Below are 56,954 nucleotides of genomic sequence, written 5' to 3' on the forward strand. Positions count from 1 at the left end.
TAACACTTAAACCCCATAGGTTGTTGAGCGGAGTCCATCAGGGCGCTATACTAGTACCTTTTCTATTTTCGCTCTACATTAAAAAACCTTCGCTGAAAATAGCTGATCAAGCGACATGAGCTTGTCCATCTGCTATTTTCGGCGAAAGCATTTCCCACAATACAGATGATGCTGGGGTTTAAGTGGTTAAACTACTCTGCAAGCCAACCACTTGATTATTTTTATTTTTTTAACCAGGTATTCAGTATTAGACCACAGGCGTAGATCATGGCATTAGAGCACCGAAGTCTGACGTAATTTACACATCCTACCTGGTTCGCGGTTTTCCACCCCCCTTCTGAATCCCCATAGACGTCTTTAATATCGCGTCAAATAAGAACTGTGTTCCAAAAATAAACAAATGATCTCGGCGGTTTGACTCTTATGGATATGAAGCATCAACTGACGGTGAGAAAACGATAATGTTACTTGGGCCGAATTAGTTACATTTTCGCCAGAAACAGACTGTATCAAATATAAGTGACTGACTATCATAAACGATACAGAACCTCCTCCCTGACAATATCGCTGAGACAGTTTGTTTATTTTTGGACCACAATTCTTATGTGAGACGATTCTAAGATGACCCAATGTTATTCTCCATAGAGAAATTACTTTACGAACCAGGGGATGAAGGAGTGACGTCAGGACTTCTGTACTCTATAGGAGGGGGGTGAGTGAAAGGCCTGCAGGGGAAAATGAGCATTCGTGTAGAGCTCTAGAATTGAGCCCGGTCGCCCCCGACATCATAAAACGTGACTGATATCTGCAAGTAGATCAACTGTGATGTCAGAATGACGCGTTCAGTCTAATTTTGTTTTCTTTTTTCTTCAGTTGCCTCGTAGTTAAGTACATATGACAATGAGTGGTTGGCAAAGGGCCTGGTTGACAAATGTAATCATTATTCTGAGTGACTATCTTCTGTACGTCAACCGTGCGTCATTCATAATGTATATGAAGGCCCAGTGACACACACTATGTGTGAACATCAGACACATCATCAAAAATAAGTACAGTATTAAAGAAGGTGACTCATTTTTGAGGCACCGGCCAACTCGGGAACGATGCAAGTTGGGAAATATATAACAGCACCCTGTTATGCAATACCCGTTATACCGTTTCAGAGTACTGGTTCTAACCATATGTCTGTCCGTGTCCCTTTTGTGCCATATACAGAGACGTCTGTATCTGTGTCTGCCTGTGTCCCTTTTAAGCCCATATATTGATATATCTATATCTGCCTGTCCTTGACCCTTTGATGCCCATAAATGGAAATCCCTGAAGTTATCAGTAACTGGCCATATATGGGAATGCCCATAAATGGGCATATGGGGGGATCAGCGGTTCTGGAAAGTCCTTTTGCAGTGGTAAATGTGGGGAGAATGTCTGAAGAGTGCAAACTGACTGTGAAAAATGGACTGAGTAAATAATCAAATGGCAGGTGTGGGGAATTTGCCAAATCAAACTTAGGCTGGGGTTGCCATGGCAATCAATTAGCTTATTTGGGACACGGCCAGAGCATTTTCTGATGGTTCTGGACAACCGCCTATCCAACCAACTCGACGCCGGGCACTGCACTCGCTCGGGTCGGCGGCGATGCACATGCCGAGTTTGAAGTGAGTCGATCAGACAGTTCTCAAGATACCTGGAGTACAGACGTACCTATAAGTACAGAGATTCCTTACATTTATTGTAAGATAAATACTAGGAGATTCAAATGGCATACTGTGTATGTAGGTTATACAGTAGGTGGCCAACCAAGATAAGGCATTTGAAATGTCTTTTTGTATACAACTACCACCCCACCCCACACACACACACATTTAAAAAGTCCAAAAGGCTACATTATGGCCCCAGCTATTTCATAATGTGCTGATGATCCATTGTCAGACATATACTGCCATCTAGTGGCCTACAAGAGGAGTGACATGTTCAGGGAATGTAATGCATTGCAAAAGGGCAGCACATGATGACTGATTGCATCACCACAGAGAAGTAGTATACTGGACTAGTAGTATTGTTACTACAAGTGGATGCCTTCCTCATGCAAGCTTTTTATTTGTAAGCTTTATATGAAGGGTTGTGTGATTAGTCCTAAGTGGATTCTAATACATCATGCTTCATAAAGATGCATATTATGCATGGGGGGGGGGGGGGGGCGTCAAAAGTCTGAAACAACAAAATGTGGAAAACTTTAAAGGGTCTGAAAACTATTCACATGCACGTTTATAATTTCAATATATATGCTTCGGGATAGATATTTATATTTCAGAATAGAAATAAATCTCAACATTTTTCTTGTTTGATGTGTTTTAATAACTTTTGAACTTGTTTTTTTTTTAAACAATTTTAAGCCATGATAAAGGAGCTGAGACTGTGGCAGAAATAATAACATTGAAAGGACTTAACAAAATCCCATGAAAATTTTAAAATAACCATGACATGAAACCATGTCAATTTTAAACATTAAAACCAAGTGTCAGCTTTAAAATAACTTCTCCAACCAATTTGGGCGAACATACAAAACTTAAAAATGCATATTGGCTTTTATATGATGATCTTTTAAATTATTTGAGAATGGGACTTGAAATGCCAGCAATGTGGACATGAACAAAAGAAAACTATATATTTAAAACTTCAAGTGTTCCCCATTTCAGAGAGGTGCACTCTAAACTGACAGTCTCCAAGATTACATCTTTTTCCTTTTCCAAACTTCTTTGTCCAAATAACATTGACTTCAAAACATAAGTTCTTAAAAGCAATCGTCATGTCAACATTTCTTACATTTTCTTTTTTTTTTACATTTTGCTTTAGCTTGCTGCCAAGCACACATCCTCTAAACAAAAGTTGGATTCACTTGTATCCCTTTTGATTTCGAAATTCAAAAACAATTTCAGAACTGGCTGCAACCAGAAGTGTTGCAGTCAAATAAGGTTTTCGGTGTCAAATGAATAAATAACTTTACGTCTTGTGGTGAAATTTTTAAATTAGCATTTTCTTTCCTATCTGCTTTTGTAGCAGAAGTGGTAGTCATTTACAAATGTAGCCCAGCGTACAAAAGTAAAACAAAACTCTGTGGACCCAGAACTTAAGGTCTTCAATATAGCCGGCTTATCAGGTACCCGTTTTTACCTGGGCTCCCAGGATAAATGCTGTTAGGGAGGGTAGAATAGAATTAAATAATAGCAGGTTCAAATCATCACCTCCCATCACCACAAAGGAGGCAGAAACATCTGAACCTGGATCAGTGGGGAGAGGAATTACCTTCATGTCCCCATATCCTACATCTTTCACAAGTACAACGCACTTCAACGGGCGAGGGCCGGTTCACCACTTTTTACGTGGAAAAAACACATTTTTGTTTTTTGCTTTTGTTTAGATTGACATGGGGGAGTGGACAAAGCTCGTACACAAAGACCAGACGTGTAGCATGGAGACGTTCGGCCACAATCGGCCTCATACACGCAAATGCACAAATGCAAACAGGCACACACACACACACACACATACATACATACGCAGGAAGCACGTGAGCTCTTTTAATTGCCGTTGTCTGAGGAGTCGGGCCACGGCTCGGAGCTGCGTCGGCCGAAGGTGGGTCCCCATGTGCTCCAGGGGTTGTAAGTGGGGCTCAGCTTGCCAGCTGAGTCCCGCGCTACCAGCGAGGGGGCGGGACTCCTACCATCCACACAGCCCATCAGGTCGGCCAGGTGGGAGGAGGAGGAGGAAGCCGCAGAGGGTGGCGGCGGGAAAACCGACGCAGAGGGTGGCGGCGGGAAGGCCGTCACAGAGACCGGCGGCGGGAAGGCAGAGGGTGACGATGGGAATGATGTCGTAGAGGGCGATGATGGGAAGGAGGACACCGAGGGCGGTAGGTTGAAGGTGGTTGTGCAGGGTGTAGGTGGGAAGGTGGAAACAGACCCTGGTGGTGGGAAAGAGCTCGCAGAAGGTGGTGATGGGAAGGAGGCGTGCAGCGGGGCAGAGTCCACGCTCGTGGACCAGATGGAGGGGCTGAAGGGAGGACTGGATGACCACAGGCTACTGCTGCCCAGAATGGTCTGGAGGGGGGTTGAGAAGGGGGGAGATGTGGACAACACGGATAACAGTTACGTTTCAATTGAACTGTTACTTAACACTATTCATAATCATAACAAACCCTATATACTTTGTTAGGGTTCTATAACTTGGTCCCCTCCTTTTTTCCCCCTCTACACCAAATCTCTTGGCGATTCTAACATATCCAAAAACTCACGAGTCGCATTGCAAAAATAGCTGATTTAACGCATACCGCCAATCGCGCATTACTGCGATCTAATAAATAGCGAGCTTGTCCGCCAAGATCGCATTAATGCGATCTAGTGATTAATTGGGGTTTAATCTGTTATCTCGCTATTCTGCTTGTTTTTCATTCTAGGTTTCGAGTTCCACTTACTTCACCCACACCTGGATCCGGTTTCATGACTCGGGTTTCGTTTCCGGTTTTCTTTTTTTTTCCCCTGGTCATTTTCGGCCAGAATAGGGAAAGACACGGTTTTTCACACGGTATAGAAAACTAACGGAGAGGTCCACTTCTATAATCTATAGTCTGGGTGACGAACAGTCATCGCCGTCGTGTATCACATCATATTTTTGGCCGATCGGAGAATCTGAGAACACGTCACATCCGGTTTGACGTATTTGAATGTTTGACTGGGTGTGGGGGGGGGGCGAGTGAGTCAGCGAGCTGATCAAGCTGGCTATTTGCTGCTCTCTACTGGCAGATTTGTGGTATGTGTTTAAAACCCAACTCAGACAATTTATTTGAATGAAAAATTACAAAATAAAAAATAAAAAAAACACGCAAATCGCTGGTAGAGGGGTGAGTACATTATGAATAAACTCTGGCAGTCAATGTGTTAACAACACACAACGTGTCGCATCGTGACGTGTAGTTTGGTAAATTGACCATTTAATTAAAGTACAATTCAGGTGGTTACGCCAACTGATCCAACTAAACACCAAATGGTCATGGTAACACAGAGGCTATTCACGAGACATGCACTGTCAACACAGGAAATGACACTGCTCACTGACTGATGACAAAATATGTTTTTTAAATGTCTGTCTTATGGTAGACAAATTGTTTACCAAATGACAAGCACATACAGTAGTGTGTGTGTGTGTGTGTGTGTGTGTGTGTGTGTGTGTGTGTGTGTGTGTCTCTCTCTCTCTCTTACAGTGGCGGTGGTGGTGGTGGTGGTGGACCTGCGAGGCCATGGTTCCAGAGGCTCGCTGGGCCACATGGAGGTGGGGGAGGTAGAGGTGGTTGCGGGGCGAGAACCACGGCCGAACTCAGGCCAACTCTGTCGGGGCTCGGAGCTCCTTGAAGATGTGATTCCACTGAACACTGTGACAGAAGACATTAATAATTAATAGTGAGAGTAAGAATAAGAAGTTAGCTTTACAATGTAAAGCATTGACACATTTAAAAAAGAGCTTGTGCACTCAACTCTATTAACAACATCCACATTGAAACATATTGGGGATTCCCACTATGTTCGTGGATATGCTTCACTGAAAATTCACCGTCTAATGGGGACCACACACACTGTATGATATCAGCAGTCTTAGTACCCTCCGAGACAACATCGTTCGTCAGAAGCATCTTGAGTCATTCAGTGTGAAAGCATAAAGGGCAGCCATCTAAAAGCTACCCCACACTGTTGTACACGATTACCAAGTTCTGGCTGTCAGAAAATGTGGGCCATGTTTGCAGTGTGGCAGGTGCTACCCGTTATACAACAAATACTAACACGTAAAAAATATCATCGTTACAGAATCTGCCAGTTTTACTGAGAAACTTACTGCAAAAAAATTGCAGATTTCATGCGTTAAAGCACAAGAATCAATGACTATCTGCTAGTCTACGCGCAGACAGTTTCATATATTATCTCCCTTAGGAGAATTGCAAACCTGTTTCATCAGGATCGGGTCCAAAATCTCCTTTCTTTTCTACCCTTCCCACTATATTGAAGTAAAGCAATTGGCCCGGCATAATGTACGTCTGTCAATGTGATAAGTAGACTCTACTCATGTAATGAGCGTGGCCAAAATCCTGCAGTCTGCAGTGTCATGTAATTCACGTTATGCCCACTAGATGGTAGTGTAAGCACATCATTGTGCAGGTGCAATGTTCAGTGACAAATCTTACCCCCAGACAGGTTGAAAAGGGGACTTGTCCCGAAGGCTGAGAAGGGGTTGCTCAGACTGGGGCTCCTTCCATTCTCAACAGGGCTGAGTAGTCCAGGACTAAGGAAACTGACGAATTCAGGCAAAAACAAACAAGGTCATTGACGTCACAATATAGATCTATTTCAGCATGTGTTGAGCTGTGAGGACGGCCTTGAACTCACCTGTCTGAACAGTCACTGTCCAGAGGTGACACGTGGCTGAGCCCAGGCCTACACACAGCGGCCCCTCCTCTATTGGAACTGCTGCCCCCTGTGGAACAACAAACAGCAGCAACAACACAGCACACATGGGCACACTTTAACACACTTTATGTACTTGTTACGTTTGACAGTGGGAAAAGTTGAGAAGAATTGGAAGATGATGAGAGGCAGGATTAAGCAGGGTTTGACCAAGAATGTTTTTATATAATATTACTTATTATTTAATTTTAGATCACTGAGAGGCAGAGGGGAGAAAACAGAGGTGGGTTTCGACCACAGATAGGGTTACAAGGGAAACCTGAGTGGGGTTGTGACCATTCACATCACGTCATTAGCTAAAGGTAAACAATGGTGTTTTTTTCCCTGAACACTATAATGAAATGGTGCTGTAAAGCGCAGCAGGAGATAAGGGTTCCTGTAAATAGTTTGGATTGCGTGTTCTTCCAGTTTTGGTTTACGTTCTAGTATACCGAGTTGACAATTCTACAGTCCCACTAAAAGTTCTTTAGAGGTTTATTTAGAGCTGATAAAAGTCCAAGCTAAAGATTGGTGTCTGATGCTAAAGTATACATTTTCCGAGCGTCTGCGTCAATTTCCTCGAGGTAGGACGATAAGGGAATGTTGGTTAAATTGTAGTGATTTCCATTAGGTGATCACAGATCGCTGTACAACAAACAGACTTTGATGCTTGTTTCACCATAAGACAGATCATGTAAACAATGTAGCTTTCAAAAATATACTTTACAAATGTTTGATTTAGGCAGGAAATGCATTCAACGTGTTTATTAGGCCTCAATGACACACCCAATGAATGACTGACCAGGAAAACGGATCCTATCCGCAGGCATGGCACTTACCTGGGCTTTTGTCGTATCCTGCAGCCACAGCAGCAAATGTGGGGTTCCCATTCTGACCGGGAAGTGACACTGACTTGATGAGTTTGCTTTTACTGCCCACAGGAGCTTTAGGCTCCATTTCACTGAAAACAAACCACACAGTAGATGTGATTATGGACGATGACTCGAGAAAACGTTTACACATTTGTCTTGAAAAAGCAATGATTGACATGGATTTTTTTTTATCCATGTTGTCTCACCACAACCTTAGTAGTGGACGAGTAGGACAGATTTAGGAACATCTGGCCTCATATTCCAAAAATAGCCCTCACTCTATCGTCAGTGGTCAGGGAAACTTGGAGGAGCTCCATTTAAAACATACACAGATTTGGACAATCTGCTGAATGACTTCACAAGTCCTAAAATATGTGACCCCTGCAGATGTTTTAATCAAAGGCTTTCAAGGCGCATATCAGTGCTTTTTCAAGTTTTAGCCTACTGACTGCAAATCATGTATATATTACATTACTGCTGACCATTTTACCAAGCATACTGCAGTTTGTATTTTAGTTTTTGGAATAACTACCGGATTTCCACTACATTTTATTCAAATGTGATAAACTCACCTAATAAGAATGATTTGTTTCACCATTAAGAAGCCATGGACATTCAAATTATGTCTGTGAAACTTTCTTTTCTCCATGGACAGACTTTTCAAACCAATCCATGCTTTTAACAGCATTACCACCCATGCTTTTAACAGCATTACCAGCCAACAAGAATGTAATTTTGATCCCCCCCCCCAAAAAAATGTGTCCAAAATACTTTCTGCAAGTTGTTTTTCACATAGTACTGAAATGAATGAAATCCAAAGGCTTCCTGAACTGTAGGCAAATGCATTTTTAAAAAGATGATGGTGTGCTTTGGAAAAGTTTCAGCATGTACTGTATAATATACAATGTGATTTGTAGTCCATGTAGTCTAATGAGCATACAATAAATTATTGTAGTGGGTTTACATTGGGCTATAGCTTGAAGGGCTGCCGGAACCACAGGTGGAGATTCTGGCAGAGCCCGGCGGAGGGGTCCCAATGGGTCTCTTCAGGAAGGGGTCTGCATTTATCGTCTGCATGGAGATCTGCTGCAGGCTGTCCATTAAGCCTGCGGAGAGGGAGAGATGTCAGTGACAAGAGCTGAAGCTGCCATTAAAACAAATACAGTGTATCTTAACCACATGAACCCCATCATCCCTATTCTAGGCACGTCATAATACTGTAGGCAACATTCAGCGACAACAGCAGCTCTACAAGCTCACAGCGCGGCACGGCGCGCTGAGAGCTTGTAGATCGGCTATTTTTGTCGAAGAGATTTGGTGCAGGGTGAAAAAAGGAGGGGGCAAAGTACAGACCCCTGAGGGATTGGGGGTTTAAGCGATTAAAGGTCCTGCCTATTTATTTGTCTCACCATTCATGAAGTCATACATTCATTCATTCAACTTTGTACAGTTTTTACGCACTGTGATAACCTGTCTTTCTTTGAATCCTCAGCTGACCGATTGGTATTCAAAGTGTGACGGCTGCAGCTGCGGGGTTTGACCTATTGATCGACAGTGAACGATGGAGCATTCACTCACCACTGCTGCTTTTGCACAGCGGCACACAGTCCCACTCCGGAGGCGGGGAGATGTTGTTCTCTCCTTCCGATCCGCTGCTGCTACTACTGCTGCGGGGCCCTCCGGCCAGGAACTTGGACAGGGGTGAAGGACGAATGTCGTCCAACTTCCCACGAGGCACTGGGAGATTGGGGCGAGGCAAACAGTCACCAACATTTACTGTTCAGGTTCTGCATGAGAGTCTACTGTGCTGCCAAGATGATAGAACAGCACACGCTGCAACATTATGCATTTTGCAATGCAAATGTTAATTAATCATCCTGTTTTGTTTAGTTTTGTTTCGCATTAATGATCCATTTCATGGAAGTTTGACCAGTGAATATTTCTAACTCGAACGCTAATAACAAGCAGAATGAAACTGGATTTCAGTTAACTACTGTATCTCTCTCCAACCACCCCGGGAGGAGGGGAAGCTCCACTCATCTTCAATAGAAGCGTCATTAAAACATCCACTTGCTGAATGTAAATTCACCAGACAATTACCGGGTGCATTCCGATATAGAGCAGTTTGAGCCAAATCGGACATTACCCAGACTTAAGTCAAGGGTCCTACCCGCATAAAATCCGTTGCATGTCCGATCCTACTGATCCGGAATGTTGCGTTCATACATACAGCCCCTCCGTTTGAACTCTGGAAAACTTCCATAATACAGTGCATGTCTGAAAGTGGCTTTACTCATCCTGAGTATAGGGAAACAATTCCACGACACGTCTGTACTGCATACACAGCTTTTAATTTCTACAAATTATCCAATGAGGCTTTAATGGTATAGACAGTTAGACTGTTTTGTATTTTCTTTCACAGAAACAACACAGCTTCCTGGTTTTCTGTTCAAGTATGGCTTAACAACAAACAAAGAGAGAGAAGAGAGACTGACCTCTTGGTATTGAAGGTAAAACTTTGGTATTTGCTGATGAAGTGCTGGCTAGTGCATTTATAACACTCTTGGAGGAGGTAAACGCTTTTCTCTTGTTCTCCAGTGGGGTGACGTATGGCAGCTCCAGTGAACTGGGGGTAAGAAAAGAAATTAAAGAAGAATTAGTCTAATAACGGTGTGGGGTCCCTGTCCAGTATTTAGCTATTGATAGACAGCTGAATCTCATGAGTAAAATTGAGGCCAACCTTGACATTTGGCTCTTTTCCTTTGTATTGACTGGCTTCTTGTTCTTGGCCTTTATTCTGTGCTCTGTCATTTCTTCTTTGTCCTTTTCCAGTGTGAATGGTCTGCCCTTCTTGTTAGCCAGCTCCTATATGGAGGAAAGAGACCTTATAGAGTGCATGTAAATAGTGCCAAGAACCCCCTACCTCAAACGATGTACCGCAGAACAAACAAGTCAATGTTTATTCTGTGGTAGAGTGTAGAATAAGTCAAAACACTCTAATTAAAGTCTTGAACAGACTTTATACTTTTATCCCTCACATTATACATTTTTATCCCCTAGAGAGGCTGCGTTCTGTATTTATTGATCACTGTAACGAGGGCATTTCCCTCAGCTTGTTCCACCCAGATTTAAATATAAGTCGATGGCCTGATTTCACTGCTAAGAAAACAGGCAGACATTCAAAACAAAGTGCTGCCTTGTGTTCTAACAGCACCGGGCCCAGTGTTACCTCTTTGAGGCTGGCCTCCGTGTCCGTGTAGGAGGCTTCTGTGGTGGTGGAGGAGCTGTCATCATTGTCCTCCCGCTGCACCTCCTCTCCCTGAGCCTTTCCCTTTGGCCTCCCGTCGCCCTCATCCGCCCTCTTTGAGGTTTTGGGCTTGCGTTGTACCTTCCCTTTAGCTCCTGAAGAGGGGATGAAGTTGAATAGTTAAGCTGAATGAGTCCAAATCTGACATCAGTGAAGTTTAATAGTTGAGCTTAACAAGACTAATTCTGACATCAGTCTGAACACATGCTAACACACACACACACACACACACACACACACACACACACACACACACACACACACACACACACACACACACACACACACACACACACACACACACACACACACACAGGTTAGGCTCACTTTAAATAAACAGCTCTGAGACAAAAAAATAACTATGACATAAAGTGTACTGCTAACCAGTACCACCACTTCCTGCAGTACCTTTGCCCTGAGCACTGGAAGCTGACTCCAGCTCTTCGGCTATGATCTCCGGTCTGTCCAGGTCCTTGTCCATGGCCTCCACGAGGCTGGCATACTCCTGCTCCTCCTGCCCAGGGCTACATCCTCTGGCCAGGAGAATCGGACCCTGTTGGCTGGCTGTGGAGCTGGAGCTCTGCTGGGGCTGTTTAGAGGCTGTGGTTCGAGCCTTGCGGTTGGTGATCTGGTTTGGGGATTGGGTGCCTTCGGGGGCTTTGAGCCCCACCTGAGACGAGGAAACCAGGGGTTGGGTTGCGGAGCGGTTATTACCGCCTCCTCTGGAGTTTCTTGCGCTTGACCTAGAGAGAGGTGGAAGATGAGACATTACAAAAATTAGGATGCTTAAAACGCTTAAAACAAAATGCTGGTATGGTCCTTTAAACAGCTCAGGCAAAATACACCAACAACTTAAATATCGTCTCTGTCGGGTGGAAACCTCATATGTCCAAACATTTCCAAATAAGAAAATAGCAAAAATAGCAGATCGATGAGTTTGTAGATCTGCTATTTTTGATACTTTTGTGTGACGCTATAGCGTCATCAAGTAGGGCGCTAATGTACGAAAAAAAGTTAGAATATGGAGATACCGGTAAGAGGTTTCTGCCTGACAGCAACGATATGTACTGTATATATTCTATAATATTGACAGTAAATAAATAAAAGGGAATCCCTGATATTATTTAATCAGCGGAATACTATTTATTTTTTGGGAGATACCAGTTATTCATCCGTAAAAGGGTTGGAACACCTACTGTGCGTTGCTGTTCTGAAGCCGCACTATTTCCCTGAGGTCAAACGGTTTGCCCGTCTCCATGGAGGTGGCGGACGACTCAAAGCACAGGCGCTTCTGGAACAAATCCCAGATACCCAGGGCCTCTAGGTACGCCGTCACCACCACCAGCAAGAACATAGAGCTACAGGAAAGGAAGGGAGGGGAAGGGAGTCAGATAAACTACTATTCCATCCAAAAAACACAAACACCGCCTTGGTGCTTCCATTAAGACCTGAGGCAGATTCTACAAATGCCTTCTAAATCAGTAGTTCTCACACAGATTTTTCAAAAATGTTAAAAAATAGCAGATGTACAAGCTCGCAGCACGGCATGATGTGACGCGCTGTGAGCTTGTATATCTGCTATTTTGGAATAGCCAACGCAAAACTCTAAACTAACAACTACGTTTTAATGGGTTAACGCTGCTATTATTCGCACCACCCAAAAGGTGAAAAAACAACACATTACAGAATAACATTTTCAGTGTTAATATAACTCTGAGCGTGTACAAACGTTAACGTACAGGTCCATTTGGTTACATGTGTACATGCTTTGAGTTACAAATGGATAAATACACATGAGGATTTAACGCTAAACTTGAAAACAAAGGTATGTGTATGTGTGTGTGTGTGTGTGTGTGTGTGTGTGTGTGTGTGTGTGTGTGTGTGTGTGTGTGTGTGTATGTGTGTATGCATGTGTATGTGTATGTGTGTGTGTGTGCGTGTGCGTGTGTGTGTGCAGTGCAGCAATGTACAAACACTCACTTGGTTTAACTTGTGATGTCTTTGCTAACATCCCAAATACCCCTGATGTCGTTTTTGTTGACACCAGTCACAAGGAGGTTCTGATTCTGGAGGTGGGCTGTGTCTTTGATCTATTGAATCCTAACAGACCTTGGGTACAGATGCAGATACTCTGTGCTCATATTTGGAAGCCTGGGCCATGTATATAAGCTGACCGCGAGTGGCCTAACAATCGCTGGCATGACAAAAAGCAAAGCCAAACAACTTGCGAAATATTGCTCTGTTTCAGCTGTAATAGGCAGTTTGTCCGTGTGGAGGAGAAGGTGCCATGTGTATCCTTAGGTGCCATGAACTATCAACCCCGTTATATTTGTTTCCCTGTAAATTCATTGTAATTTGTGGATTCAAATAAAGAATTAAAATGTGTGTGTGTGTGTGTCCTGACCTCATGGTGAGTGAGATGAGGACGTACAACTCCAGCTCCCAGGTGGGTCTGGGGAGGGTGGTGGAGCAGGATGCCAGCATATGGTAAGGCAGCGAGGCGTTGAGGGAGAAGACAAACTGAGAGCCCCCCGCTGTGGTCAACTTCATCTCTCTGATCACCCTGGAGGCCGTGAAGTCCGGTGTGAAGCTGGGGCGGGGGGAGCACACCATCACACATTAACAACCCACAACTCAGAAAACGGATGATTTGCTGAGTGGCGTTCGTGCATACGAGAGGTTATTACTTGGTAGGTTGTGTGTTCACACAACGAGCACAGAAATGTATATATATAAAGAAATATGAAATATATAAACCACTCAAAACATATACTCTGTTTACCGGGTTCCCCTACTTCTCGTGTTGTGAGCTTGTAGATCGACTATTTCCACCGAATGTTCGCCTATTACGACAAGCCCAGAACAGGGATGCTAGGGCTCATGTAAACAACAACAAGAAATTCAACACCAGTCAGTCATAAGCACACTGGCTCTATAAGGACTGATCAAGTTGCCCTGGTTGGCAAGGTGTGGTGTATAAATAAAAATCCCTAAGTACAAACTAACAAGCGTGTTACTTACAGAATGAGCAAGTCTCTTGAGGCATTTGGTTGTAGGGAGAATTCTTGGCAATTGAGCACTTTGAAGCCGTATCCCTCACACGGGCGTCCGTTTATTTCTATGGATAGGATATCTATTTGCAGCTGGCCCGTGTTCTCCATCTTGAACGATCTCCTGAGGGTGAGGTTGGGCTCCCTTGGTTTACTTTCTGAGGACAACAAACAAATCGTCTCACATGTCTCGCTTGCTCAGAGATTGCAACTCGATAATCAAATGACAGGCCTGTATTGGGGGAAATTGTTTGAATGAAGGTTATTACAAGCCAATGTAGTCCACAACTTGATTTCTGTTTTGGTACTGGTTATCCATCCAGTGCAGTGGTTTTCTAACTTTTTGTGCCAAAGTCGAAATCTCAATTTGTCATTTTGACAACGAATGCCTACAGCAAATACCTTAGTTTAACCCTCCTTAACCCAAGAATTCTTTCTTTGAACATCTATTATTACAGTCCGTTTCGACGACAGATCTGGTTTGTTGGAAATGTTTTGATATTCTATTATGTAGTGTATGACAAAAATATTTACATGTGGTGGTTTGTGAGGATCAACCCGTTAAGGCGGAGATACTTACTGTCTGTGCATTCTTTTAGATGAGACTCAACCATCTTAAACCTGAGGAATCCCCCAAGGCCAGGGGACTTGCCTCCCAGTTTTATGCTCTCATAACACCCGCTGCCCTGGACTACCACAAACTCAAGTACCGTCAGGTTGTTCCTGCAACCACACACACACACAAGATAAAAACACAGGAGTTCATGACATCCTGACAACTCAACATTCTGTAGTGACAGTTTTTCTTGTTCACAGGTTTTCTACATGTTTTTAAAAGCCCAAAACAACTACTTTTCAAGCACCTCCAATGTGCGTGCTGAATTTCTCCAGCACCACACAGTTTTAGACACACTATTCTCTGAAGTAATTAAACAGGAATTCTGTACTCTGTCTGTCAACCTTATGTTGACCATTTGCTTTTGTCTGATGAACTTTTAACCCAATAACAGCGTATGCATGTTAGTGCATGTGGATGTGTTTTTGTCACATAAGCAGTGTCTCACGGCCAATGTAAACTGTCTGAGTTGTCTTTGCACCTGTTGGTTGATCCTTAGTTGACCTTAGATTTTATAATGTTTCGTATAATTTTTTATCAGCCTTTATTACAACCTTTTCAGCAACTTAAGCTCTTCTAGGGTCTAGTTCAATTGTATTTTTCTCCTTCTCTTAACCACAAACGGTTTCAAATCCAGGGCCCTGGTAACTGGTTTCCTGCTCTGATGCACCTGCAGTTGGACTAGTTGGCTTAGAGCAGGATGTAGTGGTCTGTGACGTGCACTGCACATGCTGTGTAGGTAGACATCTATAACTTATTTAAACTCTGACTTGCACTGTAATCTTTGCTTCGACTGTCATAAACCTTTATGCTTGATGCGACCTGGAGACATCAGCTGATTATAAAATCTCCCTTACCACCTTGCCCCTTGTCTACGGAATCCCTTGTTTTGGTTATCACAGAGTTAACTCACTGGAGTTCTTACATTTGTATAACAGTCATTTCTGTGCTATGGTATTTGGCGGTACTTTGTGAGAGGACACTTTACTGAAAACCAAGCAATTTCCTGTCTTTAAAAAGAAACACGTTTAAACTTGCAAGCATATTCAAGGATTTCTAGCATCTGTGTGAGGACTGTGTTCATTAACATTAGTGGACATAAATGATTCCATCTGTGACCTATGATGGAAATCCTGCTTCAAGTTACCAAAGACATAGTTGTATAATCAACTACTAAGACCCAAGAAGAGACTATTTGCTCAAAGAACAAAGGCTACATGAGTGCTCTCAGAGTTCAAAAGGTGACAACTCCAGTCCAGATGGCGAAGAGGTGCTCACAGAGTCAATAACTGTTCATAGATGAAAGCTCTTAGGTGAACTCCAAGCACACTCAGGACGAGCAAGGGACTATTGTTACCTGAACATGAGCAGAGAGGTGACCGTGTGGTTGCTGATTGGAGAGAACTTCACTGTCAGGGTTTTGACTTCGTCTGGCTGCAGGGGCAGGTTATAAACATAGGGCATACGTGACCCCTCCACAAAGCCTGCCTTGCTTCTGGGCACAGCACCCTGTACAGGAAGAGAACGCTGATGAAATTGTGCGGTATCGGTGGGACTTCTGCACCTTTGCATAGGCTAATAACACAATGGGCTGACAAAAGGGCAAAAGCCTAGGCCCGTTTAGATAGGGTTGATCTGAACAAAAAGTGTGAATGCGCATGCTGAGAATGAACGTGTGTTTCCTATGTAAGACTATCTCTATTTATGAATCTACACAGACTTGCATGAAATTCTACCACTCTGTTTAACCCATTAAGACCGGGTACGCATCTGTGTCATTTTGGATTTAGCAGATATACAAGCTCATAGTGCGGCACTCGTGCCACCCTATGAGCTTGTAGATCTGCTATTTTTGAAATGTTGAAAGTGTTGATCATAAAGGCAGGTCTCAGTATATATCATTATCAAACTACTGTCCCATACAGCTAAATGCGTCACATAGTTGCGTGCTTTCATAGTGTAATACTGTGCTGTTGAAATGAAAGTAAAAACTCCAGATCTGCCGAGGATGAATGTAATTCAATTCAATCTTTATTTCAGACTCATAGTCCATAAAACAATACATATGACAGTTGCTCATTGCTAAGATAAGATAAGGGTGGGACGTCTTTAGACCAACCTGGTTTCCGACGACTTGAAACTCCAGTGTTCTGGGGCTGAAGTGGGGTAGCCTCTCCAATGGGAACCTGACATGGAACAAGGTAAAGTAAACAGAACAAGCGTAAGGGCCACATACCAGACTTTCATCCGTCTAAAGCAGGCCTCGGCAAGTAAGTTTGGCCTCAGGCCAATATTTTTCTAAACCATTAGATGGCAGGCCAGAAGATAATTAACGGCTAGTTTAAGAAATACAATTTGTGACAGATCACCACCTTATATACAATAATATATAGCTTTGAAAGTTGATAAAAATCTGTGTGGTATAACTGCATACTAATATAACTGTGTATAATAAAAATGTCCAGGTGCAGATAGAAATGCTTGTGTCGTCATTTTGTGCAGGCCACATTTGTCAATGTTGCACATACTGTACAGTAGAAGGACATATGGTTCATTAAAAAGTGAAAAAGAACATTTTATCTGAAGCTCTTTCTTGGTTCAAGGTCTCTTCTTAGATACGGAGAGAAACCAGGTGTTACAAGTGAAACACAAGGGCCCCGTTCTCTGCCAAACACATCACTGGAAAATGTTTCCTTTAAAGTTATGGTAGGGAGGCCCTTACTGTGTAACACATACACTGCTGGAAAGATATTTTTTTTCCGTCTTATCTTCTCCCCAGACAATTCTCAAAGTGTACTGTGGTTCCTGTCACGGCCAACCCCCACACAGTTGGCCCGGGGAGGGTGTAGACTGCCATGTGCCTTCTCAAATACACCAGCAGCTTCTTCAACTGTACGCCATGAGAAGGATCTCGTCCTAATCTCGCTCGTCTTTTCACCGCCACTTACATTTGTCCGAGCTTCGCAGTGACAGAGCAAAGGTTGGGGTAGTGGGCAAGAGGTAGGATCTGAATGTAGAGAGGGCTATCAGCTGGATTCTCCAACACCACCTCAACCTCCTACACAGCACAGAGAAAGAAAAATATATTTCACCAAACTGATTTTTACACAATTTCATTTGTTGCTTCCCCTTCAACCTGTGTTATTGTATTTCCTGTTTTCAATAAATAAAGGACAAATAAAACGTGGAAGTACGGTGTTGAATTCATGAAGTTAACACCAGCTCCATGGTGAGGTGACCTTGACAGATGAAGCCTGACGTGACTCATTAGAACACTCTCAGCATTGTTCAAACTCGTCTCTTCTCAACGGGGGCAGAGTAAAGGCCTATTATTCCCTCAAGGTTCAAGATGGTCAAGGACTACTGTACCTCCCGAGTCCACATTAGCGTACACAGTAGACACCCTCAAGATCAAAGAAAGAGTCTTTGTCTCCATATCGGGTACAGGATAGGTGTATCCAGTCCAATTAAAATGTATTCAAAATACATTTAATCCAATTATACAACATCCGAAATCCCCCTACTATTGCCTTGAAATTGTTGCAAATGTTTCAAATTGCATGGCCTCAGAACTACAAATTGTAAACACGTCTGTTCTCTCAGGTTTCTTCCCACTGCACCTGAAAACTGGCATAATTAATGTATACATATTAAGAACAATCATAGGCCCATATCAAAACCTACCGTTTTTGAGTAAAATCATTGAAACATTTTCAACAACTGAATAACAATCATAACAAGAACCATAATTATGCAGATGACACACACATTTACATAACCAGGGGAGGGGGCTATTATACAATACAAGCAATAAGTAAGTACATTGAACAAATCAATGCATTCACATTGGCGTACTATGACTCCTGAAAGATGAAAAGACTCCTGTACCTTGTGAGCCCACATTAGCATACTATGATTCCTAGATTAAAGATTGTGACTTCTGTTGTGTTCTTGGCTCTGGGTTTCTTATCACATACTACTTTATATAAGGTTCAGTAAGGTACTACAACAATTGGAATCTCATAAGTGGATCAATTGGCGTGGCTCACTTACCGAGGAGCTGTTAACACTCGTGAGGGGGAAGAAGACACCAAGTCTTCCATTATCAGAGGATTTGATAATGGAGGGCCACTTCAGCTGAGCAGACACTCTGGTCTCCACGCTCTTTTGGAGGTCCGCATTGGCCTCGAACGTCGCCTCGGCCCTGGTGAGTGGATGGAAGGACAGACAAATAGGGAAGGAAGGTCTGGGATGAGAATCAGTTAATGAGTGTTGTACCACCCCGCCCCCCCCCCAAACTTCAAGAGGTGTAGTCTGGTGTTTTGCAGCATCTTGCAGAAAAAGAAAAAATAACTCTAGATATTACTATGCAAGCACTAGTCTGTTTTTGTTAGAGCATGTCATACTTCACTACACCTGATGGTTAAACTGGTGTTCTAGCCCTGTATTCCAAAGTATGAACTGAAAGGCTTGTGCTTGTACAGCTTGTACAGTGAAGCAAAGACTGACAAGTTCAAAGAAAATGTTTCAGATTGGATTCTACAACTGACTTTGTTCAGCAACCCCTTCTGACCCCTTTCACCAGACCTGAGATTCAACACTTTCTTGCCACGTTTGGGTTGAGCAAACCATACATGAACCAAAACATAGAAACAGAAAGCACTTTCAGTAGAACTCTGTCAAGACTGTCGGAAAACCATTCCAGGTGACTACCTCATGAAGCTGATGAAGAGAGAATGCAGAGTGTGCACAGCTGTCATCAAAGCAAAAGGTGGCTACTTTGAAGAAGGTGAATATGAAACATTCTAGATTGTTTAACACGTCTGTTTTCTTACTACATAATGCCATGTGTTCTTTCATAGTACTGATGTCTTCAGTATTAATCTACACAATGTAGAAAATAATAAGAATAGTTTGCGTCCAAACTTTTGACAGGTACCATATGAAATACACATTTTAAATTGCATGTTTCCAAATGACCACATATCTCACTCTCCCTGTTGCAAAGTGACAATACATTACATAATAATAATGCAGCACAACAACAAATACATTTTATGTTTATGAATTTATACATACGTATATTGTTGACTTTCGTCCAGCTCTGCCCATCTTTTGCTCAGCGTTTGAAATAAATCCACATCTGTGTCCCACATATCCTCCTGCATGACCATCCCTGGTGGCCGCGCCTCCGCTGTAAACAAGACAGACAAATGGTTAAGCTCTCCGCAGAGCAACAATGGCTTCCAAGTCGAGTACATACATCTATTTTTCATCATTTGCTTAAAACTGTAATGGCTTCAATTACTTCAGACATACCTGTATAGGTGAGATTCCCATGTATATTTTATTTGGTTTTGTTTGCACCTATTATGTGTTCTGATACAATTCCATAGTTTCATTGTGTTTTGTAAATAATTTCAATCACAACAATGTAATTGATTGCAGCAGCCAAATTGTGTCTAGTGATGTGATTGTTTTTTCTTTTGGTATCAATCTTGTTTTACTCAATGTTAAATGCAACTATACAGTATGTATCGATCTATTTTTACACAATGTTAAATGCAACTATATATATCAATCTAGTTTTACTCAATGTTAAATGCAACTATATGTATCAATCTAGTATTATGCAATGTTAAATGCAACTATATGTATCAATCTAGTTTTACTCAATGTTAAATGCAACTATATGCATTTGTTTATATATTATATATATCAAACAGGCAATTCTGTAAACTCTGAAAGTGAGGCTTCTATTTAATCCCAGGATTCCACCTCACCTGCACATCTTACGAGATAAGTACTATATAATAATCATTGTTTAAATTAATATGTTTTAACGTATCTTACATACATGTGCAGAATAACTAAAGAAAATGATATACACACAGTCACACACATTTCATTAATTGTTTTTATTCATGTCAAATACTCACATTTTGGAATAAATGGAACTCCTACATAACAGGAGTCACCGCAGCCAAGGCTGGCGTCAAAATAAATTTTCGCCACCTACAAAAAAGGAAAATAATATTATTTTTCACACTGTGTGGGTGTGTGTATTATATACATATAAACAGTATATACACAGTTATATATCGATTCCTTTTTCTGTATTAGAAACAAGACCATTTCACCTTGGTATGGGTATCCACATGCACGGTGTGTGTCATAGGAGGTGTTAGCAAAACATGGCAGGTTTTTGTGTGCAGGCGTTACCTTTGACTTGCGTTTGGGCTCCAGCTCATCTCGGCTGGTCTTGAGACGTCTGTAGTAGAAACGCTTATCGTTGCTCATAGAGTGGATGCGGAGAAGTCTGACACTCTGAGAGAAGGTGCTGATGATGCTGAAACTCTGGTGGACAATTTTACCCTGGGGGAGGGAGAGAGAAAGAGACGAGGCAGGCCAGTAATTACAAAAGGGACAGACAAAAGTCCTCATTGGTGGCGCTTTGACTCTTCCATCCTGAGATTGGAAACATCATTCATGAACACAGCAGGACAATTTGATTGATTGCTTGAATCAATCAATTCATTTGTCAGAAATGTAAACAGCACGAGGTACAGTCGGACATTAAGGCTAAAGGATAACACTTGGGGGACTTCCATTGTGGTCCTATAAATGACTTAATTTAGACTTGGTGGCTCACTCAACAACATTGCAGTATTTCACAAGGCAAAGATGCTGGTGGATGAAACAAAAACAAAAAATATGTTATCTAGTTTGTATACTACATACAGTATGTAGACACTTAGAAGTCTGTACTCTACTGAGCATATAAACAGGCCTTAGAAATATATTAAAGACACATGTATTATAGGCACACAAAGGTATAATTGACACACAGACATACTGTAGCAAAGTGAAGATTCATAAGCCTGTACTTCTTCTCTGCCTCAAAGAATAAGTGCAGATTATGATTCATAAGCAACCTTTGTCAACAAGAGGCGAGGCCACAGTGGACAGACCTAGCCTGGAAACCAGCCGAATCTGCCAATGTAGAAAAAAAAGCCCTCTGCAGATTTGGTCCCGCTCGGTTGCGATTGGATTTCGTTGCTGAAGTTGTGGGGCACCAATCAGGGCTCGGTATGCAAACATGGGGTTTATCACCAGTGGCATTTATTTTAATCCCCCCTTGGAGATGCAGGTTCCACACAGAGATTCCAGACTAATATCTACGCAGTGATATTAGCCTTGCATGTTAAACTACATCACTTCCACCTCCATACCAGAAGGTGGAAGACTGGGCTTTTACAATGCATATATACAAGTCCCGACCTAATGCCTCATCAAGTTTGGCTGCAGTAGCCACACTCTTACCGGGAAAGATGGAGGCAGCACCATGAGCTTTGGGAAGCTGGTCAGCGTGCCAACTGCAATAACCGCTTTAACTGGTATGGTCAATATCTGTGGATTGGAAAAAAAACACAAACGGTTTTGAAATTACACTTCAGATGCTTGTAATATGGTTTTATAAAGCTCTTCACACGCTCTTGGATAGAAGAACCATTTTGGAAGGGCAATTGGAAGACAGTACACTGGAAGGGAGTCCATGCTAATAACTAATTTATACTCTGTTGCTCTGCATAAATAGCTAACATTTTCAATTTATAGCATTGTTGCTGAAAATAATACACTTTGGTTGTATGACCTAAATTAGGCTAGAGTGCATGTCCAGAGCCAGGATACATCTGAATCACATTCCTGATACCTGTATATGTTCAAAAACCTCCTTGCATACCTCAAAGTCTGTGGTGATGTGTATGGCCGCATTGTAGAGACCCTCCAGGTCTTTCGCCAACAGTGTGACACGGAACACAGCGTAGTAACCCGAGGCCAGGATCACCTTGGGTGGAGGGTGGGGAATCAACGTTAATGTGCTAAAAGCCTGATTGTGAGAACTGTTTCACCACACAATAATAGCAATGATCTGTACTGATGGGGATTCATGGAAACCAGTAAAGGGGGTGGGGGTGGTACCGTTTTATGCGTGGATGAGGTGATGTTGTGGAACTCGCTGGCCCTGGCAATGACATTGGTCCTGTTGCCTTGCTCTGTCTTCAACAGCTCCACGCTCACACTCTCGCCTGTCACCTGCCACGGCTGTAGCACCAGCTGAGAAAATGGAACGGGGGAGAAGAGGTGTGTGAGTGAGACATACAGACAGAGAGGGAGAGTGAAAGAGAGAGAATCAATTTAACACTATGGGGTGTTAAATTGACCAGACTTGCTAGCTGTGTCCCAAATTTTCAGGGGCTGCATCCTTCAAAGACTGCATTTGAAGGCTGATTACCTTCACAGCAGCAACCAAGGCTGTCCTATTTCGAAGGCTCCTTCAAATGCAGCCTTCAAATTTGGCCTTCTTTTTCCGAATTTGAAGGCTGCATCTGATGTATCCTTCAGGATAGCCTACTTCCAACCACAGCAGCAGCCAACAGGGCAGCAATGGAGGAGGAAAACCTAACATTACACTAGAAGAAATGGAGTTCTACAGCGCCTCAACCAAGTTAAGGGAGTGGTACACAGCAGCAGCAAATGTGGAAGAACACACTGGAGGAGCTCTGACTACTTTAAGCCTTTTTATTAATAAAGGTGACTGAAGTTTCGACGTTACAACAGCTTCCTCAGAGCCGAGCTACTCCAGTGTGTTCTTTCAGGTTTGCTAACTGTACAGTAATCCCTTCATTCGCGTAATCACTGTTCACATTTGTCAATATGAGCCAGTGATATTAAGATTAATAATTATCTATATATTTTTGTACGTAGGCCTATACTTTTTTATTTTCACTACATATACAGACCGATTGACTGCAACATACACACAGCTCATTAGAGCAACGACGTTCCTCCGTAGAACGTCACATTTAACAAGGCCTGGTTCCGGCTTTTGCATGCAAGGAGGTGGCCTAAGCAGCCTTCGAAGGACGCAGCCCCTGAACTGGGACACAGCTGCTGTCTGTAGACATCCTGTGGAGTGACTTTTTCAGCTCAAACAGTGTGACTCACTTCCTTTTAACCACTTAGGCCCTAGATACTTTGCCATCAACAAATAGCGAAAACAGCGGCCTTGACAATATGACATGCCCAAAATAGGTATGGCAGGTTCAAAGTGGTTAAATGAGTGTTTGTCTTAGACCCTTTCACCATATTTATTTTACATTACTTTGTTTCTGTGCTTGTATGAGACTTTTAGAAACAAAGTTGTTGATGCTCTATTACTTAATGTAAGATGTAAGTAAAGTAAGTGGAAGAAATTGGCTCTACAAATCACTGAGTCAACTGCAAAATGGTTTAGAATATGGGATTGTGATAAAACTACACTGTTACACATAAGCTACATACTAGCTGACAATAGAAACAGTGGATCAGTTTAACTAAATTTGACCCATACAAACATTTTAAAGGACTAGGTCTAATGGCCCCGTCCAATTCAAGTGGCATTTCCCATCCCGTCTCTTGAGCTATTCTGAAATCACATGATTTTGCCAAACACAGCACAAGATCTGCCAATTGCACCTGTTTTTGTTTGAAGCAGCTATCCATTTTTAAGTTAGCTTGTGGGCTTACTCATGCTGTATCTCTGAGCAAAATCTTGATCTCGACTTCCTGTATCACATGCCCTCGCGTGCCAAAACAAGTCAGTCTCATATCACTTAGCAAGAAAAAATATGTGGCAGTTCTGCCTTAAGCCAGATTTATACTCAACACGTCACATCACAAAGTGTTGTGAGTTTGTAAATCGGCTGTTTTTGGTGCACTATACAGCAGACAAACTAGAATAAATCAGGTATTATTTGTGGGATGTAGTATCATTGCAGAACTACTTTTCAATGCAATTTCTTTTGAAGGACACTCACTTCCCCCCTGGCAAGATTTGCGCAACATTGTGTAACAAAACTTTCATCTTGGGTCGACTGCATACCTCGATGGGGTTACTGTTGAAAACCACGAATAGGATGCTGCTAGCATCTGTGGCACTGAGGACACCAAAATCCAGGAAACGCTCACTCAGACTGGGGGGCAGAACCAATGGCTGGCATGGGTGGAGAGAGAAACCAGACATTACATCCATTTACATGTCTTGGGCAAAGACAAATCTATGCATTTTAAAGGGACACCATCTTGCTTTTGCGTTTCAGTTAACTCATTCAGTGCCTGACTTATTTCTGGCAGTTTGGCTCTGAGTGCCAGAGACAAAATTCATTGTAAAAAAAAAGTGCTTAGGAGCCGAGATACAGCCTTTTTCAGTAAGAAGTTAAACAAGAAGTGAATGGAGCAGAACATTTTCAAATCATGATATCTTGGGTTCTGAACATTTTTTTCTTGGACGTCTTAGACGTCCAGTGGCACAGGGCTTATGATACAACGGACGTCTTAGACGTCAAGTGGCACTGAATGAGTTAATCGTTGATGTTATCATAGTCTAAACAACAATATTTACAATACGTTTTACAGTGGGAATTCCAGTTGTAACCTCTCTCTTTGTTCCTACAATTCCCATAATGCATTTCACAGGTAATCACAGAGCTACCGCAACATCAACCTGATTGATAGTTGAAATCAAGATCGCAGAACTTTTCTGCAGCCAGCATTTCAGACATAACAAAAGACTGCTCAGATTTATGGCTACTAATGCAACAAGTATATACCAGTACAGAAAATATAGAGATCATTTTGAGATCGACAGTATTGTCATTTGAGAAGAAAATATTTTTACACTTCGCAGGGAGAGACAGAAAAGGAAAGAAAGCATAGCGGCCGCTTTGGAAAAGGTTAAAACAAAACGGCACACTTTTCCCAAAAATCTACCCTTAGCATGTGCGCAGGCTATTACCTCCAGAAAGCCTGTGTAGGCCCTGATGGGCAGGTGGAACTTGGAGGCGTTTGTCACCAACAAGATGTTGCTATCGATATGCGTGGAGGGCCGTAGTGGACTGAACTCCAGGGAGAAGATATAACGTGACGCCTGGGGAGGGATCAGCACCGGTTCTGTGAAGTTCAGCACCTGAATGGGGTAAATGCGTCAAACAACAACTTCAGCATTGTTCAGACTCCCTGTGATGTTTAGATGCTGTCACAAAACGGCTATTGTTAATGGGTAATTAATGTGATTACTATCATTTCATGCGACAATAAGGTAAAAGGATGGGTAGAGTACAAATAAGTTAAGGCCCAAGGAGGTGAGTTGTTGAAACATACTAATCGACTACAACCTCATGTGACTACAGAATTCATACAAAATGACAACATGCCATTCGGCATTAACATTTTCAGCTTTTCACAAATCAAGTTTACCTTTTATGGCTTAATTAAAATAATTTGAATCACCAGCTGTGACCACAAGGTTGTATCACATACACATGCATGAATCTAAGGCCAATTATCTATGGTATCTAATTATGTAACCACTTAAGACTTATATAACTCGTCCAATGACAAATAGTGAAAATAGCAGATCTATACTCTCAAAACGGACCGAGTTGTAAGCGTAAACGAACCCCCACGAACCCACCTTAAACATGGCGTGGGCTTCGTCGGGCAGCGCCACATCATGGACGTTGATGTCAAAATGGAAGGTGTTGGTGAGGTGGATGGGCTTCACCACAGGTTCTGTCACACTGTCCCGGATGTGGAAGAGCGTGACCGTATGGTCAAAGCCCAGATACCTGCAACAAACAACAAAAGAAGAACCACTGTCAAAAGTGAGAAAAGACGAGAGGGGTGTTACAGTGCTGCTCAATCCAACACTATTGAACATGTGTTTGTGTGTGCCGTGTGTGTGTGTGTGTGTGTGTGTGTGTGTGTGTGTGTGTGTGTGTGTGTGTGTGTGTGTGTGTGTGTGTGTGTGTGTGTCAAGTTTATTGCATCCAAATGTAAACGCATTAGTAGCATTTAGTGGCCACGCCTGCAGTCTTCAATATGACACCCAGTGTGGTGGTTAGGCCTGTGAAAGCGTTCACAGCTAAAGTAGAAGAGGAAGTCATGATTGAGCATGGTCAGCTTGTGCATGTGAAAGTCAAGTAGCTGAGTAGATGCCTGCATGGTGCTGTTGTTTAGTTTTAGCTCCGATGGCTGTGTGTGACTAAATTATATGGCAATGTTGGTCCGTCAATCGATCTGTCTAACACTTTGGTCTTAAACATGATATTATGACAACTACTGGCTGGATTGCCATGGAATGGAATAACGTGTGCACCTTCATGCTCCCCTAGATCATGTGTGGCGTAAGAAGCAGCACAACCTTTATGGGCCGCTAGCATGGTTTCTAAACCGTCGTGTCTTGTTGTTAACTATATTTTCTGTTAAGAAAATGAGAAAATGTTCATTTATAAACATACTGGTCACTAAATGTGATTAACATGGATGTTTATCGGCAGTGCAAAGGATGGGCTTGGGAAATGGACACAATCGGTACAGTACTAAGCGATGTGCGGAGTACTGTGCAGTGCTAAGTGTCCAAACCTTTGCACACCGCAAATGTTCCAGTCATATAGAAACTCTTCCAGTCATATTGAAACGAGAAGTCAAGTAGGGGAAGTGTGGAAAAATGCAGGATAAACTCATTTTGACAGTGTGATTTCCCTGAGCTCTGGGGTGAGCGCACTAGTTTAACGCCCTAAACTAGAGACGGTAAAATTATATTGTCAAAAAATCTCACATGTTTAAAAAGCACACCTTTGTGTGCAGGCATATGCAGACAGGTTCATAGACACTCAAGATTTACACACATGCATGTAAAAGTGAAAGAGACCTACCCATCTAAAACCTCCGCTTGATATGGGATTTCAAGCTTTGAGTAGCTTTTCTCTTTCGCTTTCACAGTAATTTTTCCTGAAGACTGGGAGGTCTTTTGAACCTTGGAAGCTGGAAACGCAAAGATTATGAGAACATTGTTATTTGTGGGGAACAAACACATTCAAAAGCCATACAAAAAAAAAAAAAAATGAAACACTGTTCAAAAAGTGAAAAATCTCCTGAACCTCTGTACAACTTACCATCAAAAATGATGCTTGCAACTTTGGTATATTTATGCTCGGCCGCTTTGAGCGTGACCGCTTTAAAATCTATTGTCACAGCATCGTTTGATGGACTCACTCGAATACTCTGAAAAAGAAGCGACAAATTCACCAAATGTGTGTATATACAGTATCAGTACATATATATGTACATTTTCTTCACTATAGTTAAAGATAAATTGTGATTCTGCTCATACTAATATGTCTACTGTTAATAAAAAAGTACTCACTGTAATCTGTACATCTTTTGTCCCCGAGTTTAGGAGATGTAAATTCAATAGCTTTGGTTTGTCTGTGAGCAGGGAGAGCGGTACATTTATTTCCCCATTCAAAACATTTCAGAGCTGACAAATTGATCTTAAATAGAAAAGTTTCTTTCTGGTGAGATAGATGCATACTTTTTTTGTGCTGAAAAATCATAATAGTCCATTCATAGACATGGAACAAGCTATTGGTCAATCATTATTTGTTGTTAATTATTATTGTTTATAAGTACATTATAAAATAATAACAATAATTTCAATCTTTGATGCCCTAACTTCACACAAATTTACAAGTACACATTTTAAACCCCTCTGAATCCTGATTCCTAGGCCTGGCATGCATCTACATAATGACTTACACCCCCCAGAAAAAACACACACACACACACACACACACACACACACACACACACACACACACACACACACACACACACACACACACACTACACTTACAACCACTGTTACAAAACACGTGTACCCATGGTCACAATATGATCAACACCAGCTCAAGTTTCCTCCCAGCTTCTAAAGTACTGAACCCTGTGGGCGCGAGGTGTAACTAATATACATACAGTGTAAACAAAATTCTTCTGTGAGAGGATAAAGGCGGAGTAAAGAAAGAAGGTTTACCTTGTGAGCGTAGGGTGCCAAAGTCGAGCATTTCTATGGAGGAATAGATTCCTGGTGCTGCGCACAAACAAATAAAATAATAAGAACCAGTGAGGAAATTCCTGGAGAGGAATCAACAGTGACTCCTTAGAAAATCATTCATGCATATTACCCACATGAACCCTATTGTCCATTCTCAGGTCATGTCATAATAGGTGAACATTTGGCGAAAATAGCACAGCTGCAAGCTCACAACGCGTCGCAATGTGACACATTGTGAGCTTGTAGATCGGCTATTTCCGGCAAAGAGATTTGGTGTAGAGGGAAAAAGAAGGGGCCAACTATAGCCCTGGTGTACCCCAAGTGGTTCGATAAATTCACTATCATTCAAGCATAAAGCAAAAAGGTGCTTTCACTGTAAATGAATAATCAACTGAGGAACATTGCAATTTTAATCAGTAAATCTTCCATACAATGCAATTTTTAATCAGTAAATCATCCATACAATACTGATCTTTAGTGCCTTGACATTACACAGGAACAGATGTTGAAACATCGGCTCACGCCACACCCACCCCAAACCACCAGTGCTCTGCAGCTAGTTAGCAGCTGCAGAGAAGACGCTGATTACTTAAGGAAGAATTCAGAAACTTGCTGCGGTGACACTGGTAAAAGGTGTCACATTTCACTGGGACAGACCATGTAAAAACAAGACTAGATCAAAACCTGGGATGTAAGGCTGGACCGTGTATGAAAGACTGGAGAGCTTTTCATTTGAAACAACTGATACTGGAGGCGGTGACACTCAGCCACCATGTCCCTGCAAGTTGCATCAGCCCCAGCGTCTAATCATAAGAAAAGGACAGTTATAAGGACATAATACATCCCATAGCCTGGAGGGATGATTGCTCTGTGATTGGCTATGTCGTGGTTGCCAGCCTACTGCTCAATTGTGAAACTTCATTAGTCAGTGACTCAATGACACGGGCACCAATGTAGCAGTCCAGCCAAAACAAACAAACAAACAAAAAACACTTGAGACTATCAAAACTGTGAAAGGAGTGGTGGGGGCTTGCGAGCCAAAGGTCTTTGGTATCAAATGGTGGGAAGAAATCTGGAGGGCAGGGGTAAAAAAAGGGCGTCTGTTTCTTCTGTCTCATCTAATTACACTAAGGTTCTTTCGAAGAAGGCACCCCGAGGAACTCGATCCACGGACGTTGCTGTGGAATGTTGCTCAACAGTTGACAGAGGGTCGTATGCGAGAGCTGTCATGTGTAATAAGTTGGGAAAGCACTTATTACACATGAGTGTTTATCTCCACATGAGTGTTTATCTCCACGCACTGATGGTTGTGTGACAGTTAATGGATGGCAGGTAAAACAAGGGAAACAGAAGGTAGGCGCATACATATATATATATATATATATATATATATATATATATATATATATATATATATATATATATATATATATATATATATATATATATATATATATATATAGCGCACTGAGATGGCATGCGTTGATTTTCTGCTTTATTTAGAAGCAGTGTGAGACAGAGATTAAAGAGAAAAGGATGACATGACTAAGGTCATGAGTCGAATCCACAGCCATGACACCAGGACCATGACTGTCAATGTGATATAATGTTTACTAAGAACAGCCCCGCATGAGCTGTGTGCGTGTGCGCGCGTGCGTGCGTGCGTGTCTGTGCCTACCTGAGGTGACTTCCACCTCCACAGGGAGGATAATAAACTGGTCTGGGTCCGATGCGTTGGTTTTAATCCTGATGAAGGCAGTGTGGTTGTCTGCCTCTCGTGACGAGAAGCTCGCCCTCATCACCCCTTTAGTCTCGAACGGGGGGATCTCCTGAGAAAGAAACAAGGTTTGTAGGGTGTCTTCAGAAAGTCAATTTCAAGGACATTTTAAAGACCTCCCAGCATCTCCTTGTTTCAGAGACGTGCCATCCAATTTATGAGTGCTTAACTCTTTGCTGAACTTGGGAGCATGTGACACATTCAAATCCAGATAGGGGTACGGGTAGAATTCCTTCCCCTACCAAAAGTTAAGTCTCTTATTTTATAAGGCACGTTCTGTAGAGCTCATCAAGACTGTACTCTTTAATTCAATAAACAAAAATATGTTTAGTTACGTTATTTATCCAATTTGTATGCACCAGTTTCATTTCAGTGTTCTTTTATTGCTGTTATTTACAGTAAATCTAAGGGAAACACCGATTATGTAATGACAATTCAGCTTGTAAAAGGGAAGGATTCCAGAATCATTGAGGCTACATTCAGAACAAGCCATCACGGTATTGCAGCACCTGGAATGGGCGCAGTATAATGCTGATTTTCCAGATCTGTTGGTTCACCACCAACGCTGAGCTATATTAGTACACACTAAGTGTACGTGTAGCGAAGGAGGGACGATAATAAATCACATATTTTATGGTTAAAAATTCCTGTCTATCCTTGTACGCACCCACAAGTTTAGGGTGCCGCCCTGTTGCCCTGTGGGCAGCTCCAGGTGCAGGTCACCTCCACTGGAGTACATTTCCACCACCTGTGAGAGCAGGAGGCAAACCATTACATTAGACAAAAGCATATCAACTTGTCATAAAGGAAACATTGAATCATGCTAGGGTGACACCTGACTCCTGTCAATATTCTAGCATCCTCAGGTACATTTGTATTGTTTTGAACATCAAGTTATTGAAGGAGGAGACTGTGAATCAGGTATCCAGAGGTGGCGAGTAACGGGTGTTCCTTTAAGATACTTTTTCACAGACATCCTGGAGTTATTTCAGAAATTTGATTTGAGACGGATTTTTTTGCAGTTATTTCAGTCAAACAAAAGGACATTTGTGTGACGGAGACTCATCCCTGAAAGGAGCCTTTCATGACTTGGGTCAAAAAGGAAACTAGAGGAAGACTTAAGATGATTATGTTAAAATTTGCCTTGGCTGTCAATGTGGTTCCCATAAAATTTAATGCAAACAAAATGAAAGAGAGACATGATTGTGGATATGGACACAACAATCAGAAGATACAAGAAGCCATAACACAACTGGCAGTATACATATTCCCGTTCATATTTTCAAAGAACAGTGCAAAAAGTACCAGGTGCGTGGTTAAGTTTACCTGTAGCGGTTCACTGTGTGGGTTGTGAATGTTGATAAGAGGAGAGAAGCTGCTATTGACAGGCACCCGGGCCCCAATGAAGGGCCGTAATCTGTATGGGTTGGGTATGCCCACTCCGAACACCTGGAGAGAAATATGGACAAATGCAATGTTCCGTTTTTCCAATTCCGAGGTTCCACACTTGTTAGAGACAACTTTTTTTCTCCACTGCATAAGAAGAATTTGTTTGGGGTTCAGTTATAGGGTATGATCATACAACAAGAGCGTGCATAATAGCCAGGGCTCTCCATTCATCCATTCATCTATTTTGTTGACTCTTTTTTTTGCATCGTCCCATTTTCAAAACACCAACCTGATATGTAAACACTCCATGATGTGAGGTATTAATAAATAAAGTATTCTCTACGTTGCCGACTACTCGTGCCAGGAAAACGACGTCAAACGACGTGTTCCCCCCCGGATGAATTATCTGTAGAGAAAGGAAAGAGAAAAAAGAAAAGGGAAATCTGAATATTTTTCATCTAGTTGGAATGCAAGCTCCAGTCACTCGTTTTGGTTAGGTTACTGGACAGGTACAGATTGATATCTACGGTATAAATTATCAAGGGAGAATATTTTGCTTCTGCTCCCAAATATAGGCAGCTCTTCATTACATTTGGAAGACACTTACTACAGGCCAATAGTTGTATTAACATCATGAACATAGAAATTAACATGAATTACTAAAGTCTGTAATAATTGTGTTTTGGGGAATTTGGAGATCAGGCACAATGCAAAGGGACTTCAAACTATTCCATGTCACAGACCCCCAAATCGATTTTCATTCTTCCAAGAACCCCATTTCAAATGATTCTGTCATAGGGACACTGATATGATGATTTGGTTTAAATTAAAGCATGAGCAATTGATTCATAGTGGGGACAATGAATCATGTTAGAAAAGTCAGATTTCTGTATCCTTCTAATTTGAAGTAATTTAAATGATAATGGAATTATAACTACTAATGTGACTGTGGATGCCCAAGAACCCACAGTGAAAAACATTGGCTAGACTATGGAAGTTGGACAATGCGATTCATGTTACATACATACTCTGAAGTAATTCGCTACTGTACACCTGCTGAGTAAAACTAGTGATGTCACTGACAGTAGGACTTTAGACTGCTTTAGATCATTTATATACTTCATCATACTTTCGACAAGTGTCGCTCGAAGGTATATGGGTCACTTGTCTGTGTCAAGAGAAGGCCTTGACCCAGAAAAACACATACATTATTAAATAATTCAAACTCTAATGACACTGAAGGGTATTCTCAGTGACTGTATATCACAATGACAATATTGAGCTTTTATATAGTTATATTTGAGAAATGTGTATGTTTTTTTTTCATTTTCTTGTCTTTTCTATCGTTTGACCCAGAATCCCATGAAAAACTAATGAAAACAGCCACTGAGGCTTCACCTGTTAAACATTCACAACACACATTCATTCATTCATTTTTAAGCTATTTTGGGGGATTTTTTAAACCTCCACCACAGGTAGTAGAGAGAGACAGGAAACACAGAGAGAGAGAGAGAGCAGGGGAGAGAGAGCAGGGGAGTGTCAAGCTGCAAATGGTACGGACAGCCAGGAATCGAACCAGGGACTTACTATCAGGCATTACAGCCCATGTGGCATGCGCCCTAAACACTCAGCTATCGGGTCGCCCGTTCAGAGGACACTTTAGGGCAAATTGTATATTATATTATATTATATATATTAAAAGCATTGAGGGTAATAAATCGAGACTAGAGGGGGGGGGGTGTAGTCGGCATCTTCTCTGCCTCTTTCCAGTGCAATTACACTTGGGTTTGTCGCTAAGAAAAGTCTCAGTGTTTTGTGAAAAGACAGTTTCTGTCACTGGGCAATGAGTTTTGTCATATGTTGGTTGTGGTGTGTGTTGTGGTTCCTGCTTGAAAATGGTAAACTAGCACTTAGGGCTGAAATGGAAGGTCGGACCCTTGATCACACTTTGCAGAAGAGAGACAAATGTATAGTCTCCGCCAGGCCGAAGGCGTGGCGGAGACTATGTTTTCGCCTCTGTCTGCCCGTGTGTGTGTCTGTCTGTCTGTCCGTCTGTCTGTGAGCAGCTAATCTCCAGCACCATTGAACGGATCGGTATGAAACTGTGCATGCATACTCCTTGGAGGTTGCCCCAAACTTCTCAAATCGGCCTGTTATAGCGCCACCAGGAGGCCGATGTTTGCTAAACTTTTTTTTTTCAATGATTAGCGATGCAACTCCTTGCAACTACTTGCAACCATTATCCCCAATGGCAGTTGCAAGGAGTTGCATGGGTGTAGACTGGCCTTAAAACGGTTTTGTTGCAAGAGTTGCAACTAGTTGCATTGGTGTGGACTGGCCTTAAGGCATGATTCAATTCACCCTGTGATAAAACTGCTAACATAATTTGCAAATGACAGTGTTTTCATTTCAAAACAACTCTGATAAGAACATCAGGGGAAAACATGCCACAAGACTTCCTGTTGAATTTTGAAAACAAAATTCACAATGACTTTTAATGTACACATGGCACGGGGTAAAAAACACAGGTAAAGTGCGAGAGGAGAAAAACAAAACAAAGAAAAATCACTTACCCTGTTTTGAAAGAACGACGCATGGAAATGCGCAGTTGTGGCTGATATCGATATTAAGCTTATTTCCTCTTGGCTTGGGTTGTGCAAGTAAACTTTTTCCATTTTTGGCATGCCAACAGGCCTGAAATATAAGGGACAAATACAGAAAATACACACACAAACACGTGTCAATAGTGTCACTAACATGGTGAGTCAAAGCATTACTGGATCCAGAGACCAAATGACAGGTTTCAAAACAAACCAGCTTGATATTATCAGTGAAGTCTAGAACAAATCTGAAATCTCACTGGTTTGGAAAAAGTTTCATGAATTTGACAGCCTCAGGAGTCAGGACCCAACATGTTAAACAACAAATTCCTTTTAAGAGTTGTCGGTTGAGAATAACACTTAGGTGGTTAATGATGCTGAGACAGGATTCATGAGAATAAGAGACAAGGTGGAAACACTACCGGCTACAAAAAGTTTGATATAGGCCTACAGGAAACAACACATTGCATTGACTGCAAAGTGAGTTGAAAGATAAAATGTTTCTTTGTGTTTCCTTATTGTTGGTCGTCTGTGAGAATGAGCGCAGACAGTGTTCGCTTTATCGTAATTTTTGGTCATGTTCCTCAGTTTAGTTTCATGCTGAATGCTATGGGTTTTTTATATACCTCTTCTTAGGATTTAACTTATTTTGTATATAATTGTACAACTTGATGCGAGTTAAAGCTTCCTTTTTGTCCACACTTTGTCTTCTGCCTGGGCCTTATCTAGAGCACTGTGGTGAAAACAACTAACAGATAAATATAAATACATTCGGCAGGTGCTGCAAACATTTGTGCTTGTTGGGTCAAGTGGCCTTATTAGAATAAAGTGAATAAATCCCTCATTCATTCATAATTATACTATTACCTGCCGGGAGTCTAGCCTAGCTCTAGTTAAGATGCAGTATGGCAAACAAGGCACTCTTCAACTGACGGTCCAATACACATCTATAAAAGTGACCACTTAGCAGCAGCATCCCTTGATAGATCCATTTATATAATACATTTTAATTTCTGAGAATGTAAAAGTGCAATGAGCATCAAATGGTAAATCAGCAACTTTAAAAGCAACTAATGGTACAGAGTACAAGGTAGAGCTAGCATAATGTGCAAGTTCCATTACAGGTAAAAAATAACTACAGTATAACCTAAATCATCTGAGTTAGAGATATTCTTTTCAACGTTTCATTTATTGCAGTGGTTAACAGCAGGTTTTTACATTTGTCAGACTGCTCTGCGTACCAGGTGGTCAGTGATGGCATCATGAACAGGTGGTCAGTCAAAGAAACAGATTAAGAATCCACTGTCACACTTTCCTGTGTTTGTCATTCCAGATGTTGCACAGGCCGATTTCACAGGTTTAGCAGCATAGCATTACGTCGGAATAAAAACATGGACATACAGTACAGTCGATACACAACAAAGATCTGTGTTTTCTACATGATACCGTACAGTGGCACGTAACAAAAAACGATTTGCTGGGAGTGGCTGAACATTAAGGTTTGTACTCACTGTTCATGGAAGTCGAGCATAGGTGGCTCGAAGCGTATGGGCCTGGTGTTCCCTCTGTGCAGAGGCAGGCTGGAGGGACAGAACATGAGACAGGTTAGGAGGATAGACGAGAGAGCGGTGCACTGCCCTGTGTCCATGTTAGTGCCACAGTGAGTGGTTGCACTGTCAAAACAGACATAACTCGGAAGTTAAAGGGGTTGAGTGTGTGTGTGTGTGTGTGTGTGTGTGTGTGTGTGTGTGTGTGTGTGTGTGTGTGTGTGTGTGTGTGTGTGTGTGTGTGTGTGTGTGTGTGTGTGTGTGTGTGTGTCTCTCTCACAGCAACAGGAAACCTGTCAAACCTGCTCAGTATGACGACACAGCAGTGCATATTATTTCTCTCCTTTTACAGATAATTCACTTCTATAGCTCACCTAGCATGAGTTGCATTAAAAAGAGAGTGCCTTGCCTTGTGAGCTTTAACAAAAACAATGGAGGCAGTGCAATAGTTATTGTTGCTTGGCCCTCACTATTAAGACGCCTGCACAACACCAATGACCACTCCACAATCAGTCTGCAAGTTAGCCTGGGGGTTCACATTTTGCATGCGTGCCGCAAAAAGCCCTACAGCGTAAATAGATTTGAGAATGCAAGCAGTTTGAAAGCTCCAGATTTCTGCAAACAGCACATCAGAGCTGTAGGGTAAGGTTTGCAATGTTAAGTATATACTGTATACTGCGTGTGTGCACACACACACACACACGCACACGCACACGCACACGCACATGCACACGCACACGCACACACACACAATATATATACATAAAGCTCCGCCTGAGGCAAAATGTTCCCATACGTCATGTTAACATTTTTAATAGTGAAATGTCAATTTCTGATTGGCCCACGACAGCACGGTGACACAAGACACAAAAAGAAAAAATGTCTGATGGCAGCAGCTGATTGGTGTAAGAAGTGCTAGCAGAAAGCAGGAAGGTGTGAAATGGCCCACTATCTGTCGAGGGCTCCATCAGCACTGCAAGGCGACCGACAAGCTGACCACAAGCCACTTCCTGTTCTAGATGAGCGAGAGAGAAATACCCTATTATAATTATACTTGAACTCAGTCCTTATGGGGCCCAATGGTAAATGCAACAACTTCGACTACCAAACGTCGATTATGTGGTTGATGCACAAATAAAGTGTTTCAGTTCCATGGGGGCTGGGGAGGGGCAACACATTGGCAGATATTTTGGGTTACATTTGACTTTTCTGATTGTTGTCGAGAAACTTTTGTTGTTCCGTATCCATTTGAGGAGAAAATATTGATATAAACAAACATACAAGTATTTTACAAAGTCTTTATGACAAGGACCAGACATAAAAACACAGAACGTTTAAGTTTGCAGCGAGGTTAAAATAATGTCATCAGAGAACCATACATTGTGTCCAGTGTAGCATTTCATTATAACCCAACCTGGGCTCTGCCAACTACACTTTAAATAATGGAGTATATTGCCGTTTTGGTTTACAAAAAATAAACGTATAGATGCTGATACTGTAGATGATTAACATACACCAACAGAACATTAAGCAAGGGATAATCAATGGGGAGCAGGTCATTATTGAGAAATAAACCCAGACAGACCCCGACGCGTAGTGGAGGGGTCTTCTTTTTAGGTTACTGTTTTCAAAAACATAATTTAATTGAGAGCAATGTTCAGCTGTAAATGACATTCTGTGTTCGTTTACATAGCTGCCACATTGGATACCCGCACAAAATCAAGCAATGCAGATTGATATGAGCCAGGTGAGTCTTTGATTAGACAGCGGTCTCTTATTGAGTTAAGCGGTCATTATTCAAAAATAACAGACCACTGAATTCAGTGATTGACCAATCAGAATCAAGCATTCAACCATGCCGCGTAATAAGTATTAAGTTAAATCAATAATGACCAAATCGGAGTTTAGATACAATTCACACCACGCTCCTCCTGAGGCAATAGGCAAATGCAGAAATACTGTATAGACACGTCTGAGGGCTGTTCAGAAGGGGATCTGTACAATATTAGCCCACTCAACAGCAGCAGCAGCAGCGATACAGTATCCTTATCACAAGAACTAATAAACACATACTGGTCCAGCCGGTGGACATTGACCTCCTATTATCAAGCTAGCTTTTCAAACACATAACTTAAGCTACAGTGTACTCCCTTAAAAATACACACAAGCACACTCACTGAGATCTAGTGGCATATTACCAAGTAAAACTACAGCTACCGTATGCAAACTGAATTCAAAGCTTTGCCAATGAAAACAGGTGACATCTCAAGAGAATCCTGAGGGAAGCTACAGCCAGCCTGTTATGTGTGCTTATGAGACCTGATAATAATCAGCTTTATTTGTGTAGCACCGTTCACACAAAACATGAAGCTCAATATGCATTACATTAAAGAGATAAAAACAGGAAACAGGAAACATAGAACAGGAAGGGGAAGAACTTAACAGAAAACAGCTAAAAATGCTTACGTAAAACACGTAATTAATCAATGGAAAATAAAATGAAAACATGCCTCATAAATTGTGAGACATGCTGCTATGTAAAGGCTAGGTAAGGTAAGACAGACGTATTTGCATAGCACATTTCAACGACAGGGCAATTAAATGTCCTTTACATAAAACATTAAGCAAAACAAACACTGAAGGGTAGGCTAGGTTAAAAAACATTATGTTCCAACCCTGCAAATCTAGCAAGCCTGCAGTCGATAGTCTAAGGCTCATGAATGAACATGAAACAACAGGGAGCCTGTGATGTTGGTCGAAAATACATTTTGCAGCATTTCAAAGTATTTGAGATTTAATAATTATTTCAGCATCTTACTGATTTATTAATGACCGTACCGTGGCAATATTTCTGAAACAATGCTGTTGTGGTCACATTGTTTATACAGGACTCAAATCAGAGCCTAAAATAATACGTAGGTTTATTATTACTTGTGGTTTGATCAAGGGAGTCAGGTTGCCAAGTTTTTTGAAGAGCTCAGCCCCAAAGAAAAAAGAGCTCATCTTTTTTCTTTGGGGCTAACTAGGTCTAATCCTATTTTAACGTTTAGAAAGTTATTATTCATCTATATATTGATTGCAGACAGACAGGTGTCAGGTATGCTTAAGGCATCTGCATCGTTTGGTTCAACAGCCTACTAATAGAACAGTGTATTGTGTATCATTAGCTTAGATATCGAAGCTAAAATTTATGATAACACCAAGCAGAACTACATTCTATACTATATAGTGAGAACAGCAAAAGGCCAGGGCCCCTTGTGCGACACCATTTTGAAGTTTGTGTCATATTTTCTCCAAAACTAATGAAAACTTTAAATGGGTCTATATTCCGAACTCATACAGGAGGATACAGGATATGGAGTGGTTCCCAAACATTTTAGCTCAAAACCCAAAAAGAGAAATTTGCCTGGGACCCAAACTAGTCGATGAAAAGTTTAAATCTTTTGAAATAATAGATTTCTGTTTTTAAATGTAAGAAACGGGAAAAACAGTGGGCTAGAGGATAAACAAGTGAAATTTTAAATGATGAAAATGTTTAATTAGTACAGAAAATTGCAACTCGAATTCTATCAAATTGAAGCGGATAAATTATTTTTGTGGGGTTCTCTCTCCTGATTGGATAAAATAGGTATCCCGACCGGAAATTCTCTTTTTTGTTATAGCTTTAACTTTTTGGTCAAACACAAGCGTTGATGAGGTGCTGACCACGGCAGGTAATAATGTTGAGAAGGAGGAGGCTGCACAACTCTTAGTCATGATAAAAAGTTAAAGCCATAGCTTTAACTCTTTTTCCTCTCTTTTTTACTTTTTTTTACAAAAAAAGATCAATTACACACGCTTTAATCTAAAGTTCCCTCTATTGCTGTATTTGCAGGCTTTCTCATCCTAAACATTGAGACTCCATGCTGTGTTTTAGCTGGGAACAGTGGCTAAATCATCTGTTTCACTGGGACAGGGGAGGGGCATTTTCTCTTTCAACTCATGCCCAAGGTGATGTCATTCCTGAGGCATGCTGTGTCGGGTACGTGTGGAGGGATGCATCCCATTGCAAAAAGGATCCTGGTGCAGGGCAGAGTGGAGTACGCCCACGCATGCACAGTCACACACACACCCGCAGGACATACAACTCACCCAGCCAGATTCACACGTGGGTCTCTATGGGTGTGTTCACAACAAGGCCAAGCAGCGCAGGCCTCTGATCTGGAGGACTGTGATTGGACGAATTCCAGAGCAGGAGAGCTGGACTCGCTTTTAGGGAATGTAAAGCACCAAGAGGGGGGTGCAAACAATTGCGTAGAACGTGTGCGCATGTGCACGTTGTCATGTCAATAATCTTGAAACGTGCATACGAGTAAAAACACATCACATGCCTACAATACCTTCAAACTTGGTGGTTTCAAAATTCTGCCAGGGTTTGTTTTAGATGCCCACAAGAAAATGTCCTTTGTATTTGTTTGTTTTAAATCTACCATTTTCAAGAAGTCCAGACATTCTCCCTATAACCCTATGGTGTATTAGTAACTACTACTAGACTAAATGGTCTACCGGTACAGAATTGAGAAAAATCTCTCATGAAAGTCTGACAAATCTGTGCCCTTTCCGCCCCAGGGCAATCGATTCAGCGAGGCAACCTGCAGGAAAGCCGAGTTGGAAACGAGGACAAGGTGTGCTACCGCAAATGATGACATGCTCCACTGCCACACCTACTAAATGCCAAGCCACTACAGCTATGGAGGACTCGCCACACCTCCACTGAAGATTTCAGAGGGGTGGTTTACAATTTGTTTTATAGAAGTGTCATTTGGGGAAAAAAATTGAATCTGCGCATCCTTGCATTGAATCTCAACTTGCAAAAGCATGCATGCACTATTATTTTCTAGTTACTGTAGCTTGAGCATATGTTTCAGGAGGGAAGCAATTGCTGCTGAAATGGTGCCATTATAAAACCCTTCAAAGTCGTCCATTGTCTTCTCAGTCTGGTAACAAATGGGACCACATTTGGTCATGGGAATATAAATAAGTGTGTGTGTGTGTGTGTGTGTGTGTGTGTGTGTGTGTGTGTGTGTGTGTGTGTGTGTGTGTGTGTGTGTGTGTGTGTGTGTGTGTGTGTGTGTGTGTGTGTGTGTGTGTGTGAGAGAGAGATGAGAATCCATATCTGCATCACACTGAGGAAGGCTTTTTAGGCCAGAGTAAAACACGTAATCATATTTGTAAAGATCATAAAAACATTTGTTTCCACCAGCTTAAGAGATGCAAAAGAGATGCGTTTGTCAGATGGGACATTATGAGTACCAGAACATTTAGACCAGGGGTGGGCAACTTTGTAGATGGTGAGGGCCACAAAATTTCCTCAATCACTCTGGGGGGCCGCATTGTTTATCGGCAAAAAAAACAAAAACGGTCCGGGGGGCGGTGCGCCGGTTCGGACCAAAATGCAAAATGCAAAAAAAAAAACCTTTTTTTTTTTTTTTGGCCAAAACACATTTCATTTCAAAGGGCCAAGTCCACACAGTTTGTTTTGTGTCTCCAGCAGAGTTTCTGTCTCTATCTCTCTCTGGAAGAGGTTGCACATGAACTCTGCAGCCGCACTGCGGCGCTCCAACACAAACAATACCAATACAAAGACGAGGAATAAGAAGAATAAAGTAGAAGTTACGTGTGGTTGCAGGTGTAGACTTGGCCAAAAAACAATTTAAAACATTTTTGGCAAAAAAAAAAAAAACTTTTTTTTTTTTTTTTTTGGGGGGGGATTTTGGCCTGGGGCCGCATTGAGTGAGGGTGCGGGCCGCATGCGGCCCGCGGGCCGCCAGTTGCCCATCCCTGATTTAGACCATTCCAGAAATACTTTTCAACTCAACAGATTACTGTGTACCTGACAAGCGACAACTTGCCTGACATTGCATTGTTCCGTCCTGGACTACTGATGCGATGCAAATTCCACATACGTGTCCTCCAACAACAAAATCTCCCTCTAGACAATAAAGTCTAATCTAATCTATCTCAGATCAGTTTAAAACAAAACAAAAAGGAGTATTTATAAAAACTGTATGACCCCTGTCAGAGACAAAGATGCAAAAGTAAACATAATCAAATCTTACCTTTTTTGATGATATGAATTTATGTCAGACTCTGTCTGTAAAAGAAAGTAAGAATAGTTTGATTGGACATAACAGGAAATACACAAGTGACAATTTAACTATAACCTGTGCAGTTAAAAACATGATTAAGGTGCTTAACTTGAGGAATTATTCATAGGTTAAGAGATGCGATGCATAATGCTCTTAATTACATATTAAATATTTTGGAACATAGTGGTGGTAGCGCCCTCAAGTAGAGCTTAGAGCTGGACCCCTGGCACAGGGGCACTGCTCAGTGGCTGCCCACTGTGCCAACAAGTTAGGTGGGGTCAGGCAGAGGACACATTTCTCCAGAGGGATCAATAAAGAATAACTCATCAAAAAAATTCAGAGGGCATATAGCAAGTTAGAGGGCATCGTTCACAATCCAGGTCAAGTCCTGGGTCAAATAAAAATCAAGCCAGTCAGAAAGTCTAACTTCTGTCTCATTCCCCTTGAATGCACAGGTTACATCTCCCCACTTGTTAGTTGTTAGAAGGATTAAGAGCTTGTCATAGGATAGTTTAGTGAGAAAGCGTCAATGAATAATGAAAAACACTGGTGCTGCTGAACGATGCCTTCAGCAGGGCACGTGAGGTCAACTCACACTCACGTTAGAGACTCTCTGGCTCAAACAAGAACTGGCAAGTGAGAAGGTTAGGTTTCAGCACCACTAGCTACAGTATTGTGTTGCCAGCCACCGCTGCTCTGCCATTTGTGCAGTTAATATGACTTATAGCTGAAATCAGGCGCATCCGGTGACAGCTTGGCTATATGGAATCATAAGATTAATAAGATTGAGTTTCAACACCTCAAGGTACAGAATTTTGTGTCCTGCTGTTTGACATTTGAGCAAAGGAAAGGACATAAATTAGCCAAGTCGGTGGTTATTGGTTTCTGCATGCCTTAAATAAAAAACAACTTAATACTTCCTAGGTTAATATGAGCATCAAAATAATATTTTAAATACAGTTTTATTGGCACATGCATTCCATAGGGCTGGACCACACATGGACAAATGACATCATCAACTTGCGACAGGTGTTGTCCCCCTTGAGTAAAAAATTAACTATATATAAAATAAATAAAATATTTAAGGTGTTTTAATTCTTATTTTTTGTAATAGAGGGCAATTGCAATATATATTATATTATATTATATTACACAGGCATATTTGGCTTATTAGCCAGGGATACATAAATAAATACGTTTGGCCTTTCCCATTTCTCTCTAGGAGGGATGAAGAGCAGAGTATCAGACAGCATATATTTTTTTTATCATAACAGGGGGTGCAGAGTATAGTTGATAGCAGCTATAGAACTAGACTAGCACTACAGTTACAAAGCGCCGCGATCAGCGTGCCCCTTCAACATCTGAAAGCTTGGCATGCAACAGACCCTGCCGCTGACAAATGACTACTGATAACAGTCTTGCAGAGGAAGTGAAAGCTAAATGCACAGATGATACCGATCTGAACTTCACTCCCACTGACATGGACCTAGCCTACACAGGTCCCGAACTCCCGATAGTTTATCATACACCCACCCATGGTTTATCAGCCAGACTAACCAGGAGGCAGGATATGGGACTCTCATCTTACCTGCAAGAGGCCTTCATCTCCAAAGTGAAACACCTCTAAGATTGTGTCTGTCTGAATAAAAGCTGTGGAGAGAGAATTGTCAGCAGTCAATTTTTGTGGAATGAGTTAGTATACAGTATACATGGATAAGTGCATAAACAGTATACATATATTTATATACACATCATATATATATTAGAGCCCGAATGATGGCAGAATGTTGAGTCAGATGCTGATCCCGATTTTGGAGACTCCTAGACCACCAATTACCGATTTTACCGATATCCTGTCAAAACATTTTCTAATCAATTTGAAAAACGTATTTCAATTTGATTAAAGTTCTTAATTTAGAAAGAGAACATTTAACTATAATTTTATTTAAGCCCTTTATCACATTTAAAAAAAATAATAGCCAATATACACGTAGATCTTGAAGATCTGCTATTTTTGTAAACTTTTGAACATTTTCACCAAGAAAATATAGGGACGGTTGAAAGTGGTTAAAAATCGGGACACATCGTCTGCTTAACTACTGCCGATACCGATGTTGTCAAAAAAAGTCAAATAATGACCGATATATCAGTCAGGCTCGAACATATAAACACACAGACACACACACTCAAAATGACCATCCTAACATTAGTGGCCCTAAGCATATTATAACACTGCTTAAACATGCATGACAACGTTGCTCTAATTGCTTTCAAGGAATAGTGGAAGCAAGCTCATGCTGTTTCTTTCAAAGAGGAAGTGTGGTTCTTCACAACAGTATTGTAACCATCTGTCCGTTACATTTTCATACCCAGTTTGTCTCACTGTAACACGGACTGGAGCCTAGCCTTCTTGCCCTTAAAAATCATACACCCTTCTCTATAACAAAACGGTTTTGTTTTTATAGTGCAGTATTACCTGTAAGACAAGTTGGCTTAAAGTCATCTAAGGTATGTGAATATTTAAGCTAGTGATGTTGACTTAACTCTATTCTACAGGTAACATTGCATTTTATTCTTGTTAACTTTAAGCAACTAGTAAAGTCATCTAAGCTAGGTGAACAATGATGTTGACTTAAGAATTATTCTCCAGGTAACATTGAATTTTATTCTCATGAGACATCCAACCAGGCTTAGTTAGCTGTTACAAAGTGTGTGTGTGTGTGTGTGACAACAGCATACATGTTATTGCTTGTTTCTGAACGTAATTCCAGTTTCAATTCACATAACATTCACAAAGAGCTTGGATTTGTGTGGCAGTTAAGTTGAAAATATGCCATGTGGAACTTTATTAACTTCATTAAACAATAATAATAATAATCATATCAATAATCTAACCTTGGATCAAGACTATGTATTTTATTGATTTTGACATTTGCATATATATCATAGACATGCAAAGGCTATCAATAATCATAAAAATAAATAAAAAAATCCTATACATATAGGTATGTTGTACTTCAATGCCTACAAACATAAGCAAATAAAGCATTTGTTTCTGTTGTCTCCATAGAGCTGATCAGTCACCTTCCTTGAGAATCAAAACATGTCTGTCTCCATGGCTATGCTTTATTTGTGGTGGTGGATGGTGCTGCTTGCCAAAAAGAACAAGTAGTAACAATCTTGTACTAATGTATCCATTTGTTACTCTGAGCGGGTACATGTGAAACTAAATTGGAACTATTTACAGTGTAACAGAGTTAAATGTCTTAACTTTTCGGGTCGCAGAGAATTAATTAAGGTGGTTGTAGGAACTAGACTTCTACTTCTGCTATTTTCAAACTTTTTGTATACATTTTGAAAACGTGTGAAATGGTACAGTCTACATAATGACTACTTTTACTTTTGGCACTTAAGTATATTTTGATAAGCAATACTTTTGTACCTTTACTCAAGTAAATTTTGAATTCTGGACTTTTACTTTTTAACAAGAGTATTTCTACACTGCAGTATTGATACTTTTACTTAAGTAAAAAAATGTGAGAACTTTTTTCCACCACTGGTGGTTGTGTTGTAGTATGTAGGCACTAACTTGCACTAAAACTTCTCGCTAGCTGAGGCTAACTTCGTGTCGCTACTAGATAAGGGAGGGCGTCCTGGTTAAAAAAAAAACTTTGGACAGTTTGAAACATTTCGCCGTAAAAACTCGAGCTACAACAACAACGACCCAAAAGCCGTTTAAAAGAAGACACATACAAACAAGACAAAAAAACAACAACTAACAGACTAAAAACCCACTTGTTAGGAGGCTAACTTCCTATAGCTGCCTGTGTTTAAAAGGCTCCATGACTAGACACCAGTGTTGCCAGGTTTAGCGAGAAAAACAAGCAACCAGGTCTATGAAAACAAGCCCAAAATAAGCGAGCCCCTTCGCCCCTTTAAACATATACATTGGCTAATTGAAAATAGCAGATCTACAAGCTGAGCTTATAGATCTGCAATTTAAAAGAAAAAACATTTGAAAAATGTGGAATATTTTTTAAAACATTTTAACAACACAAATCTATCCCACTCCCGTCCCGTGGCATACAATATTTTCAGATGGGGGTCCGCAGAGCGCAGACAAATAAATATGAATTTGGGGGTTCTTCACTTGAACATGTTTGAGAAACACTGGTTTAAACAACATTAGAAACAGGCCCAAAAAAACGCAACCCGCGCAACTAAACCAATATTTACAAGCAAACTTTACAGAAAAACAAGCACAAAGTCGCTTACAATACGCGGACATGGCAACCCTACTAGACACGCTGGCTGGCAGTTTGGCTACTGCTCCTTCCCTCTGGAGTTTTTACACTTTCTCTTTACAGTCAAATTAGAACCACAGACAAACGGAACAAAGCAAAACAACAGCAACAACGCACCTTTCTTGTTCGCCTGCGCCACGTGGAAGAGAGCGACGAATAAAATCCGTGCGAGGACGAAAAGACATGTTTTTCTCGACGTTAAAAACTCTGGTCTGTGCGCCATTCTCCCTGGCTGGCTTCTTCTTTCTGACTGACAAACTGAACTGCTGTGTTTAGGACTGCCTCCGTGTGCGCTCAGCAGCACAAGCGTGTTTCCTCAAACATGACATGACGAGTTGTCTCTAGTTGTGTGTGTGTGTGTGTGTGTGTGTGTGTGTGTGTGTGTGGGGGGGGGGGGGGGGGGGGAGTACTCTTTTTTTACTTAAGTAAAAGTATCAATACTGTTACAAGTAAAAGTCCGATATTAAAACATTTACTTGAGTAAAAGTACAAAAGTATTGGCATCAAAATATACTTTTTGTTTTAAATTATAGGATTTGAAAAGTTTTCTAATGTATTATGAAAAGTACAATTCATTTGGAAATAGCAGATCAAGCTCACAACCATAGCATGTGAGCTTATTTTCATTTGTTTTTCGTTGTGAGCTTATTTTCAAATGTCCAAAATGTATATAGGGCTTATAAGTGTTTAATTTTTTGTAATAATAATAAAAATCTACAAAGTAATACGTTTTCATAATAATTGTTTTTTTCAATAATTGTAGTGGAGTAAAAAAGTATAATATTTGCCTTTGAGATGAAGTGGAGTAGAAGTAAAAGTACACAAAATTAGAAATACTCCAGTCAAGTAAAAATAAAGTAACAAAATTGTACTTAAATATAGTACTTGAGTAGATGTACTTACTTTACACCACTGGTGGGGGTCAATGGGGGACAACAGTTGTGACATAGGCTCACGTGGACGCGCTGGAACAGCGCAGCAGAGCAGGGGGGCCATGGCCATGGCTGCCAATGTTTCAGAAGAACACTTCTTTTAATATGTCATGTCAACCTTGACTGGTCTGGTCTGGTCTGGTCTGGGGGGGGGGGGGGGGGGGGGTTAAAGAGCCAATAATGAGAGTAGCCTAAATGGGCTACGAGTCAATAATGACAGTATTTCAGTTAGGTATAATAGAGTAGCTGAACAGTGACAGCAAATAATGGTAGAGTCGTTATCATTAATTAAAGTAAATATGAGTCAATAATGAGGTGGCCAATGTTACTTTCAGAACACATCTTTTTATGTAATTTCAACCTCGACTGGTCTGGTGGGGTAGAACATAGAGCCAATAATAAGAGTAAATGGGCTACGAGTCAATAATGAGAGCATTACATTTTAATATAATATATTAGAGTAGCTGAATAATGACAGCAAATAATGGTAGAGTCATTGTCATTAATGAGAGTAATAGTCAATAATGAGATGATGGTGTAAATAACTATAGAGTCAATATGGATAAAGTAAATAATAGGAGTAGCCTAAGTATGATAGAGTAAATAACAGTGAATATGATAAATAATGAGAGTAAGTATGATAGATTAAATTATAAGCTTAAATATGTAAACTGTCCCTGATATCACCTGTATTCACCAGCTAATTTAACTCACAGTGTACATAATCGCAGTTAACATATTGATAAATGAACCCTAGAATACCAGCAGTATGAGGGCTCCACGTATATAGATTACGGTATTCCTCTCTTGACTCGAATTAACACTCAAACTTTGACCCATACCAATCCAGAATGGACTTTCTCATGCTCCAAACTTGTACTGTTCTTTCTCTGTCGTGAACTTGCATGTTTTTAAACACAGTTGCCATTGTATTCCCCAATGGAGACTTCACTGTATAGAATGAATTAGCCTACTGTGTACTGTCTGTATTCAGAATATATTATTGCCTGAGATCAAACATTTATCACCAATAATACTCCCTTTTTACAAGGTTTTTATGTGTGCAGGCATGCAGGGGATGAATGCAGATGAACAGCTCCAAGCAAGACTTGAACTATTATGTTGAATTATTAGTGCATGTAATAATAATAATTAAATAACCCTGCTTTAAAAACATTTTTTTCAGTACTCCACTACATCTCAGAGGCAAATATTATATATTACTACCATACAATTAAATTTTAACATTTTAGTTAGGCTACTAGTTACTTTAGATTTTGATTATTGCAAAACGTACATTATCTACATTATCGACTTAAGCCCTATACATTTCGTCCATTTGAAAATAGCCTATCTATAAGTTCACAATGCGAGCTTTTAGATCAGCTATTTTCAAAAGATTTGATTTTGAAAACTTGTGAAGTGGGACATAAAATGAGTACTTTCTACTCTTTGTACTTTAAGTACATGTTGATACCAATACCTTTGTACTTTTACTCAAGTACATTTTGAATTCCGGACTTTTACTTGTAACTTCAGTATGTCTACATTGCAGTATTGATACTTTTACTTAAGTAAAACATGTGAGTACTTTTTACACCACTGGTGCTGAATCAACTTGGCAAAAGCCTGACTGTCGTGAGCCAGACAGTACGCTTTGTTTAGTCACCTCTCCAACCCCAACTAAGTTTGGCAACATGTTTTACAGGTAGCCTATCAGCCTTCAAACCTTGTACGCAGGCTCCACATGAGTGTGGATTGAGTGTCTAATAGTGCATGTCTCTGGTTGAACACAAGAGGGCAGCAGAACAAAACGGGAATGTACAGTTGTTTCGATTGATTGAATACTTTATTAACAGTTTGCAAAAAAAAACACAGAAAGTACAGTTAAAACAAATACAATGCTAAAAGGATTGAAACCAAGAAAGCACTATGGCTTGGCAGTAATGGTAGCAGAACAATGAAAGTACCTACATCCCTGTATTTGTCCCTGTTGCCCACATTTCCAAAACAAAGGAAAGATGTTGTCCTCATAAAATGTAAAGAGAAAGTTAAGTGACACTTTTTTATTAAGGTAGGCCTATTCCTCAATCCCATTAACTAGTTGCTTATTAGCATGCATATTTGTAGCATATTGGCTGTTATTAGTCATTATAAAGCACAAAGTAATGCCCTAATCTGTATGACCATATTCTACAACTACCAGGCCAAGTTTTCCCTCATTAACCTTCTAACTAAATGCTTATTGATAATAAAATTGATAGCATTGAAAGTACAATAATTATGATCTTGATAGCATATGTTTTCCTCAATATGGGGCTTATAAAGTGTTAGTAGGCTACCTGATAATAGTTATTCTCCCTTAATAACACTTAATAAATAGGGTTCTTATGTGACAAAATACAAAAGTGTTACCGAAAGTTCCAGTGGGAATGCAGACAGACCATTTGATTGGTCTTGAGTTTCAAATTGTGCCACTTACAGGAGATGTACAGTAAGTAGTACTTGGAATTGAGGTCCCCATGACAATAGATCCCCAACGAGGTCAGACAATCAACTATGGACTCTTTAAGGATCCCACATTTCCTCTATTCAGACTACATCCACACTAATATGTTTTAGATTTAAAATGCACAACCTCTGCTACTTGCAGTGGCACATTATTTCTTTAAAGAGGAGTTTATTTTGTTCACTTGCAGAAACAGAACAAAGTCTAGACTGAATGAGAAATCTTTCCTTCACCTAGTTACATTTTATCCATATATGGTAATAAGAGCATACTATGATGATCATGATTAGAACCATGCAGAGTACAGGAGGACCCTATAAATCTGTCAAGTCTTGAACAGAAGGTCATGGCAGGTTCAACTGTTGCTAATTTAAACTCTCACTTGCCCTGTGTAGTGTGATCATCATATCTGGGCGGAGACTTGAGGCATTATTGTCACATACAGGGAAGAAGTGTCAAGATGGAGACAAAAGGAGTTCAAGCGGTTTGTCTACTTTCCATTATGCTTGTACCTAACATCCACACACTATGCTCCAGCATTAGTGGCAGTGAGATGCTTTCACTGACATATCTTTAAATCACTGGTTCCCAAAGTGGGGTCCAGGGACCCCCAGAGGTCATTGAGGGGGTTCCAGGGGCTCCCCAGCAAAACGAGGAGTTGCTGGCACAAAATCTTTTCAAATGGGGGTCCATGGCCAAATACATATCAATTTGGGGTTCCTTTACATGAAAATGTTTGAGAACCACTGCTTTAAATTAGGCCCCTGTTCTTTTCAAGATCTTTTTATTGTTTTTTAAGTACAATCCCACCCTCCCCCCACCCCCCACCCTCATTCCCCAGGACAGTTGTAGGCACAGTTGTGAAATTAGGCCCCTGTTCAACCCATGACAGTTAGAAACATCCTTTCCAACTTTTCACCAGCCTTTTGCCCCTACTCTGTGCTGGTGATGGTAAACATGGCCAGTGACTTGTTATCAATGTTCCAAGGGGGAAGAACATGATGGTTCTAATGAATTTAATTGTTAGGGGTGGTAGATGTGCTGTGACACCGGCTTGTTAGCACGTCAGCAGCACTGGGAATTGATTAGACTGGTGATGATAGAAGCACGGCCTACTGAGACTATCTTAAGGAGAGCCCTGTGTGCTGTTTCTGCATTTCAGTCACAGTGTTTGTCAGTCAGGTGACTCGGTTTTATCAACAGAGCTGAGTGTTTGCTGGAGGTTTCAATACAAGGTTTTGCATTTTTTATATTTGAGCCTTGTGTGTATGCTTTACTTTAAAAATGAACTTTATTTAAAGCATTATCATTAAAAACAGGTATTAAATAAGGAATTAAATAATATGATTCTGAAACCCTATGTGAGTCACATACCGTGGTAAAAACGCATTTATGAATAATTGTATTTGGCTTTATTCAACTCAACTACTTTGAGTGACTGAACTTACGCAATAAACCCCACCCATCTGGTACAGCTGGTGCCATTTAAAGTACACACTGACAATTGTTTGCAAATATTATTTAACCCACTTATATAATTGATCATTTCATTGCAGACAAAGGGGTGAAAACAATGTCACAGAGGATTAGTAATTGAGGAGGCTGAGGTGAGATGATTACAACTGGGGCCCACTGTGTTCCTCTGTCTTCCCACACATAATAGAATTAGGGGACAACATGCACCAGTGCACCTGCTGGGAGCCTCAGGTGTCAGCAGGGTGAATTAAAAGGAGGTGGCCAATTATGAGGGCACCTGGGCTCAACCACAACATAACATAACCAAATGAGTGCTACGCTTAGCGAAACAAGCCAAACAAGAGGTTGCTTTCACTAGGAAAGGCTCATAGTGAGGTTGGAGACCGGTTTTTAAAAACATGTTAGTGAAGGACTCAGAACATGGCTTGAAAAAACGGACAGTGCTTTATTGTTGTTGCTGCTACAATTCTCAAACTGTATGCATGAGATATTTGTATCGGTTCCATATCCCTAGTGAAAGTAGTAAAAGACTGGTGCTTTAAATTATGGTGTAATGAAGCTGCCATAAGAAAAGATAAAAAAAAGACATGCAATGTCCAAGACAGTGGTTGCCTTATATAATAGAAGAACACTGCACTGTTACATTAGAGTAAAAAGGGCCACACACCAAATAGCTCCCATTTCATGCATATGTACAGAGTATTCCTGCCTGATGCCCAGAAGCCTATCTCTCTTAGCAAGGGGGGATTCCCAGTGTGATTTCCCATGCAGCAGACCAGCATGTAAATCTAAATGAAATATAGCTACCACTGTTTTATAAATGTGATGTTATTGTCCTTGTTTATGTTTCAGGCAAGTCTGTACTTCTTGCTTGTTCAGAAAACAAACGCATTACAGGATTACTGACAAACAACTACGTACATAGGCCATACAACAAGTTGTTTTTCCATTAACAATTCATTTAGATTAAACTTCTTTAAGTATGTTATGACCATCATGGCTGCACATCTCCCCCAGCCAGAAGATTAGTTCCAATCTCATTTGTAGTGACTAATCTCTCCTGACAGTCTGGTAAGAAAAGGCCTCCTAAGACCTAAGGAATCAGAAGTCAGAGTAATGTCTTCATATTTCAGCGTGTTAATTTGTTCTTCGTTTAGAGATTCCCTTCAGGCCTATACATAATAATGGTGTTACTTTAACTTAACTTCACTTGACACAGGCCATAATTACATGCTGAGATTGTACAGTATGGGTGCTAGCTATAGGAGACTTTTAGCAGACAACGTCTTTGCATAATAATGGCACCGATTGACAGGTATGCATTGTATTGTGTGTCATACTTGATAACTAACAATCTAACTAAGGTTATATAACTAGGCATACTGACCTGGCACGAGTCATGCACAACACGTATCTGAAAATGCCATGCAGCCAACCTTTTGAATGACCCAGAAGGAGGGTGTTCTTTACTTTTATTCACATCATCTCCAAGGAGCTAAACGAGACATTCAAGGGGAAGGATGACACCCAAAATGTGGCAATCCTATCAGGTCTTCACTGCCTTGCCATCTCAGGTCACCGGAAAGGCATGACAGATGTCCATTAGAGATGTGGGTGCCGGTTTTATGATGTGGAGGAAGAAAATGTTGTCGAACTTAAAGGACCATTTCACCCATTTTCACCCTATCTTCGTATAATTGGTCCTCACGTCCTAATGCTCATTATAAGACACTCACTCTGTGTCTCAGAGGAGGGCTGAGACACCTGCCTACCAGTGACATCATCAATTGGGATTCCAAGCTAATAGAAACAACATCCTTTCTGTAACTGGATAGTTAGCATGCTGAAATAGAAGCCATTGTTCTTGCATTAATAAAAACATTTCTTTTAAGTTAGAAAGATTGTTTGAAATGACCATACCTGCCTACCGATGATGTCACTGGTAGTTTCTGAACTGTCAACCTGACAAGCACAATGCTTGCAGTTAGCTGAGGCAGACAGCCAGCAGTGGCATTAGCAGAGCTTAGGGATACACCAGAACTTGATCTAAGATTATCCTCTTCTCCTGAGCAACAACCTGCAGGTTGCCAGAAGGATTTCCCTCATATTTTCTGTCATTGGTGGTTGGTGGTGGCTGTTATTTTTATCATCCATTCCAGCCAGCCACCAAAAAGCATTGGTGAAAGTGCTGAGGGTGCATGGTGTCAAGGCCCTACCTCTGTAGTCAGTTTGTACTTATGTCCATTGGCCTTTAGTACTACATTAGGTTGTGAACCAAACACAAATGCATTTCTATTTAAAAGTGGCACCATGCAGTAGACTTCCTCTGGGAAGTCAGTTTTAGTAAAATCATGACTTCATCCTCTTGGAATAATAGAAGAACAATCAACACACAAAAAAAATATTTGCTTTCCTAGAGAAATGTATCTACCAAGTATCAAATCTAGATCTGGGTTTAAACTTGTCCTAGCCTATACTCCTTCACCAAACAACATGTGCCATGATGTCAGTAATTTCCACTGCAACATGCTCTTTCTGCTCCGAGAGTACATACGGATTTGGTTCCAGTTACACTCTTGGAGCTAAATGAACACCTAGTATTGTTTGCTGTGATAGGCTCCAGTGGTGGAAAGTAACTAAGTACATTTAGTCAAGTACTGTACTTAAGTACAAGTTTGAGGTATTTTTACTTTACTGGAGTTTTTCCAATTTTCTATACTTTTACTTCTACTCCACTACATCTCAGAGGCAAATATTGCACTTTTACTCCACTACAATTATTTGATAACTTTAGCTACTAGTTACTTTGTAGATGTTGATTATTATTACAAAACATACATTAACCACTTCAGCCCTAAATATATTTCGGCCATTTGAAAATAGCAGATCTACAATCTCACAATGCATCGCATAAGATTTGTATACATTTAAGTTGAAAACTTGTGAAATGGGACATTCTGCATAATGAGTACTTTTTACTTTTGGTACTTTAAGTACATTTTGATACCTATACTTGTGTGTGTACTTTTATTGCAGCAAATTTTGAATTCGGGACTTTTATTCTTGTAACAGAGTATTTCTACATTGCAGTATTGATACTTTTACTTGAGTAAAAAGAATGGAGTACTTTTTCCACCACTGGTGATAGGCTCTCGGCCAGGCCTCCCTCCCCCCACCCTTTGTACCTTCTGGTGACAGATCTGGCATGCGTCAAGACGCACGGAGCGGAGCTGTCCATCCAACGGTGGTGCTGAAGTGCAACTTAAACGATACCAATAACAGTTAAAATGACACATTTCTGGATATCGATAAGGATGTGATTTCTCCGTCTCTCTTTACGTGAACTTACTTTGATATACGCACGGGGATCGAGGTTGGAACTGACTAATATGTTGAGATGAATTCACCTTTCAACGTGACAATTTGATAGGGAGGGTCACGGCTACTGTTGCATCAGACCAGCATGGCCTCGTCAACAACGTTAAGGTAGGCTGAATCACATTTTAAACAGTGTATGAATGAATTCATGTTTATTAGAAAGACAAAATAAAATACAAAAATAATACACAATAATATTGCATTAAAAACATCAAAAACTAAAGCAAAACACAAACTAATAATGCACAATAATAATAATAATAATCACAATTCCGATAAAATAACAGTAATTGTTCGAAAATGGGTAGGAATGAAGCCTATGCTTATCTGGCCCTACCCCTATTTTTACCATTTAAAAATGTACTTAAATCAGGTCTCTATCAAAATTCGTTTTTCCTTTTCTTTTAAACTAAACATGTCATATGAGTATGACATGTGGTATGTGTTAAATCGGACTGCAAGAATCATACACTTAAAGCTTGGAGATCAACAGGTGTCACAGACTTGGAGATCTAAATTTAGCCTGCATAATCTGGGCAAAAAGGATTTGAGTTAAAGCTGTGCAAGCTAATTATAGGACTAAAATTGTTTGAACAATACTGCTCCAGTTCAGATAAAGGTTGTGAGTTGAATATTTAAAAGCACGTCCAAGGAAATGCACAGAAAACTGTGTATGGATACAATTTTCTTTCTCATTATTGTCATATAAAACATGATTATACAAAGAAAGACAGATGAACAATCATAAATATAAAATAGGCTACATGCTGCATTTGACTTTGCAACCACACCCTTCCTCCTAGCTGTCCCACTGATATGGACAATTTGATATTCATAAGTTTTAGTTATATTTATAAATCGTTCCTTAGCCCACATAAATATTTGAAGTGCTTTTCCCCTCATCACAGCACTAGAAGGCTGTCTATTTTGTTTCTTGTAATATTGACAATGTAATGTAAGAAATGAAACCTATACCTTTTATATGGTTGGATATGTTCATTCTGAACCACAATTGCGCCTCAATATATGGTGGTTCTACATATATGTAGATGGTTCTACAATAATCCCTTTTCATTCACACGGATAGTTTTAATATCACAGTCAGTGTTGGTGGTTAGGTGTCCCAAGCATCTTTAGACCACCTGAACACATGGTGTCCTATTAGCTGGTTGGCCTTTTAGACATTGGTAGTTGAAAGCTTTAAAAGGCACTCTCTCCACTAAAATCGTCTGTTTTTTTGTTTTGTGTGGTTAATGGTGGTGTTTTTCAAAGCTTAACCATGACAACCCTGGTGGTTTCTTCCACTCAGTATATCTCTTTTAGAACCAAAATCTGGTTTCAGATGAGCACTCACTGAAAACTGGTTTGACTCAGGGCACACAGAGAGTGTGCATGGTGTGATGTGAGAATAAACACCTGGTGCACCTATTACTCAGCTTAAACTAAACAATAAAAGCCTGGAGATCGAGGCTACTCAGCTTCTTATTAAAGCAGACCAACGTGGGACAGCCACACACTATATGCTTGTGATGATGCTTGGATTGTGTGACATCACACCACACTGATAACCTCTGAGCTGTGGTGGAAAAACTACTCACATGTTTTACTTAAGTAAAAGTATCAATACTGCAATATAGAAATACTCTGTTACAAGTAAAAGTCCGGTATTCAAAATGTACTTGAGTAAAAGTACAAAAGTATTGGCATCAAAATGTACTTAGAGTACCAAAAGTAAAAGTAATAATGAGTAAAGTACTCATTATGCAGAATGTCCCATTTCAAGTTGTCAAATGTATAAAAATCTTTTGAAAATAGCAGATCTACAAACTCAAAATGAGCTTGTAGATCGGCCATTTTCAAATGGCCGAAATCAAAATTTACCAAGTAACTAGTAACTAAAGTTTTCAAATAAATAGTGAAGTAAAAGTACAATATTTGGATCCGAGATGTAGTGGAGTAGAAGTAAAAGTATTGGAAATTGGAAATACTCAAGTAAAGTACAAATACCTCAACATTGTAGTTAAGTACAGCACTTAAGTAAATGTACTTAGTTTCCACCACTGCCTCAGTGCCTCTGAGTCAAACAAGTTTTCAGTAAGAGCTCATCTGAAAACCTGCACAGTAATGCAGAGTACAAGAAACCACATGGGTTATAATGGTTAAGCTTCAAAAACACATTAACCTCAGAATTGTTTTTATTTTTGGTGAAGCGGTTTAAGTGAATACTTAGTAATATGTTTGTATCGCTATTGTGGTGGATACAGCCAAAAACAGCATAGTTCTGTTTAGCAACTAACTAACCATGGCGTATTGTAGGGGTTGTGTAGGTCAAACTAAAGTTTAGCATGGTCGAGGGTTGGGGCTTTGATTCCTTTTGAAGCTATTTAGACAAAAAAGTGTATGCATACTTGATACTTAATCGTTACATTATGAGGATTCAAATGATCGCGTAATGTTGTACAGTTCAGAAGCTGTTCCAATGTGAACTAGGGTACCGGTAGCTTCCCTGGCTACATCCTCTTTTTCAGCTGTCAAAATAGATGAGACATCATGCTGAGAGATGCACTTTTCCTTCTATAAACAAACAGAACAAAAAAACTATTTATCTGTTTTTATAGTGGTACACAATAAGGCAGTGGTTCTCA

At 40.7% G+C, this 56,954-nt stretch overlaps 1 protein-coding gene across 2 annotated transcripts; it reads right to left on the reverse strand.

Moving 5' to 3' along the window:
* Window positions 1–2,331: 2,331 nt before the first annotated feature.
* On the reverse strand, window positions 2,332–46,287 carry LOC311040380 (transmembrane protein 131-like). Of its 2 annotated transcripts, XM_084050626.1 has the most exons (41): window positions 46,132–46,287; window positions 43,299–43,360; window positions 41,681–41,715; window positions 35,547–35,615; window positions 34,009–34,129; window positions 31,725–31,841; window positions 31,373–31,495; window positions 30,714–30,794; window positions 29,948–30,098; window positions 28,249–28,305; window positions 27,583–27,644; window positions 27,332–27,440; window positions 27,092–27,200; window positions 25,849–26,002; window positions 25,171–25,341; window positions 24,259–24,369; window positions 22,317–22,451; window positions 22,078–22,182; window positions 21,657–21,743; window positions 20,556–20,708; window positions 20,273–20,348; window positions 19,413–19,527; window positions 18,387–18,537; window positions 17,282–17,391; window positions 16,453–16,519; window positions 15,691–15,842; window positions 14,298–14,440; window positions 13,689–13,875; window positions 13,072–13,257; window positions 11,864–12,025; window positions 11,076–11,410; window positions 10,590–10,762; window positions 10,101–10,225; window positions 9,856–9,986; window positions 8,939–9,097; window positions 8,325–8,466; window positions 7,328–7,449; window positions 6,432–6,519; window positions 6,230–6,336; window positions 5,256–5,425; window positions 2,332–4,097 (listed from the first exon to the last, which is right to left on the reverse strand). In XM_084050626.1, the coding sequence occupies exons 1-41, from the start codon at window positions 46,235–46,237 to the stop codon at window positions 3,579–3,581; spliced, it is 5,538 nt and encodes a 1,845-aa protein (XP_083906752.1). In that variant the 5' UTR covers window positions 46,238–46,287; the 3' UTR covers window positions 2,332–3,578. The 2 variants fall into 2 exon arrangements, with proteins under 2 accessions (XP_083906752.1, XP_083906753.1); XM_084050627.1 differs by lacking the exon at window positions 8,939–9,097.
* Window positions 46,288–56,954: the final 10,667 nt, after the last annotated feature.

This window comes from Gymnoscopelus microlampas, assembly GCF_963454915.1.
Source record: "Gymnoscopelus microlampas genome assembly, chromosome: 24".
In the NCBI taxonomy this organism is placed as follows: Eukaryota; Metazoa; Chordata; class Actinopteri; order Myctophiformes; family Myctophidae; genus Gymnoscopelus; species Gymnoscopelus microlampas.

Excerpts from the sequence above, each read along its gene's own strand:
- LOC311040380 (XM_084050626.1), bottom strand. The coding sequence starts at position 46,237 with ATGGCGCACAGACCAGAGTTTTTAACGTCGAGAAAAACATGTCTTTTC. Across the intron at positions 25,342-25,848 it reads AAGCCCACGCCATGTTTAAG|GTGCTGAACTTCACAGAACC; the intron begins GTGGGTTCGTGG and ends TACCCCATTCAG. Across the intron at positions 20,349-20,555 it reads AGCCCAAACGCAAGTCAAAG|GTGGCGAAAATTTATTTTGA; the intron begins GTAACGCCTGCA and ends CCTTTTTTGTAG.